At 35.5% G+C, this 72,089-nt stretch overlaps 4 protein-coding genes across 4 annotated transcripts; 2 read left to right on the top strand and 2 right to left on the bottom strand.

Annotated features, from left to right (window-relative positions):
* Nucleotides 1–12,530: 12,530 nt before the first annotated feature.
* LOC134237347 (zinc finger MYM-type protein 2-like) lies at nt 12,531–14,062 on the top strand. Its single transcript, XM_062719455.1, has 3 exons — nt 12,531–13,062; nt 13,128–13,521; nt 13,618–14,062. The coding sequence occupies exons 1-3, from the start codon at nt 12,531–12,533 to the stop codon at nt 14,060–14,062; spliced, it is 1,371 nt and encodes a 456-aa protein (XP_062575439.1).
* Nucleotides 14,063–42,773: 28,711 nt separating this feature from the next.
* LOC134237336 (uncharacterized) lies at nt 42,774–43,409 on the bottom strand. Its single transcript, XM_062719444.1, has one exon. It carries the CDS (start codon nt 43,407–43,409, stop codon nt 42,774–42,776), a length of 636 nt encoding a protein of 211 aa, XP_062575428.1.
* Nucleotides 43,410–47,220: 3,811 nt separating this feature from the next.
* LOC134237319 (uncharacterized) lies at nt 47,221–48,051 on the top strand. Its single transcript, XM_062719425.1, has one exon. The coding sequence runs from the start codon at nt 47,221–47,223 to the stop codon at nt 48,049–48,051; it is 831 nt and encodes a 276-aa protein (XP_062575409.1).
* Nucleotides 48,052–49,508: 1,457 nt separating this feature from the next.
* Nucleotides 49,509–52,469, bottom strand: LOC134237312 (uncharacterized). Its single transcript, XM_062719415.1, has 4 exons — nt 52,298–52,469; nt 51,887–52,088; nt 49,824–51,783; nt 49,509–49,742 (listed from the first exon to the last, which is right to left on the bottom strand). The coding sequence occupies exons 1-3, from the start codon at nt 52,362–52,364 to the stop codon at nt 50,850–50,852; spliced, it is 1,203 nt and encodes a 400-aa protein (XP_062575399.1). The 5' UTR covers nt 52,365–52,469; the 3' UTR covers nt 49,509–49,742; nt 49,824–50,849.
* Between the last annotated feature and the right edge of the window lie 19,620 nt (nt 52,470–72,089).

Raw genomic sequence — 72,089 nt, 5'->3', positions numbered from 1 at the left:
CTCCGCTCAAGGTTTTGAACTTTCAGAAAAAAAATAAAACAATTTTTTTTCTTTCCGATGTCAAATATGAGTCGGGATCGAGATTTCAAATTTACGAGCTCGCACTTCCGGTTTTAAGATGAAACGGCGGGTAAATGAAGCTAGATCTGAGAAGATAGCTTGGTTTAGTGTAAAATTCATCGATACGAGTGCCATTCAAAACGTTTCACCCGTTCAAAGGACAAATGAAATGCTGACGACTTTGTTGCACAGTGACATGCTGGTGAGATAATTATGTATTCGTTTCAAAAGTATCTGTCTGTAAATTATTTTCCTCCCCGAGGTTTTAAACTGCCCGTGGTAGCTATTGCATATTGCCAGCGACATTGTTTAGGTCTCTGTTATAGCTTACAGTCTAAGCATCATTCTTCAGATAAGGGTTGCTTATGCATCAGATGTAATGAATAAAACTATGGGAGAAGTTAAGTCCATTTGGGGTCAGAAGAAATGAACAATAACCTGAAGAAATAAAAAAAATTTCAACTATTAAAAGGCAAGAATATACAAATATATACAGGCATGTAGTATCATTTGTATCAGCCAGAGAAATTATTTTACACTTAATTGAAAAAATGTTCACCGTACTCCCCAATACTCCCTGTCTGTTTTATGATAGGAATTATAATTTTAGGCATCAAGTAAATTTTAGAACAATGTCTACACATTCACCTAACACCTATTAAAAAAATGAAGATATATTGAAAGACTTTTAAAGAATTGATTTTTTAAAATATATTTTGACCAACATCACAAAATTTATATAACTGGCCCAAACTGGCAGATGATGAAATAAGCAATTAAATGTTCTACTTTCCTATTTGTAAGCATTATGTGTCCAGTGGTAAGGAGCCTATTAGAATAGCATAAAAAAGAATGTGCAATTGATTTATCAAAAAAAAAATTTATTTCCTTTTCCTTCGGGACTTTTTTATTCTCATGTTCATAACTAAACCTAAACATAAAAAAAAAATGCTGGCCTTATAATGAAGAGAGGGGCCTCTTTCAAAATAGATATATTCAGGGCCACTGGGTCAGGGGTACCATGGGGGTACTTTGACTAAAAATAAATTAATGCTTTGAAATCTGCCCTTTGATAAGCAATGATGCCTCTTTAAAAATTTGTGAATTTCATGGCTTTTGGATTAAAACACGAACCAAATACGATCGCTGGAAAGTTGTAACATGATACTCAGGTGACCTATAAGGCCCGTGGGCCTCTTGTTTTCTAAGCGATCTAAAGGCCTGTGGAGAAAATATAATGCATCTTCAGTTGTAAAATCGTCTATAGAACTCTGTGTAAAGCCGGGTTGTTCACTTTGAGGCACAGCATGAGTAATTGTCCTCTCGCACGTGGCTAGAATTCGACTCAGTCAGTCAGTCATACGTGCTACGGGTAAAAGCATGTTCGAAACTGCACATGGTTGATTGCTAGCCGATGACCACGAGACCACTTCACGCCTGACCAGCACCTTATACATGTATCATGTGACCTAACAACTACTTTTTATTATACTTATGCAGGGGGTAAAGGTACATGTATATTGCTGCATAAATAAGGGAAGTTGAGATAGAAAGGTTAATGTCATCATGTTTATCACGGAGCTTGAGTGTACGATTACAATTACCGTCTTTTTCTAGTAAAATATCCAAATACATGTATGAAACAGATGTGTCAAACTCTGTGGTAACTTTTATCTATTCAAAAAATAGTCAAAACTGACGTATGATTTTGAAGAATTTCTTCCTTAGAAACGGAACTATGAGTATAAGTTGGATAATCACTTGTAGAATTAAATCCAAGTTCATCTAAAACGCAATTTATATATAATGAGTGTTACAAACAAAGACAATGTTGTTAAATGCTTTGTCAGCAGGGACCAGTACAGACTTTTTTTCCATGATCATTTAATCTATCCAATTCTTTTTTTCACTTCTGGATTATTGAAAACAGAAGGATAGATGGTTTTTATAAAATGCACATCAATCCTTTAAGGATATACGATCCTCAGCCAGGAAGGATAACTCTTTAATTTATAATTTAATTCAAAAAGTATTAAAATAAGGCTTGAAATTGAAATTTCTTCATGCAACAATTTTTATTATATGCCTCTACGTATGATTCAATGCTCTTTAAAGTTTTAACAAACGGTATTTAAAAAGTTGACATTTTTCCTTTATAAAATGAAGTAAAAATTGCATATCTTAAAAAAATCAAATTTCTTTTAATTTAGCCTTAGTTACCAATGTTTATTTGCATGATTTGAAATTAGAAGTGATTTACAGTGTTTTCTTTGAAAGGAAACACTTCATACACTATGCATTATGAAACAATGGAAGTAAGTAGGAGAAGGTAAAGTCCAAATAGTTGTAAAATTCATGCAATTTTCTTTAAAAGCCTGGATACCTATGATTTTTATTCCTAAAATGTATTTCTTGATCAATTATCAATTAAAAAATATGCAGTAGGTAGTTCAAATCGCATTTCCTGAAAAATTATTCAAGATTTACTAATTTTCCCTATATAATATAATTAAATTTAAACACCGTGGGTAAATCCATTTTAATTTGAGAATTTAGAGACATCTTTGTGAACATTTTCAATTACTCAATGCCTGATTTTCAGAACCTGAGGATCGGATAACCTTAATACGCGATTTGAACATGGACCTGATACATTTAATCCATTTTGACAAAGTGTCAACGTCTTCTTTTTCGTATCTGGCTCATCGTCTTGCGTTATCTTCAACAGAATCCACGATATTTATGAAATTATGACGCCAGTTGAAGGATCGGGTTCCCTATATCTAGGATCGTTTAAAATAAGTGATCTAAAGTCTTCATTATTAACTGTATTTACGTCACATGTAATACCGTGTCCAGCAGGACTATAGTTATAGGGAGAAGAAAGAAAATTGTTTTATCCCCTGTTAACTTCAATTATTTGATAACGCGTGAACGCGTTCGAAAAATCATAGATCACTTTAATTTCATATCTTGCCAATAAACTTCGGTATCTTAGGCAAAATGAAGGGAAATGTGTATATTTTTAATTTTAATACTTCAACGGATGCAAATGTCAACTTTTAAGATCATTTCTAAAACTTCAAAGAATCCTTGGGCACATTAAGATGCATAAAATGAAAATTATCCAAATGAAGCTCGAAATTTAAAAGATTTTAATTTCGAGCTTCATTTGGAGACCTTTTGAATTAAACGTAGAATAAGGAGTTATCCTTCCTAATTGAAGAGTTGATATCCTTTAAAGGAAATGAAAGTCTTTTCGTTACTAGTATATTGATGTTTGACATACGTACGCTAGGTAAGGTCGGTAAATTGGTATATTGGCAGGGTCATAATTATGTTCCCCAAACGAAGTTGGGGAACATATTGTTTTTACTCTGTTTCTTATTATTATTATTATGTTCCCCAAACGAAGTTGGGGAACATATTGTTTTTACTCTGTTTCTTATTATTATTATTCTTTTTTCTTCTTATTTCTTCTCCGGTACTTTTTTGTCTCGGAAGTGTTCTCAGAAACTGTTCACCAAACTAAGTTAAAACCTTTTTAGGGTTAGTAGGCATGTTGTGTAGATGTGCCGAACGAAGGTCATTTTGCGCGCATTCGCATGCACGTGCGGGCGCGTGCAATGAGTAAAATGACTGATATATTTAATATGGTTGTAACTTTTATATTTTTTGATAAAATGTTTTGAAACTCATTATATAAAGATATATAAGTTGTGTAGATAAGATGACATGGTCAAATTTGCATGAACTAACGCGCATGCACGTGCGCTTTGCTCTGATTGGCTGAAACAGAAATCTTAATATCTTTTTTGTTTTATGATGAAATGCTTTGAAATTTATAACATAGACATGCATTAGGATGTACTACAAAATGATATATAAAATTTTTCATGAAATCACGCGCATGCACGTGCGCTGCATTCTGATTGGCTGAAACTTTAAATGACTATAACTCCCTTGATTTTCAACTAAACAGCACGGGATTTAGAACATAGATAGACTTAATGGACTCCTACAGGATGGTATGGTCACCATTCACATGCATGCACGTGCGTGCACGTGCGCTTTGCTCTGATTAGCTGAAACAAAAATCTCAATATCTTTTCTGTTTTTTTACAAAATGGTTTGAAATTTAAAACATAGGCATACTTTAAGATGTCCTACAATATGATATATATAATAATTGTCATGAAAACACGCGCATGCACGTGCGCTGCAATCTGATTGGCTTAATCTTTAAATGGCTATAACTCCCTTGTTTTTCAACCAAACAGGGTGGGATTAAGAACAAAGACAGACATAATGGACACCCACAAAAAAGTATGGTCATCATGCACGTGTGTGCACGTGCAATGAGTAAAAAGTGTAGACAAGATGATATCGTCATTACGCTCATGCAATCACATGCACACGCCTGCATTGTTTAAATTTGAAATACTTGGTATACTTTTTGGAAAACTTTGTTTACGTCTTAAATGCATAGATTTTGCCTTCTTTGATGAAACTTACAGGGAATATTGCACGAGAAGGGAGTTGGGGAGCGTTTGGGGAACATCTGTAACGGTTCCCGTTACAATTAGCACTAGTTATTTTTCTTCTTCTTCTTCTTCCTGGAACTTTTTTGTCCGGGAATGATCTTGTAAACTGTTCGTCCGATGTAGGTAAAACCTTTTTAGGGTTAGTAGACATGTTATGTAGATTTGCGGAATCAAGGTCATTTTGCGCGCACGTGCTTGCAAGAGCGTGCACGTGCAACACGTGAAATGACCAATATAATAGATATAGCCACAACTGTTCTATTTTTAGATGAAATGCTTTGAAACTCATAATGTGAGGATATATTAGTAGTATAGACATGAAGAAATGGTGAAAATAGCAAGATCTCACGCGCATGCACGTGCACTTCGCTCTGATTGGCTGCAACTTAAGTGTCAATATCTTTCTTGTTTTTTGACGAAATCCTTTGAAATTTTTAACATAGCCATGCATTAGGATACCCTACAACATGAAATAAAGCAATTATCATGAAAACACGTGCATGCAGGTGCGCTGCAATCTGATTGGCTGAAACTTTAAACAGCTATAACTCCCTTGGTTTTCAACCAAACAGGATGGGATTTGGATAGATATAATGGACTTCTACAAGTAGGTATGGTCACCATGCACATGCATACACATGCGTGTACATGTGCTGCAATCTGATTGGCTGAAACTTTAAACAGCTATAACTCCCTTAGTTTTCACCCAAACGGGGTGGAATTTAGAACATAGATAGATGTAATGGACTTCTACAAGAAGGTATGGTCACCATGCTCATGTTTACACGTGCGTGCACGTGAAATGAGTAAAATCAAACATACATTTGAATGAGCGTATTTTTTAAATAATTTTGGATTAAATACTTTAATATTCAGTGTATTAAAAATATAGATTGTGTAGACAAGATGATATGGTCATGACGCAAATGCATTCACATGTGCACGCGTGCAATGCTAAAGTTTAAATGATTTTTGTACACTTCTTTGTAAATGTTGTTAAAATCTCAGATGCATAGAGTTTGTCTTATTTAATGAAGCTTACAGGGAATATGGCACCAAAAGGTAGTTGGGGAGCGTTTGGGGAACATCTGTAACGGTCCCCGTTACAATTAGCACTAGTTATGGATAAAATTCTTCACTTATATGGGTAATAGAAAATTTTTCATATGCATGATTTCATAGTCATGTTTTTTTGTTTATATTGTGCTTGTTAATTAAGTAATATTGAATTTAAAGTCACCACAGGTAGAAAAGAAGATAAGCAGGGACAATGTGATCGGATGATTCTATCATAATTATGCTTTTAGAAATCTGGGTGCGTTTCAATTTTCAGCGCTATAAACGAACAACTTATCGCTAAAATTCAACGGCTATGCGATAACGTCAAATGAAAAGTTTTCATTAATTGCAATAATGACGTGATCTAATTTTCAATAAATCGAAGAACCTGTTATCGTCTGGTGTTTTCTCACTGCTAAATATGTGGAAAACAGTGTTTTAAATGACGACTTCGGTGAATCTGCCTGATAACAATTATGAGCTTGAAAATCAAAATGATAAGAATTATTTTGGATTTAGCGGAAATATCCCCAACAATTGCAACACCATAACTGAAAGACTCTGTACATTTAAGGGACTTCGAAATATAAAATTCCTGCGAGATATAACAAATGTTTATATTCGGGAGATGTTTCTCTGTTCTGTGACTTATACTTGCTGAAAGGATAATCACGAGTCTTTTGAACACACGTCAACACTTTTGAACAATGTTAACACTAGTCGTTAAAATAATTAATACTAGGCTGTTATTATACAGAGGGATCTCTTCTCATGGGCAATTTGTTTCCTACATACTCGCATTATCTAGTAATTTAAAATGGGCTTCCTTATATTTTTGTTTGGGGATGAACGAAATTTATACCAAAACTGTGTTGTCATTGTCGCAAATACGGAAGGTTGCACAATACACGTAATTAATTTATTAGTAAAAGAGAAAAACAAAACAGATATCCGGTGGCTTGCCTTGGGTCTGGCAAAAATCAAAATGCCATAATCTATACAATTAAATGCTTTCTGTGGTTGTTAGTAAGGAAACGAAATAGCTGCGATGTTAACAACCGAAAAAGACGTTGTATTGTTTATATCAATTAAAACTTAATACTGTAAAGCAACTTTTATTCGCGACGACTTTATTTCGCGATTTGCCGGGAATAAACCAGTTCGCGACTATTAATTTTCGCGATAAAGCCTATTTAGGTTTCTTTTTGATAGACACATAGACTTTAAGAACCGGTTCGCGGCGAGAAATATTCGCGATGACGAGGCTCTCGCGAACTTCGCTAAAATTTCTCGCACGCGAATAAAAGTTGGTTTACAGTATATTTTATATTGTATTATAATGTTGTAAGACATTGTATTCATATACATGTATGATGGAACAGCCATTGTTCAAGAAATCTATGCCGGTAGCTTGCATCGTTTATTGACTTAAGACAATGGTATTTCAATTTGTTCGTATGTTATGCAATGTCCCCCTCGAGGATTTTTCCCACTCATATGAGACGTCACCACTTGCCGGAGGAGAGCTGCAAATTTTGTCCTATACTCGGCACCTACGGCCATTTGAGCAGTGAGGGATCTTTTTCATTTCTGCACCTACTGCGACACGGGACCTCAGTTTATACGGTCTCATCCGAAGGACCGGTCTCCACTACTCACAGTGGGATTCGAATCCGCGACGTACGGATCAACTCCTTACTTCACGACTTACTGCAGACGCTCTAACCACTGCGCCATGCGGGCTACCCAATTGTATCTAGTAGATATTGAATAACTGCACAATTCTTTTACTCTTTTAAAGGGGGATTAAAAACAAAAACAAAAAACTAAAAGCATAGAGTAAGATTAAGTACTTGTTTAATATCATTTCCCGTAACTCCAAATAAACCCATGTATAATTTCGTCACTGGAGTGTGTAATATACTAGTACATGCATACAAAACTATGAATTCTTCCTTCTATTCGCCCGATATTTCAATTACAGTGTAATTATTAATTTCTTTTGGCATAACTGCTGAAAATTACTATATTGACTTTTATGAATCATTACGCGAATTTATTCATAACTTCATTTAACTATGCTTACACAGGTGAATGTCTAATATAAATTAAAAGAATCTTATCTCAAAGGGGAAGTGTTACGTATGCTAGAGGATGTCAAGGATAAAATATTTTGAACATTCGATGGAATATTATGAAAGCTGCTATTAAAATGTATATCGTCAATGTAAAAACATTAGGAAACTTGTATCAATCTAGGTCAAGCGTAAAGGCTTAAAGAGGAGGTTAAATTTAACTTCGAAAAGGAAGATCAAAGACAAAGGAAACAATGCACGACAATTTGCCCTAGAAGGCATTTTCAACACTGGACTAAGGTCTATAAAGCTGAAGTTTACATTTGATCACCACTGGTTTACGGGCACGTAACTAAAGAGATTGTAAAAAGTAAAGTAGATTCTTCCCATGTAGGAGAGAGTTATATACGGACTCCGAACCGTGGCTTGAGACGATAAGAAAGGGGTACCTTTCATTAATTCTTTCCCCAAACTTTTCAGTAATTTTTTCAACTTTAAAGCTGCATCATAGAGATAAAAGTGTTCCCTGTGTTATATGGTCCTGTGGATTTTGTTTTCTTCCCTATTAACTGCAGAACTGTAGTGTTATGAATTTACATAGAACATGTATGTCTTATATATCTCTTTGACCATGTTCTGTTCAAAGATTGCATGGAAAGTGTATCCATTCATCATTAATATTGTCTCTCGCTTTCAATGCGTGGCACAGTGCTTATAGAAGAAGTCAATCCTTACGTCACGGGTTCGAATCCCACTGCGGGACGTGGAGACCGGTCCTTCGGATGAGACCGGATATAAACCGAGGTCACGTGTCGCAGTAGGTGCTGGCACGAAAAAGATCCCTCCATGCTCAATGTCGCCGAGTATAGGACAAAATTTGCAGCTTTACACAGGCAAGTAGTGGCGTCTCCATATAAGTGAAAAATTCTCAAGAGGGATGGTAAACATTATACAATCAATCAATCGCTTTCAATGTCGATTTGTGTTTCTGTCTTTCTGTAACACTCTTTTCCCTGCGATATCTCGAATTGTCTTTTTTGTAAGACTCATTACATCAAATGTATTTAAGAGAAACTTTTGTAACGTTTTCGGGTTCTTTTATGGGATTCGGCTGTTCTATCTGAACAATTAAATAATAAATCAATTTTCTCAATCACAAATTTAAATTAATAATATGTACAATAACTCCTTCGTTTCTCGGGAGCGCCTTCCAAGGACTGAAGCGCGTCCGCTTCTTACCTTCAGTCAAACCAGAATATCAGGTACTATTTCTAAATAATATATAATCAATCAAAGTCTCGAAAGTCTATTTCAGACACATAAGACCTGATTCAAGGTATTCCTTGCAGTACCTACCACGTTTGACTCTCTGTATACAACCGTCTTTTCAATTCGGCCGTCAGCAACAGACTCACTAAAACAACCGATTGTCTCCTTATTTATACCTACAACAGGTCACGTGACCTGCGGAGAACCCAAGGGAACCAAGGAACCGGGAGTCAGTGCAACTACCGAGAAACGAAGGGATAATATGATCTTGATTATAGTTTTGCTTCACTACCCACGCCTCCAGGAAATGCGTCTCGCATTCCTCAGTAAAGAAAAACTAAAGGCGTACAATATTACACATGTTGATTATTATTTACACCATGCAATAATCTTCTTGACTGACTTTGCGCAAGTCCAATAAACATTAGAACACACTAAGCTCTCTGCTTAAATTTACAATGTTATTTGCCATATCTACAGTTTTAACCACTAAAACCAGAGTTCTTCTTCATGGGTCTCTTCTACATTTTTTCCGTCCTTTTGATATGTTTCCTGACACCGATCCAAACGTCTTCTCTTGGTCACTTCGGTCTGAGTGGCCTCTGTCATCTGCTCTGTTGGAAGAGTCTGTGTACCTTTGTCGACACCAACTGAACGGATGGAATCCTGGCCATCAGTCTACGAAGCAGCTGATACTGTTGCCGAAGGAACTGCATGTTCTTTCACAGTCGTCATGGGATGCTGGAATGTAGCAGGAGCAACAGGAACTAAAGTCAATAAGCTCTTGACTTTTGGAGTGTGTACAGGAGTCGGTCTCGTTGGTTTCCTTTGCGTCACTTCGGAAGAAGGAAGGGAAGTCCCAGCCGCTGTGGCTTCACCAACAACATCTGATAGATTCCCGGGATCCAACTGCTCCCAATCACTCTCGCTGTCAACCTGAGCAAATCCACCATGTCGAGTTTTACAATGTCTGACCATATCGCTCTTCTTATTTGTAGCATAGTCACAATGACTGCATTCAAACCGTTTCTGTCTGCGCTTCCTCCCACACTCAAGTACATGTTTCTCCCACTCTGATTCTTCACCGAATCTCTGAGAACACATAGGACAAAGGTGACCCTCTTTTCTTTTAGTGGTCTTGGTGTTTGCCATGATCTGCAAAAATCACAAAAACAAAAACCTGAGTATAAAAATATTTTAAAAACTAAACATATAATGAAATTGCTCTACACTAATATGTAGTTGTACTGACAGCTTATAATTTGTATTCAACAATGAAGTCGTTATGCCACACGGGTGCATTTCTAATGCGCCTTGGCCTATCTGAAGCACAAATGCTAGGGTTTTCAGCAATGTCATACTGATCTTCATTTTCTTCTACAAGACACTCTTGAGTATCATCTGCATTGTTTGGACTCTCGGAATTACTGATATCATTCTCTCTTTGAAGTATCTGTGACTTACACTTTCGCAAGCGATCACAGTGAATGATAGTGCTTTTTCCTTTTGTTCCGCATGCAACCTTATATAAAACATCTGACAATTTGTCTTCAATTAAGAAAGGCCCTCTCCAAAACGATGTTAACTTCGGAGAACAACCGCTCTTTCTGGTAGGGAAAAATACATAAACTCTTTCTCCGGGACTAAAGGATGACCATGCTAGTTTGGTATCATGGTACCTTTTCTGGCGCTGCATTTCACCTCGCATGTTTTCTCTGACCAACTTATGAGCTGACTCTAATCGTTCGCGTAACACCCAAACCCATTGACTTGTTGGAATATCCTTAATATCTGGGGGCATTTCATACATCAACTCTAATGGTGTAGTGGCTTCGCGCCCCAGCATCAGCATGTTTGGCGAGAAATTGGTGGTGTCATGTTCTGTAGAACGATATGCCATAAGTATATATGGAAGATGCAAATCCCAGTCACGTTGGTTCTCCTGTACGTAAGTGCTTAACATAGAGAGCAGTGTGCGGTTAAAACGCTCCACCATCCCGTCTGACTTCGGATGATAAGGTGTTGTACGGGTCTTTTTAATCCCAAGTAACCGACACATCTCTTGGAAGAGCCTGCTCTCATATTGTCGACCTTGGTCCGAATGAATGGTGAAGGGGATACCAAATCTGACAAATACCTGTTCCACCATAGTGCGTCCAATTGTCTCAGCTTCCATATTTGGCAGAGCGAATGCCTCTGTCCACTTGGTGAAATAGTCTGAAACAACTAAAATGTGGCGATTTCCTCTATCAGTTTCGGGTAGTTCACACAGTATATCTGTGGCAATTCTTTCCATTGGCATACCTGATCCGGTTATCTGCATCGGGGCTCTATGTTTAGGATTTGGATTTTTACGTCTCGTACACTTGTCACAGCCTGTAACATACTGATAGACGTCTTTTTGAAATCCAGGCCAGTAATATCTCTGTCGTATCTTAGCTATCGTTTTGTTTACCCCCAAGTGTCCCGACGTCTGATTATCATGACACATTTCTAAGACGCGTCTGCGCTCTTGGTCAGGTATGATAGCTTGATGAACTTCTTTGTTGGGACGAAGCAGAGTCCACTTACGCATTAGCAATCCATTCTCTATAGCAAGTCTAGAAAACTGATTCCACAAAGACTTCACTACGTAGCCATGCATAGATATATCGCTAAAACTTAGTCGCTCGCCTTTCTCAACCCAAGTTTTTACAAGCTTAATGTCTCTGTGTTGCTCCTGAGCCTCTTGCAGATTAAAATCCATGTCATCACTTTTTACCTCTGATGGCTGTATAGTTCGTACAGCTGGTTCAACTTTCATATCATACTCAGCATTTTCCATTGATGAAGCATCAAACCCACACTGAGCGCAAGGTATTCTGCTGAGCGCGTCCGCATTACCATGCTTTTTACCGGGTCTGTGTTCTATTTTCATATCATAGATACTGATCACTTCCAGCCACCTAGCCAACTGACCCTCTGGGTTTTTGAATCTTACAAGCCATCTCAATGACCCATGGTCCGTTCTAATAAGAAACTGTTTACCATAGAGATAGTGGCGGTAACGCTTAATAAAATGGACAACGGCCAAAAGTTCTTTCCCTGTCACACAATATCTTCTTTCTCTTGGACAATGTACGGCTAGCATATGCTATGTAAAGGTTACATGCCGAAAACTGTCCATTCTGTGAGAAGAAAGAACTATTGGAGGGCCGTTAGGCCCGACAATAGTTCTTTTTTCTCACAGAATGGACAGTTTGAGGCCTGTAACCTACTTAAAACATTTCATTCCATTGTGTTCAGAATGGACTCTCTTAGAAAAGTTTCTCTCTTGCAACGTCAATGAAGTAAACATCCTTTGTATTAAATTTGGCATTGTCTTCTTAGTAGACTGTCTCAGGTAAATTTGTTGATTTAAATACTGTGAATAGGATTCACTTCAATTGTTAACTTAGTGGACAGTTACAGGTGAGTTCCTTGGTTTTGTATAAAAAGCATGCACATCGAACACCACTTCTTAGTAAATGTCCCTGCGGTTAGGATGTCCTCTTCAGATGGAGAAAGCGTGTTTTTAACACAAAACAAGTTTAGAGAAGTTGATGAACAAGAAAACAACACGGATGGCATTCTCAGTGATATTTTGGATTTGGAAAGAGAACATCCAAAAAAACAACCGAATTTTGACCTCAAAGTAGATATTTTTTCGGATATTTCTGACGAGGAACTTGTTAAGGCCACCCAAGACATAGAAGGAAAAGAAAATATTGAAAGGTTTGCACGGCTCAATCAAGAAGATTTGGATAATTTGGTTAAGAAAGGTTTATCGAAGAAAACAGAGCAAAAGTCAAAGTGGGCAATGACTCTATTTACGAACTGGCAAAATGAACGAAAGTGTATGTTACCAAACCATGATACATTTATGTATCAGGATATTATGATAATGAGTGATGAGGAAATCAACAAAACAATGAGTTTCTTTGTAGCTGAAGTGAGGAATAAATCTGGAGAGGATTACAGACCCAATAGCTTGTATGAAATTGTGTGTGCAATTCAACACAAATTACGACATGAAGGTAGATTCATAAACTTTTTGAATGATGATAAATTTCACGATATGCGCAGTATTCTTGATTCAAAGATGAAAGAACTCTCTGGGCGAGGCATGGGGATAGAGCGAAACGGGCAGAGATCATAACTGAGGCTCAAGAAGATGAAATGTGGTCCAAGGGAGTTTTAGGAAGAGATACACCTCAAAAACTCTTAGATACTCTACTGTTTCAACTAGGACTACATTTTGCACTACGAGCAGGACAGGAACACAGAAACTTGAGGGTTGGGACAAACAGTCAGATTTCTCTTTCCATGGATGCATCTGGACTGCGATATCTCGAATATAGAGAGGATGTCTCCAAAACAAATCGCGGTGGGCTCCAGCACAAAAATCTGCAACCTAAAGTTACCAGAGCATACCAGAACAAGAATGTTCCCGAGAGATGTCCTGTGCTCACGTATGAAAAATATCTGCATTTAAGGCAAGTATATTGTTGTTAATTTCCACCAAAATATTGCTGTAAGATATATCTTAATTTAAAACACTTTAATCTATAATATGCAATTTTCTTTTAAAGGCCTGAAGCTGGTAAAACCAATGCTCTCTATTTGCGACCTCTGCGGTACCCCACAGATTCCACTTGGTACGCCGACTCTCCTGTTGGAGTACACACTCTTCAACAGACCGTCGCAAAACTGTGTAAAATAGCAGGATTTACTGGCCACTACACAAACCATAGCCTCAGAGCAACCGCCGCAACACGCCTTTACGATGCTGGCATTGATGAGCAGCTAATAACCGAGAAAACTGGACACCGCTCGACATCTGTTAGATCGTATAAAAGAACAACTGAAGAACAACAGCAAAGAGTGAGCAAAATCATTCACGGTGAAAATCAGTGTGATGTAGCTATCAAGAAAGCCAAAACCGCAGCCGAAAGTGATTCTAATGTGTGTGCACCAGCTGGTGCTAGTGAAACTGAAATTTCGTCTGGAAGTGTATTTTTCAAATTTAAATTCTAAAGTTGGAATAATTATTACAATGTGTGTAATTCGTTGTTCATGAATAACATGTATATCTTTTGTGTTGGATTTGTTGTTATTTTTTCTTAGTGCTTACCTGTAACTGTCCAATAAGTTGTAAAAAAGTGTCCACTATTTTTAATAGTGGACAGTTTTTCCAACTTATTGGACAGTTACAGGTAACTTATTGGATTGTTTTTGTTATTTCAAGGATAAGAAGGTATTAAAAGAACAAAAGATGATGTCATAACAATGTTTTAAAACACGTTCCTTGCCATCAATATTTTGAGATAATACCGCACCGATCGCTTCATTGCTAGCGTCGGTATCCAGAATGAATGGCTTCGTTACATCTGGTAGAGCTAATACTGGCGCAGTTATCAGTTTGTTGCGCAGCACTTCGAATGCTTCTTGTGCTTCTTTACTCCACAGAAACTTCCTTCCTTTTTCTGTGAGTCGATGCAATGGTTTGGCAACTGATGCAAAATTCTTTATAAAGCGCCGGTAATAACTGCAAAGACCTAGAAAAGATCTTAATTCAGTCACAGTACTTGGAATTGGCCACTCAGCTACAGTGCAGGGAAATAATTTTGTTACAGCATCAATGCTGATTTTGGTGCTTCCTATGCTTGCTGATTTTGATGCTTCCTTTGCTTGCTGATTTTGATGCTAGTTATCCTTATCCTGATCCTGGTTTGATCCTTATCCTGATGCTGGTTTGAAACTAGGTCAATGCTAGTAATGCTACCGGAAGTAGGATTATCCTGCCGGAAGTGGATAATTCAAAAACAGCATCGCTATTTTAAGCCATTAAAAATAATTTTGGGAGTAATTTTTATTTGTTATTTGTATTAAATGACTTTCCTTTATCTGTTTTCACTTTTTACCGAAAAAATTAGCGATTTTTAACGAATTTCGTTTTGTCGTATTGCAATCGTAAAGAAACAAAATGGCGACATAGTGGAAGTTGGAAGTAAATCTTCATCTTGCGAAGTTATCGTAACATAGTTATTTGATATTGATTGCAGCTAAAATGCGATGATTTATCCTTTTTGTGATGCGATTTCAGTAGGTGGAATAGCCCTAGTGTGTGCAACGTGTAAGCATGGAAACGTGATGGACAATGAACATGATGAAGTTTATGTCAAATCCAGATGAAAATTTATTGCGTGTCCTGTGAATATTTTGCTTTAGCCTAAATGGAAAAGTCGTAATCCAAGGAACCAATAGATCATCAGTACAGTCACTACAACCACTCAGAGGGTATGTAAACAATGTTTTTTTAATAAGTTTATATAAAAATGGTAAAGATGTGAAACAGATTTAGTGTTACAAAAAATCAAAAACTCAAAATTCTGAGCGATTAATCATTAAGGCATTTCAACATGTTAAACCCATGTGATTTTAAAGGTCAATTTTTACAATTGAATAAAAAATAAATGATTTTTTTTTAATTTAGAATCTGCAGATGCAGTATTCTGTAGTTAATCCACAAAGTATCAAGTCAGATTATACATAACCCATTGTTGCAACCATGGCCAAAATGTACAACCTTCTCCCATTCTGACCGTGGTCAAATGAGAAAGAATATTTTGTAGCTCGATCATTAATATTTTGTAGCTCATTAAAATATTGACCATTTGCAAATAAAGCAAAGTAAGATATTTTACTTTGATCATGATACCCAGTCGCAGTGTAAGAAACACTGTTGAATGAATGTAAATTGTTCATTTCAATTGGGATGGAAAGAAACCCATGTTCACTTACAATGTCATATGACGTCACAATAAAGATTGAGGCATCAAGATAAAGATTAGGAAATTTTTTGATCAAGCAGCCATGAGCAGGAGAGCTTCACGCTTACAACAATGTGGTAATGTACATAATATAACCTGACCGACTGATAACCAAGTCCACTCAAATGTACTTCACTTAAACATAGTACATGTACATGTATTTCAACTTTTGAACCAATTTAGAAGTCAACTCTTAAACAATAGTCCCAAAAAATAATCCATATAAATACGAAAATCCAATTAATTTTCTCAACGTTTTTCTCTCAATTCAAATTACCTGCGATGTTTACATTTGGAACTCTCTAGATTGTTCCTAGTAAATGCACTATGCGAGTTATCGCCCGTGTTTCTTTCTGCTACATTATGAATACACGGAACGAATTCTATCGTTAAACCGGGTCCGTAGGACAATATCATTTTAACGATAGAACATTCTATCTAGGCTGTTCCCTATCAAGTACTGTCCTGTGTCTAGTTTACGAGTAGAATCTAGATTGTACTTAAGGCTTTAAACAGATATATAATTTTTTCAGAAGGCAGATATGTATCTATCCTGATATTTGAGCTACAATACAATGTCAATATATATCAAATATTTGAATTGGTCATGTTGATCAGGAAGTCTTTTTTTGTATTGAACAAGATGTGTTTGTGAAACACTGTGGGGCCGGTGGTAACAAAGTTTAAAAAAAACTGTTTTTATTAGCATATAGGTCAAAGTCTAGGTCATAAGGTCATTGATCTCAATGTCATTTGAAAGAACTTTATTAGTGGAATATGCATACCGAGTATGAAGTCTCCATCTCCTATGATTCAAAAGTTATGGTAAAAGTTCGAAAGAATTATTTTAAGCATGTAGGTCACAGTCAAGGTCACAAGGTCATTGAAGTTGGTGTCTTTTGGAAGAACTTTTTAAGTTGAGTACGCATGCCAAATATCAAGTCTCTACCTCTCAGAGTTAAAAAGTTTTGCAATATTTAAATATTTTTACATACATATTGATATACGTGTACTTAATCCTCACACGATTATCGATTAATCATTTCAGCCTCAATGGTTCCTTTAAATTTTACTGGAGTTAAAAGAGAAAAGATCGCCAAATTATGTTCAATTTGTAAAGTTACTTATTGTCATTGTGCCCCTATTTCATAGCATAAGTTTTAGTAGTCAAAGGCAATTTATTTTCTTTTACCTGTAAAAAAAAATTAATTGCTCTAAATGTGTAAAATTAAATAATTTCCTCCTCAAGTTTGTATTTTGTATATTTGTGTGATGTACACATTACTCACAGTATAAAGTTAACAACTGTAGTTAAAACTGTATTTATAGCATTGTTTTTTTAATATTTGGCATTTTTTGAAATTAACCTAATTGATGTTTCATATTTTTCAGGCCCATGACAGAGTAAACAAAGCAGAAATTCCTCCAGGATTAAAGTATTCTGGTCTTCTCTTTGGACCTAAATCCAGCTGATGAAATAGTGAAAATTTAAGCCAGGAACTTCTGTTAATCAGACAGTGGCATTAAAACCGTTGTGATGATGTGCGCCAAATCCATTGATGACATACATATATACATTTTAAAGTTATCTCCCACTTAGATCTAAAATGAAATGGACAGAATTTAAAGTTTAAAGTGGATTTCAAGTGATTTGTGTATTGTATACATAATTAGATATGAGATGTATGTAAATAGAAATGCATCCCTGCTCTTTTGTACAATCTTACAACTGTTCATGATGATTGTCCATAATATATAAATTGATTTTATAGAATAAATGAAAACATATATTTTACAATAGTGTGATGTTTGTTTTAAGTATAATGTACTAATTGAAAGATACATGTTTATATGATATTCTGTCCAAGTTGTATTTTTAGTATATACATTTTAAAAAAAATACTGCCCCTGATATTTTATTTTTGAGGACACCAACATTCCATGTAAATAGGCAATATTTCTGTTACATGTAGTGCTCTTATTGAAGCTGAATGAAGCATATATAATTCTTAATTGCATTTTCATGAATACTCTAAAAATAGATTTTTTAGATCACTTGAAAAAGAATATCAAACACTTATTGATGACTGGTAAAATTTTCACTGATGTGCCAAGATTAATGAATTGTAATGACAAAGATAGTAATACCGGTGAATTTAAATAAAAACATTTCTTTATTATTATACCCCCCGCTTGAAAAGCGGGAGGGTATATAGTAATCGTTAATTCCGTCCGTCTGTACGTCTGTCCGTCCGTCCGTCTGTCCGTCCGTCCGTCTGTTACGCTTTGGGGTACCCGTCTCTTATCCGCAACTCCTCTCATACCACTGAATGAAATTTGATGCAACTTTCACAGAATCTTTATTACATATTGCCATTGTGCACCTCCTATTTTACTTTTTGATCCGACACATATTTTGGGTTTCCCGGCCACAAGAAAACATGGACTTTTTCACCAGTTATAACCATATGGGAGGCGGGGGGTATCATTTAGTGAGCTCATCGCTCACAGTACCTCTACTTTGGATTTAATTCATTTAAAACTTTAATTGGAAAATTCCATATTTATAAATCTGCAATAAGAGACTGAATGTGGGGGTAACACATTGTTATGTAGGGTATCTTAGACTGAATAAATCATTTAAATACACAGAAAAATAAGCTTGTAGTATTTTAAATGCCTGGGAAACACACTTTTTGACATTTTAAAATTATGTTCACTATCCATAGGATTTTAAAACCAGTACAGGGAATGAAAATGACTCCACCATCAGCATGAATTCATTAGGCCGAAATAAAAAATACTCTTGTTTCCTGTCACCCGTCCTACCCTACATTTTACCCTCAAACCCTAAAAGTTTTTATTACATTTTCATTTTTTGGGTTATTATTTTCCTAAAGTACTAAAGTTGACCAACAATATTTACAGAACTAATACATCATAAGTGTACAGGATACCTTTGCTTTATAAATCTTTATTAACAAACTATTACACACTATATGTTCTGGCAGTTCTGCATTCATTGAGTTTTGAAAATAAAATTTTTTCCCTATCTACCTACCCTAATTTTATTGGTCAGGGGACAGGAAACAAGAGTATAATTTCTTTTGGCCTTATAGCGTGTTCGTTATAACCATGTTTTACTGTGTAGATATTTCTTCCCTTATATCATGATACTAGACAGTGTAATAAATACATTTTCCTAATTTTTTAAGCCAGTAGTTTAAATCATCCAATATTTATATATGCTCTAGTGTACCATAGATTAAGAGTTTGATGCTAGCCAGATAATTCTTTTCATCTTGATGATATACATGTGAAATTAAGACTGTTAATTAAGTACCGTAACAAATTTCGCAATTTTAAAAATGAAAACTTAACATGCTTAACATGAAATTTACAGTAACATTTTCTATCCGTTTTTCTGTTCTGTCTTAATTAACAGCCTTGGTAAAATGTTCATTTTCTGAAAATTTAGCAAAATCTTATATCATCTTTACCAATTTTTTCTTCTACCACTGAAAATTTAGCAAAATCTTATATCATCTTTACCAATTTTTTCTTCTACCACTCCTTAGAAGCTAATAGTGCTGTATTAGGGCACAATATATTTGAAGTAGGAGACAAAATAAAGGTTATTTTATGTTTGTTGTAGAACAACAAAGTACACATGTAAAATTTTAACTTCATGGAAACAATAAAAAAAAAAAATTTCCAGTGTCTAAAAATTACAATTTATTTATATAGTCAATGCCAAGTTAAACAATGAAATTATAATATAAATGAAATTACAAAGTGTCCCATAACATCTTTTAGAATTTTATGAAATAGTGTAATCATGGAATTATTAGATTAATAGTTTTACAATTCATGTCCCATATTCACTCTTTTTCACTTGTATTATATTATGTCAATAAAGTCAAATAAATGAATAAATAGAATCATGGTGTTCGCATGAACAAATGAAGTTTTTTTTTTTTCTTTATCACCAGTAGTTTCTTTCAACAAATTCACTTTCTAGAATTTTTTTTATTGTAAGTTATAAATCCATCATTACATCATACTGTTCATGTCCTCTACTGTCCCTGCCCTCTACTTTTAGGAATGAAGAACACTTGTCTTTTTTAAAAAGCAGAATTTTGTTTGAATCATCAGTCTCCGACATCACTGCATGTAGATTGTCCGGTCCTTTGAATGAAACCATATAAACCGAGTTCCAGTGTCGCAGTTCATGTAGGTGTTGGTACGAAAAAGATCTCTCACTTTTCAAAGGCTTTAGTGCTGAGTACAGGTTAAAATATGCAGCCCTTCACCGGAACGTGTTGGCGTCTTCATATGAATGAATTAGATCTAGATTCTTATGTGCAGTGATGAAGCAACAAAACTGTGGACTGTTCATAGCACTCCATTTCTATAAAAGTACAAAGAAGACAAGATTTATTTATTGATGATTGATCACCATAATATTATTATTATTTTTTTTAAATCTCGCACAATTTTAATTTGGGAAAAACACAAATAATTATTTATAGCATATATAATTATATAGACTTCCTATTGATTAAAGTTTGTGTATTTAATTGAATTGAGATCTTATCTGCAAGGGTATAAATGGATTCAAGTACATTTAAAAAATAAATTCTACATACAGCCAGGACATACTAGCTGCAGATCTGTAGCTCTCTGAAAAAAAATATATATTTTTAGACCGGAGAGCTATAGAGCCACCCATTGAAAAAACTGTATATTTATTGCGCACAAAAAAGAGCGCTTGGTTCTCAATTTATTTCTCCATGTTTTTAAAACTGTAATCTCAACATATTACTTATCATGTGTTCTTAACATATTCTTTCGCTGTTTCCACAACCAAACTTTACTCATAATTGTTGTTAATAGTCCTCCTGACCCTGGTATTGTAAACATCGAACATTTCGCTTATTTATACTGCCATTTTGGTTTCAAAGATAATTCGGTCAAATACGCTTTGTTCAGATGTCAACTACGAAAGTACTTGATCGAGGATAAAGGAATTTTTTAAAAATCTTTTCTTTTTTGCAATTGACGTAAGAATTTGGAAGAATTAATTAAGAACCGAGCACACTTTTTGTGCGCAATAAATATACAGTTTTTTCAATGGGTGGCACACAGTAGCCCTCCAGTCTATCAATATATTTTTTTTCGGAGAGCTACAGATCTACAGCTAAGGACATACAAATTAACTATACTTTGTATACACAATTTTCCACTGTGAAGATGCTATTCATCAAACAAGGAAAAGAATATGTAGTGAAAAAGTTTTAAAATAAATGTACATGCATATTTTCAAGCACAGATCCTCTCTCCTATATATCATAATTATTTTAGCTATTTCAAAACGATTTTTTGTACATACACAAATTCATTTTTCTGCACAAGTTTTTGTAAAGTTTAAGAACTTTCGCATTAAAAAAATATTTACACCAGATTCATTAACATAAAATCAACTATTGCATTGGATTAATTATTATGTTTTGTTCATTACACCTAAGTCTATGATTAATTGCTTGCAGATAATCTCGTCAAAGGCACTGCGACTTTTATTTCTGACTTCCGTAAATTTAGAGGAAATTCGGATTGAAAAACTTCGTAGCATGTGTATGCTCATAAAACCCAATGGAATTTTGTAGTAATTAGTCATACTCACGATATCATACTTTTATTATATTGTTTAACTGATTTTTTATGTGCAAGCCTAACTACTTACCCCTTTATCACCGATCTCAATATCAGCAATCCGTGGCGTGGCCTCACCAGTAGACTCCATTGCGTTTGGTGATCAGCTGATTCAGATTTGAAAATATCACGGGGTTATTGCTATTGAATTAATTTAATAATAATCTTAGGATTATATTTGACAATTTGTCTGCAAGAAATACATTCTTTGTATTTATTTCCGACTGAAATAGGAATGTCTATTCGCGGTTTCGTTTTGTGAAAATCAAATCTGTAGTTTTAGTAAACCAGGATAATCCTGATATTAAGTAGGTCAATGCTGGTTTTAAAATAGGTCAATGCTAGTTCTATCCTTTGCTTGTTGATGCTGATCCAAGTAATGCTGTTTTTTTAAATGCTGATGCTGATGCTAGCTCTATCCTGATCCTACTTATACTGATACTGATGCTGGTTTTTGTAACAAAATTAGTTCCCTGCACTGTACCGCTTTCACTTTCTCTGGGTCGGTGGCAATTCCGTCTTTGGAAATGATGTGTCCCAGATAGGATACCTTGGTAGCAAATAAATTGCATTTCTTGGCCTTTAACTTTAGGCCGGCCTGATGCAATCGCTCAAAAACATGTTGCAGGTTTTCAAGCATATCATCAAATGATTTGCCAACAACAATAATGTCATCAAGGTATACTAAACACTTATCCCATTGGAGTCCTGCAAGAACGGTTTCCATAAGTCTCTCAAACGTCGCAGGCGCACAGCATAAGCCAAAGGGCATAACCTTGAATTGGAATAACCCTTGTCGTGTTACAAATGCAGTTTTCGGCTTGTCGCTCTCCTCCATACTAAGCTGCCAGTAACCACTGTTAAGATCGAGCGTAGAAAACATCTCATGTCCTGACAAATGGTCAAAAGCCTCATCAATTTTTGGAAGAGGATAAGCGTCCTTTGTGGTCACCTCATTTAATCGACGGTAGTCGACACAAAAGCGCATTGTGCCGTCTTTCTTGCGTACAAGAACTACTGGCGAAGCCCAGGGACTGTTTGAAGGTTCTATTACATCCTTCTCGAGCATTTCCTTTACCTGTGCATCTACCTCATTAGTTAGATGAATCGGAATTCGCCTAGGACCTTGCTTGATAGGTTGTTTAGCCTGCTCCGTGTTTATCTTATGGCGCACCACATTGGTCTGTCCTAAGGCATAATTAGAAGTTGCGAACAAAAACTGATTTTTTCGAAGAAAGTCCTCAACTTTTGTCACTTGCTCGGGTAATAGATTGTCTTTACATCTGTCTAACAAATCTTTCAGATCACATCTCAGCTCTTTGGTTAGATCCTGAGGATAAGATGGCGATTTTGGTCTCTCCTCGACTGCTGTCATTTTTCCAATCAGAGTTCCTCGAAAAATATTTTGCACATCATCCGTGACATTCATTAAGCAAACTGGTATCTTATCGCTACCTTTAACGAGAGTGCGTCCTACTAGCGCACGCCCTGTCTCAATAAATTTTCGTTCTGGTTCCACTAAGTAATCCGCACCTCCATAGTTATTATTTCCCGTAACATTGGCAGAAATAATTATTTCACTCCTCGGTGGTATGCTGATGTCACTTGCTGCAGTGACTCTGTAACAACCTAGTGTGCCTTCCCAGGAAAATTGGCATGTCTCATTATTTAATCGCAGCGAACTCCCTTGAAGATCTATTAACCCATTGTATTTCTTGAGAAAATCAAGTCCAATAATTCCGTCCACAGAAATATCTGCAACAACTGCATCAATAGTTCTATCTGTCTCACCAATCTTGAGAGAAAAAGTTGCCTTACCATAGTGGGACAGAACAGAACCACTAGCATTGAAAATTCGCTGTGCGTTCTCCTTAAGCTCAGGTCTTTCCTCCCGTAATGCATCAAACAATCTCTTTGAAATAAGAGTAAGAGATGCTCCAGTGTCAATCAAGAGTTTTACACTTCTCCCATTCACATTTCCCTGAATGAAGATACCTGCTTCCTCGCACAAATTGTTTGCGCCAACATTGCCATTGTTTTTAGATTTTCTCTTTCTTTTACGTCTACTGCGAACTTGACATGCGCTACCGCCATCTGACTTTGATTCATGTCGCCGCCTATCTTGTTCTTTGTCTTGAGCTTTGTTCTTCAACTTTGGGCAATTCTTCCGAATGTGTCCTTCCTCTGAGCAGTAGTAACATTTTACCCTATTACGCTTGCCTTCTTTCTGAAAAGAATCTTTGCGAACTCTTGCGTTTGTCTTAATCTGCCTCTCCAGATTATCTATTTTATTCTTCATACTCTGCATCAGCGCTTTTAAATCTCCAGACTCGGAAGCTTGAGCTGGTGCTTGTCCCTGACTTTCAATAGCGCGCATATAACTTCTTTTCTCGGTCTTATAGTAGGCATCTAGTTCCACTGCCAGGCGAATAGCTTCATTTAGATTCTGGGGTCGACTCTGTTTAATGCGTAGTCTCATATCAGAATCTATCAATCCATCAATAAAAGCCTCTTTACCAAGAGTTTCTCTTACTTCTGCCGGTGCAGATGGATATGCCAAATACGTCAATCGGCGCACAGCTTGGCCTAGCTCAGATAATGTTTCTGATGCCCGTTGACGCCTTTCTTTCAGTTGCGCACGGTACAACTCCGTTTGATTAGGTGGAGCAAATCTCTCTTCAAGCGCTTTCACTAAGAGGTCATATTGTTGTCCCATTTCTGGCGAAACATTTCCTAATATCCCTTGTGCAGCTCCTCGCAGTGACACTGCTAAATACAACCTCTTTTCCTTAGAATTCCAATTGTTGATAGCCGCACACGCATCAAAATGGGATTTATAATCTAGCCATGAATGAGTTCCATCAAAGGTTGCCGGCTTGATGTTACACTTGGCTGTAGCTTTCTCTCTTTGGTCTTTCTTCTCTTTATCAATGACGTTTCCTATCTGTCGCGGAAATGCGCTATCTATCCTTTGGTTCACCCAATTTCCGTGTCGATTCTGCGCACTCGCAGGTGTTTGAAGCAGCGCATCTGCAGGTGTTTGATGTAACGCATCTTCTGGCATTTGATGCAGCGCATCCGCAGATGTACGATTCATTGGAATCGGTGGCTGTGCATTATGTTCTAAAGCAGTTTCTGAAAACCGCGCATTTATAGAAGATCTTGGAGTCTCAAACTTGTTTCGTACCTGACCCTCATGAAATACTTCTGCATCTTTCGTTTGCGCAGGAGGCCTATTTTGATACTGTCCTTGCGATGGCGTTTCCAATTGAATGTGAAAAGGAGAATGCGCCAGAGTCTCACTCAACATATGGACTGGGTGCGGATGCGCATTTGACAAAATGCTCGGCGTTTTCCAACTTTGCTGTGGCACCATCGTTTCATATTGCTGAGGACTCGCAGCATAATCTCTTGTCGAATTTGATGCATTTGGTTCAGATGTTAAATTTCGTTGAGCTGTTTTTCTCCTCATTGTCACACCATCTAGCGCTCCTCCAGGCTGATTTCCTTGTGCGCGTTCACCAGTCAATGACGCAATTCCAGAATCGCGCATTGGTCTACTTGTTTCAACGGGCGTAGATTGCTGTTCTATTTCAAGACGCAATCTCTCACAAGTCCTTTCAAGAAAGGATATCTCTTCGTTGATCATTTCCTCCATCGCGCTCATTATTTACAAGGCAAAAATAACACAATTAAGAACTTGTTAATTTAAAATATTGATTACTGTAATTATTTGCCGAATCCCACCGCGCTGCCACCAAATTTATGTAACGTTTTCGGGTTCTTTTATGGGATTCGGCTGTTCTATCTGAACAATTAAAGAATAAATCAATTTTCTCAATCACAAATTTAAATTAATAATATGTACAATAACTCCATCGTTTCTCGGGAGCGCCTTCCAAGGACTGAAGCGCGTCCGCTTCTTACCTTCAGTCAAACCAGAATATCAGGTACTATATCTAAATAATATATAATCAATCAAAGTCTCGAAAGTCTATTTCAGACACATAAGACCTGATTCAAGGTATTCCTTGCAGTACCTACCACGTTTGACTCCTCTGTATACAACCGTCTTTTCAATCCGGCCGTCAGCAACAGACTCACTAAAACAACCGATTGTCTCCTTATTTATACCTACAACAGGTCACGTGACCTGCGGAGAACCTAAGGGAACCAAGGAACCGGGAGTCAGTGCAACTACCGAGAAACGAAGGAATAATATGATCTTGATTATAGTTTTGCTTCACTTTGATTTAATTTTACAGGTGGTTATCAACTTATACCCATAGCTCATAGGACTTAGACCAGATATTATGTTACCCACCCAAACATATTTATTTTTACTTTCTTCTTCATGGGTACTTCTTTGTCCGCGAGTGATCTCGTAAACTGCTCTTCACCCGATCTAGGTGTAACCTTTTTATGGTAACTAGGCATGTTATGTAGATTTGCGGAACGAAGGTTATTCGAGTAACCCGTGAATTGACCAATATAATTGATATAGCCGTAACTTTTTTTTATCAAATGCTTTGAAACTCATAATATTAGGATACATGTATATTAGTAGTGTAGCCATGATAACATGGTCAAAATATCATGAAGTCTGATTGGCTGAAACAAAAGTCTCAGTATCTTTCTAGTTTTTTGACAAAATACTTTGAAATATAGTCATACATTGGGAGGTTCAACAGCATATTTAAGAATTATCATGAAAACACGCGCAAGCACGTGAGCTGCAATTTGATTGGCTAAAACTTTAAATACCGAAAACTTTCTTGGTTTTCAACAAAACAGGATGAAATTTAGGATATGAATAGGTATAATGGATTCCTACATTATGCTACTATCAAACTTGAATGCAGGGACATGCATGCACGTGTGTGCAATGCGTAAAATTATCAAATTATTTGACAACATGCAGTGATCATCGTGTTGTTATTGAGTAGATTTTTCCTATATATACCTATGTTAAACTTTGATCGTACATTGTGGCCCTGCCTTACCCCCGAGGGTCATGATTTGAACAAATTTGAGCCTACATTACCTGAGGATGCTTCTATATATATAAATGTATGACCGATCATGGCTTTGTTGTTATTGAGATTTTTAAAGATTTTCCTATGTATTCCTATGTATAATAGGAGTGAATGCTATAATATGTTTGCATCACTTTTTTACGATTGCTATACCTCTTTCGGTCATTGCTCCAAAATGGCCTGAATGGAAATTTATTTTTTCACATTGTTATGATTGAAACATCTGTTGAAACTCATATATATATATACATAGGGCTGGGCAATAATATCGATATTTCAATATATTGCAATACAATGACAAAAAATATCGTATCGCAATACGATTTTGTAATATCGATATTTTGGCAATATGCTTAGATTAAGGAATTATGTCATTAAATATAAAAATGGACTTATGAAAGTTTGTTATTAAACCAAACAGTAAGACAGAAGTTGTTTTGTGGGGACATTTCAGAGCATAACTTAATTGAAATCAACAAGATTTTTTTCCCGTGTTGGTTACTTATCATGGTTATGTACATTCTGCATGTAAATTATAGTTAATGTAGTAAGAAAATGCCATTTTTATTACATTAAAAATATTGCAATACATATCGCAATACAATTAAAAATATCGCAATATATCGCAATACGAAATCTCGGGCCAATACCCAGCCCTATATATACAATTATAACTTATTAAAGCTGAAACTTCTCATAAATATGCACCGTAAGACGGGTATATAAACCGTAAGATTTCGTTACACCCGATTGCACACTCGAAACTTGTGGCATACATATAGTACTCCTTTCGTGGTCTTAGATTTTTTTGCGTTTATTTCTTGTTTTAATGTGCATTTTCTATTTGTAAATAATGTATTGACCTGCATTTTTCATGATACTTTTGTTCTGTTTTGGAAAAAAATACGTAAATTTGATAATTTCATCGAGATTGAGTAGCACGCAGTGTAAAAAGAAAACGTCTACACTCGTCGGATCTTAACAATGAAATACATTGAACTGATTAGCGATCTGCTTCTTATACAGGTCCAATACCAATCTGATTAAAATCAGATCTTTGTTACGCTCCGAAATTCTGATGGTCGCTGTACAAAGATCTGAAGACATCCCATTAAGGGTCACGTCAGAATGAACTTTGGTGACGTACATGTAGGGTCGACCAATCTAATGCGTCTATAATAACCAATCGTGGCTATTCTTACATGAAGTATTCGATATTACTTGAAAAATGGCGGACGTTCAAGCTTTGGACAAAAATTTACATCATTTCTGTGTCAGCACTTTTAAACAAGAGGCCCTTGGGCCTTATAGGTCACCTGAGTATTATGTAACAACTTTCCAACAATTGCATTGGGTTCGTGTTTTAAACCACAGGCCATGAAATTCACAATTTTGAAAGAGGCACGATTGCGTATTATAATTATACACTTAGCATGCTTACTCTAGTTACTTAACACGCATTCTCTGTAAGCACCAAAAAATCTTGGAAACGACATGTCTCGGATTTTGATGAAATTTTCACCATAGGTGTGTCTTGGTACAAAACTATTAAATATGGTGTCGGAAGTTCCACACGTGCACTTGGTTACCATGGAGACGGATCCATTGAATTCGGCCATTTTTGGCCCATTTTGACTAAATGAAAACATGAAAATTGAGGAAATATAAATGAATATTTATTGATATCTAATACACTCCAACAAAAATCATTGGATCATATGATAACATGACATTTTAAGGTACAGAGGGCATATTTATTCTAGAAATATTCCTCTTGTAAGAAAAAGGTCATGCAAACTGACATGGTTTCTAAAAATTTGAAAAATGGGGAAATTGGAATTTTTTGAGATCTTTGAGGCTAAATAAGAAAAATTGTCCGCGGAAATTTCACAAATCTTATATGTGTTATTATACTTGGGAATAAGTAGTGTCATTTCATGAAAAAACATAAGTGGGCTTTTGCTCCTATTTTTAGTAACATGTATCTATAAATAGATATATTTTAGAAAAATGTTAAAAATCAAATTTTGGCAAAGTTTAAATTGTCATTAATGCATAATTAGAACGTATGTTGTAAAATTTGAAATTTTAATGACAAGAGCTGGACACCACTAGCTGGTATGGGCAACGGTTGAGGGGAATTCCCATTTCTATTTTTAGTAACAGGTGGCTAAATAGATATGTCTCTGAAGATTAGGAAAAATGGCATTTTTGTTCTAATTGGAAGCTTCATATAAAAAGTCCTAACGAAAATAAAGCTTTCGACAATATGCTTTCAGAATGTACATGTGTTTGTTCAAAAATTGCTACAATATTGAGGATGGACTCTTGTTTCATTTTATGGCAACAATGGTCTAAAAATAGATTACTCGAATAATTAAGAAAATATAGATTATTGCACCTTTTAAGGCAATTTTTAGATGTAGTTCCTGCATAATTGGGAAATATTTTGTAAAATTTTAAATGTAAATAACAAGAGCTGGATACCACAAGCAGGTATGGATAATTGATGAGGGGAATTCCCATTTCTATTTTTAGTATCAGGTGGCTAAATATAGAGATATCTCTGAATATTAGGAAAAATGGCATTTTTGTTCTAATAGGAAGCTTCATATAAAAAGTCTTAACAAATATAAAGCTTTCTATAATATGTTTACAGAATGTACATGTGTTTGTACAATAATTGCCACAATATTGAGGATGGACTCTTGTATCATTTTATGGCAACAATGGTCTAAAAATAGATTACTCGAATAATTTGAGAAAATGTAGATTATGTCACCCTTTCAGGCCCTTTTTAGATGTAGTTGCTGCATAATTGGGAAATATTTTGTAAAATTTAGATGTTAATGACAAGATCAGGATACCACTAGGTGGTATGGTTAATTGTTGAATGGAATTCCCATTTCTATTTTTAGTATCATGGGCCTAAATATGGAGATGTCTCTGAATATTAGGAAAATGACATTTTTGTTCTAATTGAAAGCTTCATATAAAAAGTCCTAACAAATATAAAACTTTCTACAATATGCTTTCAGAATGTACATGTGTTTGAACAATAATTGCCACAATATTGAGGATGAACTTTTCTTTCATTTCATATCAACAATGGTCTAAAAATAGATTATTGGAATAATTGAGAAAATGTAGATTATTGCACCTTTTCAAGCATATTTTAGATGTAATTGCTGCATAATTAGGAAATATTTTGTAAAATTTGAGATGTTAATGACAAAATCTGGACACCACTAGCTGGCCAGGTATGAATAATGGTTGAGGGGAATTCCCATTTCTATTTTTAGTATCAGGTGGCTAAATATAGAGATGTCTGAATACTAGGGAAAATGACTTTTTTCTTCTCATTGGAAGCTTCATATAAAAAGTCCTAACAAATATAAAGCTTTCGACAATATGCTTTCAGAATGCACATGTTTGTACAATAATTGCTACAATATTGAGGATGGATTCTTGCTTCATTGTAAAGCAACAATGGTCTAAACATAGATTACTCGAATAATTGAGAAAATGTGGATTATTACGCCTTTTTAGGCACTTTATAGATGCCATTGCTGCTTAATTAGGAAGTATATCTTAAAATTTGAGATGTTAATGACAAAAGCTGGACACCATTAGTTGGTGTGGACAATGGTTGAGGAGGTTTCCCAATTCTATTTTTAGTATCAAATGACGAAATATAGATTTGTCTCTAAATATTAGGAAAAAATGGCAGTTTTTTGCTAATTTGAATCTTCCTAGAAAATGTCTTAAATATAAAGCTTTCTACAATATGCCTTCGAAATGAACTCTTGTTTGTACAGGTATTGCTACAATATTTAGGTCTGACCCTTTTTTTATACCAACAATGGTCTAAAAAGATTCCTAGAATAATCGAGAAAATATGGGTTATTGTACCTTTTAAGGCAATGTTGGAAAGAAAAATCAATGTTATACCGTTAGTCTGGAAATTTTTGCTGTAGATAAATTTTTAGCAAATTTGCGAGTTCATTGCATTCGCAAAAATATTTTTCTTAAAAATAAATTACAAATAAGAAAATGTTAACAAAGCAGTGGTTATTCGCAAAATTTTGATACGTAAAAATTAATAAGCACCATTTTGACCTGAATTCGCAAAATAAAATCGACGTAAAAATTTCCAGATTTACAGTAGACGTTGTGTGACTGAAAAATAATTCCAATCTATTTAGTGAAATGCACACTATCTGAACGTGGGGCTCTTTTTTCTATTTATAGCACATCCACTTAATTATATGTAGCAACTTTTCAGCAGAAGAAGAAAAATGACAAAGGATTAAAGGAGCTTCATTGATAACATATTTACGAAATATACTGTTGTATTCAACATGTTCAATATGTCACTAGTATAATAAAGTTTTCCTAGTAAAATAATCATGTGACTGATAAGTATAAACTATATGTAATATCGATAGTTACCGTTAACTAACAAGCATAAAAACAATGATGATATTCAGTTCTACTTATTTTTGAAATATGCGAAATCAATGAGGACTTCCAGTTCTATTTATAGAAACAAAGAACAAGGTACACTTTCAATACAAAATATTTAAAACTTTATATTTTTCTAACATATGAAAGTGATTAGGAAATCAGAAACAAAGAACAAGGTACAGTTTCAATACAAAATATTAAAAGCTCTATATTTTTCTAATATATGAAAGTGATATAGGAAATCAAAATTCACTCTTTCTGAATAATAAGAATTCCCTGCAGTAAAAATACACATATCGTTTTCTTATATGACCTCCTAAATGCTAATTGTGACGTCATTAACTTGTGTATTTTCCCGTATTTTCTTAAAAAGTTGCAGAAGACATCAATTTTTAGTGGAATATTTTTTTTCAGAAGACATACTCTGCCACTCTCGCCCAGAGAGATTTTTAGATAATCGATATGTAATTTTTCATAGCAGTTTACATAATCCAAAAATTAACGAGGGCGATGGTGGCTAAAGGAAAATCAGCACAGAAATGAGTAATTTTGAGGCTTTTCTGCATTAAACTTAAAAGTGTACCAAATTAATGACGTCATATATCCTGAACGACCCCCCTTCGTGTCATATTCTTTAATTATCTATCATATTCATCTACTCAATGAAAGGCTTGTTAAAGCCAATTTCACAACTTTTTAAGAACATTAAAGTTTTAGGGCACAATAAAGCTCAAACCGTACCTTCTTATAAAAGAGACCACAGGGCATCAACAGTCATGAGAGTAACCCTGTAACAGATCAGTGAAATGGCATTTTAACAAGGTCTTGTTATTAGAGATTAGATTCCCTAGTTTTTCCTCTTGTTTAAAGAGAAAATCCCTGTGGTTGGTACATGTATTAACAAAAATCCTTAGATACTCTGTGACAATTTTGACAAAAAATGACAAAAGGTTTTTGAAATATGGTGACTATAAAAAAAAATGCAGACCACAGAAACTGCCATACAGAATACGTTCTTCGAGTCTTCGTCTAAAAAAATTAAAAGTCTTTGGACAAAATAAACTGGTAGATGAAAATACAGGTACATTGTCAAAGACTAGAATTAAGACAATCAGGAATTATTTTACAGAACAATTGAAAAGATTTTTAAAGTTTTCCTATAAATGGCATAAATATCTATATTTAGCCACGTGATACTAAAAATAGTAATAGGAACCCCCCTCAACTTTTGCCCACACTAGCTAGTTGTGGCCAGCTACTGTCATTAACATCTCAAATTTTACAATATACTTCCTAATTATGCAGCTATGGCATCTAAAAAGTGTCAGAAAAAGTGCAATAATGTACATTTTCTCGATTATTCCAGGAGTCTATTTTTAGACCATTGTTGTTTTAAAAAGAAACATGAGTTCATCCTCAATATTGTAGCAATTATTGTACAAACAAGTGTTCATTCTGTTGGCATATTGTAGAAAGCATTATATTTATAAAGACATTTTGTACGAAGATTCAAATTAGCATAAAACTGCAATTTTCCCTAATACAGTAAAACTCGGTTATAGCGAAGTCCTAGGGACCTGTGAATTTAATTCGCTATATCCGTAATTCGTTATAACCGTATAACGAATTCGTAAAACCATATAAAGTGAATTCGCAATATGCATGTTTTCCTTCAAGTATTTCTACCAAATATGTTAGGGAAGCAAATATTACAAAACATACCTTCGATAACAAAGGTTTTATTGTGAATTGAATTATATATACACTTCCATGAACAAAAATAAGTCAGTTCAAATTATCAAATTTTGAGATCTTTGAAAATTCGTTATAAAAGATGTAAATTTCATTATATTCAACTTCAACGGGACCCAAAGTCAGTTAGCTATATCCGTAAATTCGTTATATCAGAGTTCGTTATAACCGTAAAATTTTACAAGGATTTGTTAAGAATTTAGCCGGGGACCCAGAAAAACTTTGCTATATCCGTGAATTCGCTATATCCGTGTTCGTACTAAACGAGTTTTACTGTATTATGAGTAATTCATATCTATATTACGCCACGTGATACTAAAAATAGAAATGGGAAACCCCTCAACCATTGTTCCTACCTGCTAATTGTTGTCATTAACATCTAAAATTTTACAATATACTTCCTAAGTAATCAGCAATGACATCTATAAAGTGCTTAAAAAGGTGCAGTGATCTACATTTTCTCCATTATTCGAATAATCTTTTTAGACCATTGTTGGTATGAAATGAAACAAGAGTTCATCCTCAATATTGTGGAAATTATTGTACAAACACATGTACATTCTGAAAACATATTGTAGAAAGCTTTATATTTGTTAGGACTTTTTATATGAAGCTTCCAATTAAAATTCAAAAATGCCATTTTTCCTAATATTCAGAGACATCTCTATATTTAGCCACCTGATACTAAAAATAGAAATGGGAATTCCCTTCAACAATTATCCATACCTCTTAGTAATATCCAGCTCTTGTTATTTACAATCTAAAATTTTACAAAATATTACCCAATTATGCAGGAACTACATCTAAAAAGTGCCTGAAAGGGTGCAATAATCTACATTTTCTCAAATTATTCGAGTAATCTATTTTTAGATCATTGTTGCCATTAAATGAAACAAGAGTCCATCCTCAATATTGTAGCAATTTTTGAACAAACACATGTACATTCTGAAAGCATATTGTAGAAAGCTTTATTTTCGTTAGGACTTTTTATATGAAGCTTCCAATTAGAACAAAAATGCCATTTTTCCTAATCTTCAGAGACATATCTATATTTAGCCACCTGTTACTAAAAATAGAAATGGGAATTCCCCTCAACCGTTGTCCATACCAGCTAGTGGCGTCCAGCTCTTGTCATTAGAATCTCAATTTTTACAACATACGTTCTAATTATGCAGTAATGACAATTTAAACTTTGCCAAAATTTGATTTTTAACATTTTTCTAAAATATATCTATTTATAGATACATGTTACTAAAAATAGGAGCAAAAGCCCACTTATGTTTTTTCATGAAATGACACTACTTATTCCCAAGTATGATAACCCATGTAAGATTTGTGAAATTTCCGCGGACAATTTTTCTTATTTAGCCTCAAAGATCTCAAAAAATTCCAATTTCCCCATTTTTCAAATTTTTAGAAACCATGTCAGTTTGCATGACCTTTCTCTTACAGGAGGAATATTTCTAGAATAAACGATTATATGCTCTGTGTACCTTAAAATGTCATGTTATCATATGATCTAATGATTTTTGTTAGAGTGTATTAGATACCGATAAATATTCATTTACATTTCCTCAATTTTCATGTTTTCATTTAGTCAAAATGGGCCAAAAATGGCCGAATTCAATGGATCCGTCTCCATGGCAACCAAGTGCACATGTGGAACTTCCGACACCATATTTACTAGTTTTGTACCAAGACACACCTATGGTAAAAATTTCATCAAATCCGAGACATGTCGTTTCCAAGCCCTACAGTAAATTCGTTGGTGCTTACAGAGAATGCGTGTTAATACCCAGAGGTAGATCTGAGTAAGAAAGAGAAAATGCACCTCCACTTTATAACCAGTTGTGAACCCCACCCAACAGGAACCACAGACCCTGGGGCCACATATTTCAAAATTTTGAAAATTTTATCATAAATCTTATTTCATCATAAATGGTTGATTAATACCAAAGAGCAGATTTCAAGAACTCAAAGCATTAATTTATTTTCAGACTATGTAACACCCGCCCCCCCCCCCATACCCCTGACTAAGGGGGCATGAAATTAACCATTTTGCTAGATGCACCTTTCTTCGTCATAAATATATAAACCTAGATCACTGGCATAATTCATAGGAGCAAAGGAAAAAGATTTTCAAAGGATTCAGGTATATTCACTATATAATAAAAAGACCCCCCCTTACACCAACTGGCAAAACCCCTGACCCAGGGGCCATGAAATTCACAATTTTAGTTGAGGCACTCTTGCTCATTATAATTATAAACTAAGTTAGTTTATATAATACACAGGATCAGAGAAGACTATTTTCAATGAAATTTATGTATTTTCACTAGATAATCAAAAGAGCCCCCCCCCCCCCCCTTACACTAGAACCCCTCAACCTGGGGCCATAAACTTACCTGTTTCCAGTTTACCCTGCAATAGAGAAGAAGATTTTCAAAGAATTTTTGTATTTTCACTATATTATAAATAGAGCCCCGCCCTAACACCAGAACCCCTGACCCTGGGGCCATAAATTTCACAATTTTCGAAGAGGTACTCTTGCTCATCATAACTATATATTTAGTTAATTTATTTAATACCCAGGAGCAGAGAAGAAGATTTTCAAAGAAATAATGCATATTCACTATATAATCTATTTGGCTCCGCCCTAGCACTAGAACCCCTGACCCTGGGGCCATGAATTTCACAATTTTGGTAGAGGACTCAATGCTCATTATATTCATGCCAACAGTTTGTCTGCTTGATGTTCAGGAGTAAAGAAGATTTTTTTTAAAAAGATTTCATTAATTTTAGTGGTTTTGGCCCCACCCCTGAGGCCCCAGGGGGCGGGGACCTTAAAATTCAAAATTTGATGTTCTTATTTCCCCATAGATGTGCATGTGCATATCAAATTTGGTTGAAATTGGTTCAGTGGCTTCAGAGAAGAAGCTGAAAATGTTAACACACGACGCACGACACCGGACGAAAACGGATAGCAATAGCTCACCTGAGTGACTCAGATGACCTAAATAGAACAACAAAGCATATTAAATGCTATGATTGAAGGAAAAGACTGCATGGCAAATCTGCCAACGGGTTTTGGTAAATCGCTACCTTTCCAAATGTTTATACCTCTTATGCGTGAGATGAACCATGGATTCAGCGGTGTGAATATCAAAAATATGTCTAAATTTTTGTATCTAAAATTTTAGAAAAAGTTGTTGCCACACGCCTGGATGAACATCTTGACAAAAATCTTTTAAGGGACCCTTTGCAATCAGCTTACAGGCCACAACATTCTACGGAGACAGCACTTCTTCGAGTTAATCATGACATCATAGAGGCCCTTGATAATCAATCATCTGCTGTAATGGTACTCCTTGATCTCTCAGCTGCCTTTGATGTCATAGACCACACAATACTTTTCCAACGTTTAGAGACATCTTATGGCATTGGTGGAAAATCATTAGCGTGGATAAAATCATACCTTACAAACAGGCAACAACGTGTTATCATTGGAACGGAAACGTCAGACCCTTGCCATCTTCAGTTTGGTGTCCCACAAGGATCCGTTCTGGGACCAAAACTTTATTGTCTTTTTTCTAAACCAACTGGAGAAATTTGTCGTCAGCACGGTTTCATATATCATTGCTATGCCGATGACACCCAGGTGTACATGATAATAAAATCTCGTGAAAACTGGAACAACTATTTTAAACGGCTTGAAAATTGCTTGCAGGACATAGGGACCTGGATGTCGACTAATCTTCTTAAATTAAACCAGGATAAAACCGAATTGATAATTTTTACAACGAAATTCCAATCCAAAAATGTGCCAGTCTTACAACTTAAAGTTGGAGAAAGTGTCATTAACAGTGTAACGTCTGTACGTAATTTAGGCATCCACTTTGACAGATTTCTCACTATGGAAAAGCAAGTAGCGTCCATCATTAAAACGTGCAATTATCATCTCCGCAACACTGGAAGAATTAGGAGTTTCATCTCAACTGATGCGTGCAAGACTCTCGTGAACTCCTTAGTTACATCTCGACTGGACTACGGGAATAGTATACTAGTTGGCATAAACAAGAGTTCTGTGGAAAAGCTACAAAAAATCCAGAACAATGCAGCTCGACTTATTACAAGGAGACGGAAATACGATCACATCACTCCGATTCTCCGATAATAAATTATTAACAAGAGGCCCATGGGCCTTATAGGTCACCTGAGCATTATGCAACAACTTTCCAGTGATTGAATTTGATCGATGTTTTAAGCCAGATGCTATAGCATTTACAATTTTGATCATCATAACTATACACTTAGAAGTTGCTTAGTTTGGTTACTTAATACATGTACCCATAGGCAGGGTAGGGGAACAAAAAATGCATTTCAACAAATCAATAATATTCAGCAATAGTCAGTAGTGCCGCTAACACACATGAACCCTTGACTCTTAGGCCTAGATCCAAACATTGCACAATTTTTGAAAAGGCATCCTTGCTTTTCAAAAACATTTGATTAATACCAAGGAGCAGATTTCAAACAATTCATTCATTTTCAGCATATAAGTACAGCTCCCCCCCTCTATGGTACAACTGACCCTGGGGCCTTGAAATTCACAATTCTTCAAAAAAAGTGCCCTTGCTCATAACTATATAGGTAGTTCATTTGCTTAATACCCAGGAGCAGAGAAGAAAATATTCAAAGATTTAATGTTTTTTCACTATACATGTATAATCAAAGAGCCCTGCCCTAACACAAGAACCCCTGACCCTGGGGCCATAAAAATTAACAAGTTTGGTAGAGGCACTCTTGCTCATCATAACTATGTACTTAGTTAGTTTATTTAAAACCTAGGAGCAGAGAAGAAGATATTCAAAGAATAAGTGTATTTTCACTATATAATCAAAACAGCCCCGCCCTAACACAAGAACCCCTGACCCTGGGGCCATAAAATTCACAATTTTGGTAGAGGCACTCTTGCTCATCATAACTATGTACTTAGTTAGTTTATTTAAAACCTAGGAGCAGAGAAGAAGATTTTCAAAGAATTCATGTATTTTCACTATATAATCAAAACAGCCCCGCCCTAACACAAGAACCCCTGACCCTGGGGCCATAAAATTCACAATTTTGGTAGAGGCACTCTTGCTCATCATAACTAAGTACTTTGTTAGTTTATATAAAACCTAGGAGCAGAGAAGAAGATTTTCAAAGAATTCATGTATTTTCACTATATAATCAATAGAGCCCCGCCTTAACACAAGAACCCCTGACCCTGGGGCCATAAAATTCACAATTTTGGTAGAGGCACTCTTGCTCATCATAACTATGTACTTACTTAGTTTATTTAAAACCTAGGAGCAGAGAAGAAGATTTTCAAAGAATTCATGTATTTTCACTATTTAATCAAAACAGCCCCGCCCTAACACAAGAACCCCTGACCTTGGGGCCATAAAATTCACAATTTTGGTAGAGACATTCTTGCTCATCATAACTAAGTACTTTGTTAGTTTATATAAAACCTAGGAGCAGAAGAAGATTTTCAAAGAATTCATGTATTTTCACTATATAATCAATAGAGCCCCGCCCTAACACCAGAACCCCTGACCCTGGGGCCATAAAATTCACAATTTTGGTAGAGGCACTCTTGCTCATCATAACTATGTACTTACTTAGTTTATTTAAAACCTAGGAGCAGAGAAGAAGATTTTCAAAGAATTCATGTATTTTCACTATTTAATCAAAACAGCCCCGCCCTAACACAAGAACCCCTGACCTTGGGGCCATAAAATTCACAATTTTGGTAGAGACATTCTTGCTCATCATAACTAAGTACTTTGTTAGTTTATATAAAACCTAGGAGCAGAAGAAGATTTTCAAAGAATTCATGTATTTTCACTATATAATCAATAGAGCCCCGCCCTAACACCAGAACCCCTGACCCTGGGGCCATAAAATTCACAATTTTGGTAGAGGCACTCTTGCTCATCGTAACTCTAGATCTGTACTTAGTTTATTTAATACCTAGGAGCAGAGAAGAAGATTTTCAAAGAATCCATGTATGTTCACTATATAATCAATAGAGCCCCGCCCTAACACCAGAACCCCTGACCCTGGGGCCATAAAATTCACAATTTTGGTAGAAGCACTACTGCTCATCATAACTATGTACTTAGTTTATTTAATAACCAGGAGCAGAGAAGAAGATTTTTAAAGAAATAATGCATTTTCACTACATGTATATGCTTATTTAGCCCCGCCCTAGCACAAGAACCCCTGAACCCAGGGCCATGAATTTCACAGTTTTGGTAGAGGACTCAATGCTGATTACAATCATGCAAACAGTTTGACTGCTTGATGTCCAGGAGTAAAGAAGAAGATTTTTAAAGATTGCATTAATTTTAGTGGTTTTGGCCCCACCCCACCCCCCAGGCCCTAGTGGGGCAGGGATCATGAAATTCACAATTTTTGTTCCCCTTTACCTATAAATACTTTGTGCCAAATTTTGTTGAAATTGGTTCAGTGGTTGCAGAGAAGAAGCTGAAAATGTTCAAAAGTTTACGACCGATTGACGACGAACGACGTACGACAGACGACGACGGACGAAAACAGATAGCAGTAGGTCACCTGAGTGACTCAGGTGACCTAAAAATCGAAAACTCAAAACCGCATTCTGAGTTGTCATGTTATACATGGGTATGTGAGATATATAAATGAAATAAACTTTATTTACTTTCATTTCGTTGAATTGTCAGGCAGAGGAATTGCAAGATCTTACTAAGTGTGAGTTATTAATAGCAAGCGTCGCGGCGTCGCTCGTCACTGCGAGCTCTAACGACAACGCCTGCACATTCATTTGCTAGAATGCTTTGCCGCATTAATTTGGACCCACAATGCTACGTTTCGTACACAAAAGCTAAAGCAACTTTCTCGCGAGAAAAACAACAAAAGTTAAACCAATAATAAACTTGCCTTTATTTAATGAATTTGTTACAGAAAAATAGTCAGTAAAACGGTTCTTCTTTAAAATCAGCTCTGTTCAGGCTTCAGTTTCGTAAAGCAACATGCATACGACGTCATGTGACGTCAGAGTCTTAGAGGCGCCGAATGTTGAAGAGCCCTATCTAAATGAAAAACATGACAAGTATCCGCGCTCGCACTAACGGTCGCACCGTCAACATATTAGTCATCAAATCTGCATCAGGAAAGATGTCAATTATATTTCAGAAAACATCATAAGATATATACGACGGCGTATTCGTGCCATTTTAACAATGTAGAATTTTTTTTTTAAATCGTTTGTACGATTTAAGAAATCGTTTGTACGATTTAATAAATCGTTTGTACGATTTAATAAATCGTTTGTACAATTTAATAAATCGTTTGTACAATTTAATAAATCGTTTGTATAATTTAATAAGTCGTTTGTACGATTTAATGAATTGTTTGTACAATTTAGTAAATCGTTTGTACAATTTAATAAATCGTTTGAACAATTTGTTTGTTAAATCGTTTGTACAATTTATTAAATCGTTTATACGATTTTTTAAAATAGTCTGTACGATTTTTGTAAATCGTTTGAACAATTTAGGAAACCGTTTTTACGATTTAAGAAAACGTTTGTACGAATTAAAAAATAGTTTGTACGATTTAATAAATTGTACAGACGATTTAACAAACAAATTGTACAAACGATTTATTAAATTGTACAAACGATTTACTAAATTGTACAAACAATTTATTAAATCGTACAAACGACTTATTAAATTGTACAAACGATTTATTAAATTGTACAAACGATTTATTGAATTGTACAAACGATTTATTAAATTGTACAAAAGATTTATTAAATCGTACAAACGATTTCTTAAATCGTTCAAACGACTTTAAAAAAAATTTCTACCTTGTTAAAATGGCACGAATACGCCGTCGTAGATATAACATTGCAATGCCTTCAAATTTAGCTCAAAAATCAGCTGTTTAAAGTGACCACCCCTATGAAAGTTTTTTAGACTCGTCCATTTACAGGTGAATGACACAGCTGAGTGACCACTAAACAACGCTTTCAATTTTAGCTCTACAAGTGAGTGGATGTAAGTTTATCGCTCCACGTTCGCATGTTTTTATAGGCATTGCAGACGTTTAAAATGGCGCAAAGTCAGCTTTTTTCCCCAGATGCCTTAGTGGAAAAACACCGTCTTCTGATAAACCGCAGAAAACGAGCAAATTTCCGACGATGCAGAAAGTGATTATGAGCAAACGCCAATTCAGGGCAATAAAGACAAAAGCACGCCAATAAGGGGCACAAGAGATACGCCAATACGGGGCACTAATAATGCTGGTACGCCGATTCAGAGCACAAATGAAGAATCTCACTCTGATGAGGGTTCGGGAAGAGAATGGAGAAACGAACAAATTAATGCATCCAAAAGTGAAAGTAGAAAGAGAAAGCGTGAGAAGGAGAGCGATAGCGATTCAGAAGAATCAAGTTCAGATGACAGCAGTAGTTCAAATGATTCCGAGTCAGATTCAGATTCAGATATATTCAATCCTTCACACGTTTTGAAGATGAAGGAAGGTGAGAAATTACCAAAGAAAATAACGAAATACATTGAGAAGTATGCTAACAATGGCATTACCAAAGCTACTCGACAAGAAGTAACAAAGAACTGTAAAACACCAAACACAAAAAGATTAAAATCAAAAGAAACTGACAGATTTATTAAAAATCTTTTTAGGAAAAGATTCAATCAGGTCATGTCCAACAAAAAAGAGAAAATTATAATAAATACACAAAATCGCATTCTTGATGCTACTGGTCCATTAGCCATACTTTGGCATGAAGCTGAAAAGGTCAGAAAAGCTAATAAAGGCATAGAGCCCAATAATGTTATAAATATTGTACAGAGAGCATTAGTGTTGATTGGAAATGCTCATTATGTGTATCTCACCGATAGACGCAAACTTTATTAGGCAAACTTGTACCAGAGTGTGTTGACCTAATTGAGGGCAGTTCTGGAAAGAAAGCATTAAGAAAATCAAAAGATAAACTGATTGGAAACACAATTAGGAAGCTGTTAGCTAAAGACAGTAAAGATAATAGAGAGATTTCAGATCTTCATCCACAAAGAAAACGGTTCAAGTCTGACAATAAGAACTCTTATTTCTATGATAACAATAACGAGAGAAGGAACTCTTTCAGAAATGGTGCAGGTCGACCCCAGCAGTTTTTTCGGACAGGGCCCTCAAACAACAGATACTAGTTTGGGGGCCACAATTACAGAGGACAACAGAGCCAGAGAGGCAGAGGTTCAGCAAAGTTTCCTCTTTCCAGAAAGACAGAAAATAAGTAGAAATGAAGGTAAGGACAATCACTTCAGAATTAAAATTTCCTGTTTTGACAGAAAATCTCAAGAATATCCCTGTGGGGGGGAGGTTGAAATATTTCCTTCAAGACTGGGAAAATCTGTCAAAAGATTGCTGGGTTCTAGAAACAGTGCTAGGCTTAAAACTAGGATTTTCTCAAAATCCTCCTGTTCAAGTGAATCTTCCTCATTTCAAGGGATTTTCCAAGGAAAAGAATGCATTGGTGAACCAAGAAATTCTCAACATGTTAGAAAAGAGGGCAATTTTGCAAGTGGAAGACACATTGGACGGGTTCATAAGCCCCATATTTCTTGTAGAGAAAAAGGGAGGGGGGCAAAGACCTTGTAGTGTATTCACAACACCATTGTGGGTTAAGAACTGATTTAATTACCTTCAATTACAGGAGAGCTTATTTTCAAGAACAGAAACTCTTAATAAAATTAGAACATACATTACATCCTTCCCCTTACAAAATTTGATACTTCCATGGACATAAGATTTACTAGATAATTAAAGTTCATTATTAACTGTAACACAAAATAAATTTGATGAAATATTAATTCAGTGTTCAGTTAAGATTAACAGTGTTCATTCTCGGTATCGCGCAGGGAGTTTAACACAGCGGCCACTACGAGTAACATACGCAGGGTTTTCGGCTGGTGGTTCGACGTCAGATCTAGCTGTCTCGGTGACGGTATTTGGTTGCACATCTGAAGCTGCTGATATATCATTCTGAGTGGTCTTAGAAGGCAACGTCGCATCGGTATACACAGGGACATCATCTCTGGAGACTGAGTTACCTCGGACACGAGTAGGTCTCAGGAATTTGCGGTTACGTTTGTAGCATCGTCCTTTGCTCTCGATGACATACGAACGTTTTGTAGGGTGTAAGTCTTTAACGAATCCGCTTGTCCATTGTCCTGATTGGCTCTGCATCATTACGGAGTCTCCTGCCTTGAGAGGTTTAAGTGGTTCCTTCTTAGCATGTCTGTTAAAGTTCTCCTCCTGTTTTTCCTGTCGACATTTCATCTTGACCAATGTGTTGTCATCTACCCAAGATTTCAGTAGAGGGATTGCTGTAGGTAAGATAGACTTCAGTCTGCGTCCTAAAAATAGCTGAGCAGGTGACATATCAATACCATCAATCTTGGTGTTCCGATACTCCAAAAGAGCTAAGTATGGATCTTGAGATTTGGTAATAAGACGTTTCATGGTCTGAACCATTCGCTCTGTCTGTCCATTACTCTGAGCATGGTACGGACTGGTTGATGTAATATGATTTCACAAACTCCTTGAACTCATAACTACTAAATTGTGGTCCATTATCAGTAATTATGATATCCGGAACTCCATATTTGGAAATCATGCTTTTCAAATGAGTGATCACACACTTAGAGGTGAGCGACTCCAGTTTGGCAAGTTCGGGCCACTTTGATAAATAATCAACTACCAGGAAGTAATGGTTTCCACTAAGTTCAAACAGATCTATTCCAATCTTTGACCACGGTCTTGATGGAAGTTCGCTTGGGATCACTGGTTCCTTAGGATTAGCAGCCTGATATTTGGCACAAGTTGCACATGCGCTCACGAGGTTCACTATGTCTTTTCCCATACCGTTCCAAAACAGAATGTCTCTCGCTCGGTTTTTGGTCTTCACAATCCCTTGGTGTCCAATATGTAGCTTCTCCAGCATTTCATTCTGCATCGACTTTGGGACAATCAGTTTGTGAGACTTGTAGAGAATACCATCAATGCATGAAAGTTCATCACGGAAATTCCAGTAGGCTCTAATTTCCGGTGCTAGGTCTGCTTTGTTGTTTGGCCATCCATCCAAGATAGTGTCCAAGAGTTGCCGTAACTCGTCATCTTGACCGGTTTCCTTCCGGATCCTGTCCTGTACTTCTTGTGACACAGGTAAGTATGAAGTAAGGTGTATTTCGTTCACTTGTAGATCTGGTACGAGGGCTTCCTTAATCTCTTTCAGATAGGAGCGACTCAGATGATCAGCCAAGAACATTTTCTTTCCAGGTTTGTAAACTACTTGAATGTCATACTTTTCAAGCGCTAACACGAATCTTTGTAGTCTTGGAGGTGAAGATAGAACAGGTTTCTTGAAGATACTTTCCAAAGGCTTATGGTCCGATTCAACCAGAACACTGTGACCATATACGTAATCATGGAATTTTGTACATCCACAGAGAATAGCCAGAGTTTCTTTCTCAATCTGAGAATATCGTTGTTGTGTTTCGGTCAGTGCGCGTGATCCGTACGCAACTGGCTTATCTTCCTGAATCAACACTGCACCTAGTCCTTTAGAACTGGCATCTACGGACAACATCACTGGCTTGTTTGGATCAAAGTACTGATGAAGGATCGGTGCACTAGTAGTCATGCGTTTCAATTTCTCGTAGCTTTCTTCCTGTTCACTTTCCCATTTCCATAGAGTATTTTTCTCCAGTAGCTGTCGTAATGAACTGCCAGCTTCTGATAGATTGGGCATAAACTTCCCTAAGTATTGAACAAAGCCCATAAATGTTTGTAAGTCTTTCACATTATTGGGACAGTCCATTTCCTGTACAGCACGGACTTTTTCTGGATCGGGTTTCAGACCCAAGTCAGTAAATCTGTGTCCCACATACGTCAGCTCTGAGCGTCTGATCTCACACTTGTCCACGCTGAGCTTCAAGTTATGTTGTCTTGCTCGATCCAGTAAGGCTTTCAAACGTTTGTCATGTTCAGCTTCTGTGGTTCCCCATACAATGATATAATCAATAATCGCCTGTTCCATCTAGATCCTGAATCATTTCAGATATGGCACGTTGAAACACTTCAGGTGCAGACTTGATTCCAAAGGGCATTCGAGTGAATCGATAACGTCCAAACGGCGAATTAAATGTGCAGAGTTTTGAACTCTCGTCATCTAGTTTGGTCTGCCAAAATCCAGAGGTGGCATCTAATTTGCTGAAAATCTTGGCTCCAGGCATCCTGGCTGCAACTTCTTCAACAGTTTTTAAGGGAAAATGTTCCCGCAGTATGGCACGGTTAAGGTCACGAGGATCAATGCAAATCCTGATCTTTCCATTTGGCTTCGTAACAGTTACGTATACCATGGAGTTGACCCATTTCGTCGGCTCGCGTTGCTTCACAATCACTCCTTCACGCTCCATTCTGTCGAGCTCTTCCTTGACCTTGTCCCTCAAGGCTATGGGAATCTTGCGTGGAGGATGTATCACTGGCTGAATGTTTTCATCCACCTTGATTGAGTATGTGCCTGGTAAGCATCCAAGTCCACTGAATAAGTTCTGATAATCCTAGGGAATGCCACGCAGTACAGTACGGTTTTTCCTCTCAATGCTGTGTATTCGCTGAACGAGTCCTAGCTTGGAACATGTGTCAGCTCCCAGAACAGGGTTCACAGTTTGGTCAATAATGTAGAATTTCACATATGGAAGCATTGCACCCTTCCATACACAGGGTAGTATAACAGTACCAGAACAACGAATGTAGTGTCCAGAGAACGACTTCTGTGGTGAAAACGTTTGTGTAACTTTCAAATTTTGGTCCATTTTCTTGAGATCAGCTGATGACAAAACATTACACTTTGCTCCGGTGTCAAGTTGGAAGTGAATATTAGTGTCCTTCACCTTCACTGTTTCATACCATTCTACATCATGACTTTCACCATTAACATTCACTGAAACAATAAAGAATTCTTCATCTGATGTGTCTACTGCATGCATAGTCTTTGATCTATTGTTTTTCTTTGAACTAGCGACAGCACGCTTTTTTCCTGAGTGACACTTAACTGCAAAGTGGTTTGGATTTCCACACTTTCTACATGTTTCACCATATGCAGGACATCGCTTAAACTCATGAGTTTGGCCACAATATTTACAGTCTTTCACCATCGATTTCTTACTTTCACTTTCGCTTTTAGTTGGTGCTGACTTCCGGTTTGGGGGAGTCCTACCTTTCGATATTCCATGCACCGATTTGTCTTCCATAGTCTGTATTTGCTGCTTAGAAATTTCACATGTACGCGCAAAGTTCAAAGCTTTCTCCAGGGTCAAGTCCGAACCTTCACCAATGCATTTTTCACGTACCTTGTGATCCCGGGTACCGAACACGATGGCGTCTCGAATCATATCGTCCTGATCCTTATATCCGCATTCTTTCACTAAAAGTCTGAGATCTGTCAGAAATTTTTCAAACTTTCTCCCTCCTTCTGTGTCCTACTGAGGAACTTGTATCTCGAATAAACACGATTCGACTTCGGTTTCACGTGGTTTTCAAATTTCTCCTTTATCACTGAGAATTTCTTACTATCTTCCTCTGAAAGGTTCCACGTTGAATAGATATCTCTTCCCTTCTCGCCAATCCATATCATCAGGTAATTACAATGTTCCTCTTCCTTATTTTTGCTCAATGGGCCCTTTCTCCAGAATTCCACGTGTTGTATAAACGTGCGCCATTCCTCAACGAGATCCTGGGCCTCCCAGTTAAATTTCGGCGTGACAGCTGAATGCATCGTATCCATCACAATCCTCGAATCCTCTTCTGTATAACTGCAGCACTTATTTCTGCAGATGGCGATGGAAAAGGGGAGATATCAACCGCTTCTGACACCATGCAGTGTATTCAAAACACCATTGTGGGTTAAGAACTGATTTAATTACCTTCAATTACAGGAGAGCTTATTTTCAAGAACAGTAACTCTTAATAAAATTAGAACATACATTACAGACCTGTAATAAACCTGAAAGAATTAAATGGTTACATGATATATAGACATTTCAAAATGGAGGGAATCAATCTAGTACGAGATATGATTCAAAAAGGGGACTGGCTTATAAAAATAGACCTGAAAGATGTTTATTTCACAAATCCAATTATAAAAGAAGATGAAAATTATCTCAGATTTATTTGGAAAGGGAAAGTGTATCAATTCCTTTGTCTTCCATTTGGGATAACAGTAGCCCCTTGGGTTTTCACCAAATTAATGAAAGTTCCCATGAGTTACCTTTGAAGGTTAGGGATGAGATTAGTGATTTTCCTGGACGATATTCTGATCATGAATCAGACCAAGGAGGGGGCATTGAAAGATGGCGAAAGAGCAGTCAATTTGCTAGAAAGTTTAGGGTTTCTGATAAATTTCAAGAAATCAAATTTAGTCCCTTCCCAAGTTCTAGAATATCTGGGATTCAAGATAGACTCCAGTATAATGACACTCTCCTTACCATTAGAGAAGACAAAGAAGATAAGAACAATTTGTCAAGAGGTTTTCAGTTCAAATCCTGTTTCAGTAAGGAAATTGTCAGAAGTGATAGGAAATCTCACAGCAAGCATTCAAGCAGTATACCCAGCCCCATTACATTATCGCCATCTACAAATGGCAAAGAACCAAATTTTCAGTCAATATCAAGATTACAATGCTCAAGTCTTGTTAACTCTAGAAGCCCAGAGAGATCTACTATGGTGGATTCACCATTTAAACGACACAAATGGGAAGAGTATTGTAATGAATCAGCCATCAGTAGTTATACAGACAGATGCAAGCAATCTAGGTTGGGGGGCAACTTGCAAAAATGTCAGAATAGGGGGTGCATGGTTACAAAGCGAGATTCATTATCACATAAATGTTCTAGAGCTTTTACCAATAACACATGCAGTAAAGGCATTTCTGAAACAAGAAACAAACATGGTTGTTCTTATTCAAACAGACAACAAAACAGCAATGACTTGCATCAACAAAATGGGTGGAACAGTATCCAAGGTGTGCAATCAGTTAGCATTAGATCTCTGGGAATGGTGTCTGAAAAAGAGTATCTCAATGAGAGCGGGAAAGGAAAATGTCATAGCAGACTAGGAGTCCAGACATCACAAGGACTCAAGCAGTTTGGGGTTAGATCCATACATAGTTCAAATTCTAATGAACAAAACAATAGATTGCAAAGTAGATCTGTAGCAAACAGAATCAATGCCAAACTAGACAAGTTCATCATTTGGATGCCAGATCCAGAAGCAATGGCACACAATGCACTGTTGCATCCCTGGGTGGGAATAAAGGGGTATGCATTTCCCCCGTTTTGTCTCATTTCTCAATGTCTGAGCAGGTATGCATTTCCCCCGTTTTGTCTCATTTCTCAATGTCTGAGCAAGATTCAGAGGGAAAAAGCAACGATTCTCCTAGTAACCCCAGCATGGTCAGCCCAACCATGGTATGCAACAATTCTGAAGATGTGCATTCAGGATCCCATTCTCCTCCCAATAATTCCTAATCTCCTAATGTCAGACAAGGGAGAACCTCACCCACTAATGAGAAACAACTCACTCCAGTTAGTCAGATGGGTTGTCTCAGGAGATCCATGCAAACAATGCACTTATCGCAAGAGACTGAAGATCTCATCTGTAACTCATGGGGAAAGGGCACATCTTCTTACAATTCAGCCTGGAAAAAGTGGGTAAGCTGGTGTGTCAGAAGGAAGGTCGATCCATTTTCAGCCCTTATAAACTTTGTGTTAGATTTTTTAAGCTATCTGTGTTATGAGGGGTTTCAATATAGAACAATAAATGTTCACAGATCTGCTCTTTCCTCTGTGATGCCTCATGTCAATAATTTGCCCATTGGTCAGCATTCCATGGTAAAACTTCTAATGAGAGGTATTTTAAGAGGAAATCCCCCCTTACCAAGATATAAAGAGACATGGGGTGTAGATAAGGCCACCCTTAAAAAAATATTTGTTTGGAATTGCCGCCTGGGGGTTTTCAGACCCAGGAGGGAGGGAGGGATATTTTTTTTTTCAAATTGAACTATTAAATTATAATTATAAAAACAGTCATGTTTAATTTCTTTTATTTTTTTTCTGTCTCTTTTTCCTCTAAATTTTGAAATAAAAGTACAAAGAGAATACTCAATATATCAAACCAAGAAAGCAAATGTTTAATAAATCTAAAGTCAAATTTTAAACTTGGTTTTTTTTTTTGGATTTAAATTTAATTTCATGTGCCAGTCTATTTCAAAGGATTTCTCCTTGGAATCTGCAGGCCTTTGCCACAACACTGCACACAGACTGGAAGAACCACACGGAATTTCTTTTGTAGATCTTGGTCCCTCTGAACATCAGCACAGGCACAGTAGCAGCAAAGATCTTTTCTTGTGCCTTTGGCTGCTTCAGCATAGTAGGAAAACTCCATATGCATAGTGCAGTTTAGCTGCATACGAATGAATACTTTTCCATGAAGAACATCACCTACAAAGAAATAAAAAATGCTTAAAAATTTTAAGACATCTTAAGTTTTCAAAACCATTACAAATTACTTCTGCAACTGAAGCTGCTGTAGAATTCTTTGCCGAGGGCCGGTCACTGTCTGTTGTTTGTTGACCCAACACTTCAGTCAATGGCTTGTAGTGCAACTTGTCAGCAGTCTGGATAGGATCAGGTAGCCATGGCAGGTCTGGCAACTGCATTGGAGAACAGCAATCAGGGTCTTTACATTTACGAATTTGGAAAGTATACTGTCGCTGTTGACAATGGTTCTGTAGGAATTTTTGATATTCTGAAATAAATACATCAGATTAAAATAAAAAAAGTCAAAACATTGAACTTGAAATTTTATTAAATGAAAAAAGCTATTTACCCTGCTTGTTGGTCAAGTGTTTTTGCTGGTACTGCCCAGACTCAATGGTATTGTCAATAAGCTGCTGTATCTGTTCTTCCATTGACTTTACAGCCTCATCTGTAGCAGCATTTGGGCACTTAAAAGGCACTCCTTTTAGTGTAAGTCGACGCGTGCGATTTTGGAGCATGCTCATGATTTCATCAAGAGAATCCAACCACTGCTCTCTTAAACCAGGCACTTTTTCAGATTTTTTTCTAATTTCAGCCATAGTGTTAGCACTTTTTAGGACTTGCTCTGTATTGCCATCACATTCTTTCCTAGCAAGTGACATATTCTGAATAGATAAATTCAGTACTGACATTATCCTTTCTACTGGGTTTGCCCATGAATGTCCCGGTGCTGTTCTTCCAGCAATCAGCATGTCTAGATTCAAATTCCTGAACAACACAATCAGTGAGTGTTTTACAGAATGGTACGTGAGTCGATGGTCAGGTCCCCCATCAGAGTAAATCATCAGGACAGGCTTAACTGGCAATTCATCCAGTAACATCTTTTGCATCTCGGCTGCATGTCTGAATGGGCTGCTAGCCTGGAAAATTGAATCTTTGAATATTACTGACACTTATCCTCTGGTAATGCCACATTCATGATTACGGATGGAGTAATGGAGACTGGAGACATCATGATCCATTGCAGACAGCTGGGAAGTAGATGGAACCAAACTTTTCTTCCCCCTTACACCTGATGAAATGTACTGCCCAGGCTCTCCAATATCAATTTTTGATTTATCATCTATGCTTAGAAAAGTCACATTTTCTTTAAACATATTTGCAAAATGTCTCATGTATTTGTACTGTGATGCACAGTAGTGTTCATCCTGGTGAGAAAGTCTCAACTGCCGTGTCTGAACTTTAAATTGCAGAGGAATTACAGATTTGTACAGCAGTGCTGTTCTAATGTAAGCATTTTTGGGTGCAAAAGAAAATAAGACCGTCGATTCACTTGGAATTGGGGTTCCTGTCGGTAAATCAGCACTAACATCCCTTATGAGATCACTAATAGAATGTACCTCGCAACATGCTTTATATTGTGTCTTCTCTCATCGGCAGCACACTGTTCTTCTACCTTTGCTCTAAGGAGATCAAAGAAAACCTGAAAAGTATCTCCTGGCCTCCCAGTATTTAAGTGACGTAAATCTATCACCAGGTCTGGGTCTTCAGATGATATAGCTTCTTGGATTCTGTATTCAATGGAAGGATTTTGATCGACAGAGGCATCATGGGTCAGTTCTTTGTAAATAGATCTTAGTATATGTTTCGGTGTTTGACAAGCATGTAATCCACCGTATTTACGAGTGAAATCTGACTTCATACGTCTGGTATGGTACTCAAGAAGACGTGGTTTTAGATTCTCAATAGTTCTTGATCCCTCATTAATAATTTCCTGTACACTTCTGTCAGTTGGAACTCGCCATATAAAAACAGAGGCCCCAACAGATCCACCAGGATTATACTTGAGCACACTAATCGGCACTGACAGAGCAATCTTCTGAAGAAAGTCAAATCTATCAAAATTTGTTCTGAATGGTTCCTCCACATGAATTACTTCATCAAAGAATACATATTCATAATGGTTCATTTTTGCCAAACAAGTGTCAAGGATTGTATACTTGGGCCCTACTCTTTGTGTCTGTGGAACATAGTAGAGAAAGGCATCCTTGGATATTTCTCGTACAGGATATTCAAGGTTTCGTCGACATTGCTGTTCTTCATTTGCCTTATCTAACTGGTCTGCATAAATGTTAAAACACTTTGCCAATTCAAGAATATCATCTTTCATTTCATTCCACTTACTCATAAATGGCAGAGATATCAACTGGAATAGAGCAGTGCTATGTGACTTTAATTCAGTTGCCGACAGTCTTGGTGCTTTTTTCTTTACTTTCTTGAAGTCATGATAACCACAAAAACTCAAGAGCCTGCATTAAAAAATATGTTATACAGTAAGTCAAAATATAGTACAAATAAATTCATTTGATATTGAGGTTGAAGGTGTAACTATTTTTTCAGCTTGAAAAATACCTTATTTCAGTTTCCTGATTGTTGTTACTACGTGCAGCAAGTTTCTTTTGAAGTTTTTTCAAATTGTCATTGTCGATGAGCCACAGCGCATTCACCAAAGTGTTCACATTCTTCATAACATCCAAGTCACTCATGGAGTTTGGGAAAAAACAATCTTTCTGCTTAAAAAGATCCACCAGGTCATTGTATAACTGATCTTTGGCTGTTAAAAAAGTAATAAATACTACACTGAGGTTCGATTAATCATTCAGGAATATACTAGTATACATGATATTTATCTAACACATTGGGCCTTCAATTTTTCTCCAGTGTAAATGTCAAGATATTTCTTTAAAGAATTTTTTAAAATATTATTTCATCTTTAAACATAGATTCTGAATTCTGCATCAAAAACATTTGAAAAATACACACCTGTAAACTTCGTCTCATCTGTGGCTTTTTTCTTTGCTGACTTTTGACAGAGTGTCTGACTCCTCATGATGTGATCTAATGCATTGTTCACACACGATCGCGACACCGAATCAACGTTCCTACTTTGAATATTAAATGTAACATACTTCAGAGATTTGTCAAACTGTCTGACAATGTTTCTTCATATAATCAATATTTCATTTCGGGCAATATGCCCTCATAAAATCTTCAATTTCTCAACGCCATCATTTAATGAGGTAATTTATTGTAATATTTTTTAATTTGAATTAAGGTGCACGTGCTTTAATACAAATAAATAAAAATAGGTAAATGTTAAAATGAACTTTAGGCTTTGACTGGTGTGCTTCAACAGAGCAGTCTGAATGTGCATTCCAATTCTGAATCTTCACTTTCTCCTTCAACCATCTCATCAACTCCTATCTGCCCAGTGCTATCTTTGTCTTCTAACACAGCTCCACCCTCGTCATCTATCACCCACTCTCCAATTTCATCTGCACAAACCCCTCTGTGTCCTCTCCGACGGCTTCTTTTCCATCCCCCAACCTCGTAAATCCTCTGTTACTAATTCCGTCCGCACTATCAGGCTGAAATTCACCCACCTCCACAAGAAAACTCCGTCCTAGGTCTACCCACACTGATCAGCCGGAAGAGAAAAAGACAGGGGGCATCACATCCGGTTTAGAGAGAAGGATTTTTTCCGGGATTTTAGTACAATACTTATGATTAACAGCTTCAAAACCTTGAAAATCCAAAATATTGTTATAAATTCTATTAAAAATGCAAAATTTTGATTTCTGTTAAGAGGGCTAAAAAGCAACTTCCGGTAATGGAAAGAAATTCAACCGTTAAATAACTGATTTGGCAAAGTAAAAGATGTCCTGACTTTTTTTGTACATAGTTAAGCCGTATATAATTTTCACCCTAAAATTAGGGTGTTGCGTTTCTGTTGACTGTGAGTATATATAATTTGAGCCGTTCCAAGCAAAAACCCCCCTTATGTAATCTGCTAGAATTTTACGTCACAATAGAAAAAGCGACGTCATTGTTTTGCAACAAAAACTGCAATCAAAATATATCGCGCACTGACTGCGTTCCAACTACATGCTTTGTTTTTCATCACAGAATTTTCTCCGTTGTGCTTTCTGTATATTTTCTTTCATGGCTATTGTCTATTTCCTAACATATCTGTCTCTGATTGTTGTTAAACTACATGTGCATTACACATTAAAACGACTTAAAAGTACATAAAATTTGTCAACACTTCGACAATTATATATTCTGTTCCATATAAAATATAGGTTTTCATTTTTACTAAATAAAAGTCATTCAACTGTTGTTTAAAATTCAGATTTACGACTCTTTCTTATTCAACAACGACAAAAATAATTACATGCAATGATTAAACTGTAAAAATATTTTTAAAAAGGAAGGAAGAGTAGTTTGATTTTTTTTTAATCCGAAGTCTTGGCGAAAATTGATTGGACTTAATCACATGTCAAGAAAACTGCACAGGAATTAACACCTTGATCAAAACTGAATGACAGAATTGTTAAACCACACCAATACCAGATCTAAATCCGGGGTATTTTTTTCATTTATTGTAGACCCAAAACCTCTTGGAAGAAAAAAAGATACTAGTTCAGCTAACAAAGCTACATTATTTGAAAAGACATATATCCGACATTCTCTTTTTTGTTATGTGTTGAAAAGATCGATAACTTGTTAATACTGTTGTAACCACCACCACCCCTCCCACCACCAAAAAAGTTACAAGAATACATGTAATAAAGCATAAAAATAAATACATACATGTATATCTTTTTACAAAATTTTGTAAGTTCTGAAAAGTACTTCTTGACATGCACACCTACATTATATATCTAATTGCTTGTCAAGTTATTCTAACCCCCCACCCCGGGCATCATTGCATGCTAATGTTAACAGTGAAAATTTACATTCAGAAAAAAATGCGGAGAGGGGCACCGATGCAACCCCCCGGATTTGTTTTTATGTGCATGATTGTAATCACAATACATGTATATGTTCACCTGAATGTAAATCGAGTGCAAAAAATACATTTCCAAAATATTTTAATCAGGAAGTTAATGTTCGTATTTTCACCAGGAAAATCACATGCAGGTGAACATAACCTGTTTTTTCCTCACAATGCTAGATTGTGGAAAATCAGAGGGCTATAGGGGCCTAAGTATTTATAATATTATAAACACTTCTGTCGAAAGATTTGAAAACGTTCTGACATGTATTTTTTAAACGTATGTGAATGGGAAAATATTGAAGCATTATTATTTTTAGTGGACCTGTACCAAGACAACTCATGAGAAATAATATTAATAGTGTTATATTATCAATTAGCTGCAGATCTGTAACTCTCTGGTTGAAAAAAATCGGATAGACAAACCAGAGATTGTCTATCCGATTTTTTTCAACCAGAGAGCTACAGATCTGCAGCTAATTATCAATGAAATGACGGAAATCGTTGTGTAAAAATGCAATTATTAACTTGCTGTTCAAATTATTATCCTTAAAGAACGTTTGCAAAGATACAGAATTTCACTTTAACTTTAAGGTGTTTAATGAAAGATACAAACAAATCATTAAATGAATGATGTTGACACCACAAAGTATACATAATTACGTTTGTCTGAAAAGCTCCTAATTTTGCATGTCATGTAGCATTGCGATGATATAGGCCTATATGATATATCTCCTTACTTTCCATGCATGCTTTTGAACGGTCACCCATCCAAAGGTTAAACAGGCTAGCCGTTGCTTAACTTGCCTGAAATGGAGAGAGACTCTACCGCATCACTAGAAAAGCTAGGTCACTAGCGTGGTAGCATAAGTTCCTTGTTTACTGTCAGCTATATACGTCGGATATATCTTGTATAAAATCAAAGTACTGAAAGTACTGTTAGACGGAGGCTTCATGTGTGAGAGAACACAAAAGAAATATATTTGTCATACATAGCTGTATATATATAGAATATTATGAGGAATAATGTGTAGTTTTTTTTCAATTCAACATTTTTAAAAATGATACTCCAATATTCATGAGGTTGTTGGATATTATAATTTCATCTTTGTAATGTAAACTTCACCTTGATTAAAGCTCACTGTTATTTAGATCAAATACTTTCAATATTAAACACTTCAACGTAAGAAACAGTAATTGACTAGGCCTGGTTGACATAAAACTTTGACGGGCTCACTTTTTATCTCAGTCTCACTTAAGGAATATATAGTGGAAAAGTGAGACTGAGATCAAAAGTGAGCTTGTCTAAGTTTTATGCCCCCAGGCCCGGTTTGATGAATGTAGGTCTAGTATGTTCTAGTCATGAGCCCACTGGCGGATTTGGAAGGGGCCCCAGGCCCCCTCCCTTTTGAGTCCAAAAAATACACAATATTTGATAAATGAATGTTTTAATTGTGGCTGTGGGCCCCTCCTCTGACCTCAAACTGGTTCCCCTTTTTCAGAATTTCTGGATTCAGCACTAGGCCTCAGCCAGTCAGGAGTTTCCATATTTCAAGATATCTTATTTATAGGTCACAGAGACCTAATGTTAACATAATAACGTGACATGTAACAGATACCAAAATCAAAATTTCTCGGCCTTATTGTAATTATGTTATGATATGAGCCAACATGGAAAAAGAATAAGCCAGATAATTGGACATGAACAACATAATATAGTACAGTTTGTCTTAAACCTTTGTGATACAAAATGGGGTGACCTAGCTTGAAAGCAACACAGAATTTTTTTTAAGTAATACAACTTCATTAACATGCAATAAATGTTCGTGCCAGAACACAATTTTTTGAGTGGAATAAAATATTATGCTTTCTTACTTTATGTAAACGGAACAGTAAAATTCATAAGACTTGCTATTTCACAAGTTTTTGTTTTTGGAGAACTAGAGTATTGCTTACAATAACAAAGATATATCTTGACAAATTTGACAACTAATATTTCTGGAAGTATTAAATGTAGTATTTTATCATATGACAGATTTAACCCAAAAAATGTCTTTCTTTACTCGTATACCAGTGGAAATGGTTGTCCTTTTCAATTTATCTGTTTAAAACAATCATTAACAATGAGACATGATTACAAATTATGTAGAGAAAAAGTTATAAATATATAACTATGATTTCTGCTTTTCAGTAACTCTGTTAAAACAATCACTTTACCAATGATGTAGGGTAAAAAAATTGACATGAATACCAATGATAAGAAATACATAATCTTGTATATAAAAAAATTATTAAAGTTTGAGATGTGAAAGAGGTAAAACACAAGTATCAAATGCAAATAAGGATAAACGAAATGACAATAAGACAACTTATTTCAGAAGATATAATTTTTAATTATTAATCAGGATAAATGTGATAAATCATGTAAATCCTATGAACCAAAATTTGGGTTGTAACCAAGGGTCAAACGTAACAGATGCATATTGATCTCAATATCAGAGTTGCCGTTTGTTTCTCTCTTATCTTATGTGAGGGTACGCCAAACACTCAAACCGCTTGTAGAAAGTGTAAATTCATTTTTTATTTGTATTATTGTATAATTTCCTAAAATTATACATATCAAATAAACAATTCAAAACTAGTCTGAAAATATTCCTAAAGATAAAAATACTATGCATTTGTTTATTCATCGATCCTTGTCAGATTACAAACCTCACAAGAAACCTATTGACGCAAGCGTCAAAAATCGGCCGCAAACCAATTTATCGGTCCTTTCAAAAAGAAATTAGAAAAGGAATGAAAAATAAGATTACAAACAGCAATCAAGCACAAAAAATTCCATTAAAACTGAAATGCTTGATCTATTATTAAAATATCTTATATTTATCCCTGTGACATAAAACATTTGCATGCAACATTGCAGGATTTTCTTCAATACATAATACAGGTACATTGCATAGTCATCTGCGTCTCCACACTTAGTTTGATACAGGCAAATTCTGGTGGAAGTTTTTACAATTAAATATAAAACTAAAGTTTAAACTTATCTGTAACTAGAGATAGTTTTTACTTTAATAAAAGAAGCAATTGATAAGTGGGGCTCCTCGATCACTCTCCGCGGATGTTAAAACCCCCCAAACTCCCTCTAGATCCGCCACTACATTTCTTCTCGTTCTTGTTTTGGTGTGAGAATCGGTGGGAAAAGGCTCGGCATATTGTAAAACGCGCTTTATCATCGTCTGTTAGAACAAAATCTCCCAATATTCTGTCTGATAAAAAATTAACATTAAATCACATTTTTTTTTTTACATATTCCGTAGGAAATGTATTTATATACACGTCATTTTAAATATATTCGACAAATGCTGTTTATTTAGAAAAAGTAGAACTGTTTGTTTATACTTGTATGTGACGCGATCTTTGCTTTAGACTATGCCTATCCTGGCGGCCTGTGTACCAGTGAAACTCAGAGTCGCTCTAAAAATAGAATTCCTAAGGTAATGAAAACAATTCCACCGATAGATGGTGCTTGGTGAATCCTCATTATTTACGTCATGGGCAAGACAATCCCAATACCCGGAGGCTGTCATACAGCCTCCGTCTAAAAAGGTTTCTAGATATCTTCGGAAATATCTTGTATATGACCCTTTCTCATTAATTGTTAAGATTTATATAGATTGATTGTTTGAATGTTGTTAAATGTCCATCTCGAGAATTTTTAACTCATATGGAGACGACGACAAATGCTGGTGGAGAACTGCATATTTTGTCCTATACTCGGTACTCAGGGCATTGAGCAGTGAGAGATCTTTTTCGTGCCAGCACTTACTGCGACACGGGACCGCGTTTTATACAGACTCATATCTGAAGGACCGGTCTCCATGTAAATTTAACTAGAAGACTAACACAAAAGTAACCTACTCAACTCCCCCCATCCCCCCCCACTTTCAGAACATGTTGATTCCTTGCAAGTTGGTAAGGATGGTCAGATTCGAATATTTGATGTTAATGAAGTGAGAGAATGGCCAGCATTCCTCCCCCTTCTGTATATGAGACACATTTTATTCGAAAGATAGTCCATTGTGCAGATTTTGCACGTAAAGCACGTTCTCTTTTCTATGAAATTTCTTTATGTGTTTTTTTCTATGAAGACGGTAATCAAATGTACATTGCAGGATTTGTGTCTATATGGTTTGATGATATATAATAAGTGTTGACCTGTGAAACGTGCCTCACTACAGCCTGTTTTTTTTTTTTAAACTATGACATGTATGTTCTTTTAAAATTCAGTTCGGATCGCATAACCGACTTAAATATTGAGAAAATATATAAGTCTAACTTTCACCTTCATAGATCAATGTGTAAAGCACAAGAGGATCGACTCTCATAATTTTGTTTTAGATATAGATGGGGCTGTATGTTTGGCAATCTTCTATATATTAATTACATGTACGTGATTGTACTGTAGAAAATATATGCATACAATTTTTTAAAAAGCTGGATCATATGCCTTACCCATTTTCTCAGTTTTTCAGGTCATGTTTTTATTAGTTATTTCATTATTTGAAATCTGAAAAGTACACTTTAACTATTCATAAATTAGAGATTTAACGTGTATATATCTAGTCTAAATTGCCCAGAACTTATATATTTATTCTTTCAATGCCCCCCTCCCCCTTTCCTATTAATATTTTTTAACAAATGAGGACATAATTAAGCAACGAAAATGCATATGTAGTTGAGCATTTAGAAAAAAAGGATAAATGGTACTCATCATTTACATTGATATACATGTATCATACTTTATAAACTCCTCATGTCGTGTTCATTAATAAAAGCACGAGCCCCTGTCCCAGTCTCTTGGTCAGTGTTTTGAAGGCAAAGGTTGGACAAGTAAAATCAATTATCAAAAATAAATTAATGGGAACTAATATATTTTTGTTGTTGCTGGTTTTGAAAGTTTGGGCTGAACTTAAGCGGTAAAATTGAAAGTCAATTTTACTTTATAAAAGACCTATCAATTATTTGTGATGTTTCCTCTAAGTCAGCGAATCATAGGATTATTGGAACTCCATTGACATATTTTTAATTAATATTAGAAAAGAATGAACTGAACATAAAAAGAAGAAAACATGTTTACGACAAATTAAGCATATATATATTAGTCATAACGTCAATACATTACCAAGTTATTGCGTATAAGTAGTTCATGTTTTTATTACGTCGCTATATAACGTCGACGTTGCTACAAGAGAAAAATTAATAAAATATGACGTCAGCCATATAAATGATGCATACTTTGAATACCTGTAAATCCGTAACGAAGCAAGATACACCTGTAATATTTACAGGTTATATTTACCTAAGATTCTACGTCATTTTTCAAGAAAAAAGTCATTTTCGAAAATTTTTGACATAAGGGGGGTTTTTGCTTGGAACGGCTCATTTATTCTAAATACATACAGTGAACCTTGTGAATTCCGAACACCAACTGCTTCCAACGCAATTGGCCGGACTAGAAACTTTCCTATTTACACTCAACTATCGTTTAAATTGGTGTTTCATCTAGAATATTGTCTAATGCGACCAATATCTTTGGACTCATTGTTGCCCGTGATATACAAGTTTCACTAAAATTGACTTAAAATTTCCGATAGAAAGTTTCTTTTTAAAATATACAGTATTCGGAATACATAATATTCACTTTATATATAGTAATTGAAGAATTGTATGTTCTGTATAATAATATATAAGTACAGTGATTTTTCTCATCAAAAGTGCTCTTGGAATAATATCTTAAGAGAAAAAGATTCGTGCTGCTGAATGTATTCTTTTATTTCTGGGGGAGCACACAGTCTACTAATGATGTCCACAACTTCAATTTTCTGGTAGTTGGGTTTCGCAATACCAAAGTAAATTGGTGAAAACTTTACCCGTGATGCCCGTATGACATCTGTGGTATTGCGTCTGATGCCAGCACGGAAGAAGTACACCGCTAGTGTGCAAGTAAAAATGGCTTCCAGTAGAAACCTATATAACTGTAAGAGATATAATGATATATATTTCTTGTATAAACTGACACACATAGATAAACTATATACTTGTAATTTGGATCCTGTATACCCTTGCACCATTTAAAATAATCGGTGGCTGAAGGTTTGACATGTCTTTCATAGCATTCCTTCACGTATGGATGCAGTAATTCATCCCCTATATTTACAAAATTAAAAAATCACTTTAATTAAAGGGAAATTAAATGAATTAATTTTACTGATAAGAAAGATTAAATTCGCACTGTGCATGAGCTCCCCTGTGCATAATTTATAAAGTTCATTTTATGAACTGACCTGTACCAAAAAGCAGAATCTCTATTAACTGCATAGCCTTATGATGGTCATAGGCGTCGAGGCATGATTGCAATGCTTTTGGGGATCGATAGCCTAGGAGTTTGGCAAGATCCATGCCAATAACTTCCCATATGATCCTTATCACAGCTGTATTACTCCTGTAAATGATCATTAAGTTTGAAAATGTCATTATAATATATCATTAGTAGAAAATGATTAAATAAAAACAATTTTGTTTGAGAGATAAAAGAAGATAGATAAATTCTTTGGGTCACCTTTTGGCATGTTTATTTAAAAATGACTAAGTCCGGGCTGGATGAGGAGGTCCTCTAAGTCTGGATTAGCAAGAATGGTCTTAAAAGAAAGAAGATACTGCAATCCATCACTGCCAACAATTGACCACTTTCTGCTGTTTGGAATGTCTACTTTATGTTTTATTTTCTCTAAAACAGACTTGACAGCACTTAAAGAACATTGGATAACAGATATTACCCATTGTTATTCCTGGTGCATTATCGTTATATGGTGTTCTATGAAAGCATACATATCGATTTTATTTCTACCTTTTTCTGAGAAATTGCTTTTTTCTGATTTTTTTTACAGGGTTGATATCACATCCTCTGCTTCTGTAAGTCTAGGGCGCTGTTGGTCCAAAAGTACCTGTAATCGTTTTTTAATGAATTGTTCTCGCAAATATCTAAATAAAACGTCTGACTCGTCAATATATTCAGAAATAGATGGATAGAAATCACTAATATTGATGTTGAATAACCAATTTCTGGGGAGAAAGAGCAGGATTACTCTGTAACTGGGTGAATGGATGTGGAAAAAAATGGACCACTGTAGTAATATAACTTACCATTGCCTTTGCATCGTACTTCACCCTCCAATTTCTAGCCAATACTTGATTGTTATCAAAGTTTGTAATGATGTCGTCAGTTTTTCGAATAACAATTAATGGGATTGGTACCTTGCTGTGAAATCCAGTTTTGCAACGTCGTACATGTATAACCAGATGGATTGTCACTGGAGTATAGGTCACACACAACTCTACTTGTGCAAACATAGTAAGTGAGTAGATTTATGCTGAATGAAAATGGCATAATTATGTTGTTACCTATAATTTTAAACAAATGTTCAATTGCAAAAATGACCTTTGTTTTTTTCTGCAGCTGACATGTTGGTGTAACTTTTGTTGCACAATGAGCAAACAAATGATAATATTAAAACATTGTCCCTGTCTACCACCCATTTGTCAACATCACAGTTTCTTAAAAAAGTTCACATCTTTGTAATGATTACAAATATTGACTGAATAGTCATTTTTTACCTTCAAACTCTGCCTGCTGCCGATTCCTTCCACGATTTTTTAAAAACATTTTCATCTGAAATATTATTTGTCTTTATAATGTTCACAGTCTGGTTTACCAGTTCATCCTCAGACAATTTGAACACTCTGATCTAGTATACTGGATACATAGTCAGCACACGCAGTGCAAAAAAAAAAAAACACAAAACGTTTGGTAAGATGACCCTGTTCTATCAAATAGTTAATTATGGATGCTTTAATTTTTATGCGCCCAGATCGATAGATCCAGGGCGTATATTGTTTTTGTCCTGTCTGTGTCAACTTTAACCTTCGCCATAACTTTTGAACCATAAAAGATAGAGACCTTATATTTAGTATGCATACTCCACTAATAAAGTTCTTTCAAATGACATCAAGGTCAATGACCTTGTGACCTTGACTGTGACCTATATGCTAAAAATAGCTTTTTTGACTTTTTGCCATTACTTTTGAACCATAGGAAATATGGACTTCATATTTGGTATGCATACTCCACAAATTAAGTTCATTCAAATGACACCAACGTCAGTGACCCTGTGACTTTAACTGTGGCCAATATGCTAAAAATATTTTTTTCGAACTTTGTTGCTGCAGGGCGCATAGTGTTTCATAAACACATCTTGTTTTACTCGAAATTCGGTGCACTTTAAAGCTCCTGCCATTGCTGAATTGCAGATGGTCTTTGAAGCTGCAAGTTGGTATGGTTTACCTAACAAAAAATTATTAAAATCTTACATACTCGGAACCAATTATAGCCAACCCCCTTAATATATATATTTTTATTAGGGCCCCGCTTGGCGGGCGCCCTATAGTGATCAGTCTGTCCGTCCGTCCGTCCGAGATCTATTGTCCGGAGCATATCTTCTCTCTCCTTGGCCCAATCTGACTCATACTTCACCAACAGAGTGCCTTTGGGTAGCCGGTGTGCAGTGACCTTGAACCATGTTTCTAGGTCAAAGGTCAAGGTCATAGCAGAATTATATGAAAAAAATCCTTGTCGGGAGCATATCTTCTCTCTTTTTGGCCCAATCTGGCTTATACTTCACCCACAGAGTGCCTTTGGTTAGCCGGTGTGTAGTGACCTTGAACCATGTTTTTAGGTCAAAGGTCAAGGTCATGGCAGAATTTTATGACAAATTCTTGTCCGGAGCATATCTTCTCTCTCCTTGGCCCAATCTGACTCATACTTCACCCACAGAGTGCCTTCGGGTAGCCAATGTGCAGTGACCTTAAATCATGTTTCTTGGTCAAAGGTCAAGGTCATATCAATATTTTATGAAAAATCCTTGTTCGGAGCATTTCTTTTCTCTCCTTGGCTTAATCTGGCTCACACTTCACCCACAGGGTGCCTTTATGTAACTGATGTGTAGTGACCTTGAACCATATTTCTAGGTCAAAGGTCAATGTCATAGAAATTTATGTAAGATCCTTGTTCGGAGCATATCTTCTCTCTCCTTGGCCCAATCTGACTCATACTTCACCCACAGAGTGCCTTTGGGTAACCGGTGTGCAGTGACCTTGAACCATGTTTCTAGGTCAAAGGTCAAGGTCATAGCAGAATTATATGAAAATTCCTTGTCCGAAGCATTATATCTTCTCTCTCCTTGGCCCAATCTGGCTATTACTTCACTCACAGACTTCCACTGGTCAATGGATGTGCAGTGACCTTGGTCGAAGTTTCTAGGTCATGGTCAGAATTAGCCTCTCTGTTTAAAATCTTTGTTTGGTGCATAAATTTTTAGCTCTACTGGTCAGAGACCAGAAGAGCTTATGCGATAGTAATGCGTCCGTCGTCCGTCCGTCTGTCCGTCTGTAAACAATTTTTCAAAATGCTACTCCTCCTACAGTTTTGGTCCGATTTCAATATAACTTGGCACAAAAGTAGACTACACTAAGATACATGATTCTGTGCATTGGTTTTTGATTTCGATAAACGGTGTTGCCATGGTTACTAAAAATAGAAATTTCTGTGAAATTCTTTCAAAATGCTACTCCTGCTACAGTTTTGGTTTGATTTCAATATAACTTGGCACACAAGTAGACTACACTAAGATACGTAGTTCTGTGCATTGGTTTTTGATTTCGATGAATGGTGTTGCCATGGATACTAAAAATAGAAATTTCTGTGAAAGACTTTTAAAATATGCTACTCCTCCTACAGTTTTGGTCTGATTTCATTATAACTTGGCACACGAGTAGACTACACTAAGATACATAATGCTGTGCATCGGTTGTTTGATTTCGATGAAAGGTGTTGCCATGGTTACTAAAAATAGAAATTTCTGTGAAATTCTTTCAAAATGCTACTTCTCCTACAGTTTTGGTCTGATTTCAATATAACTTGGCACACAAGCAGACTATACTAAGATACATAATTCTGTGCATTGGTTTTTATTTTGATAAGTGGACCATTTTCTATTAATTGCTGTTTTAAAGTTTCAAGTGGCTACTGCTACTTTTCTCTTCCTTTGTTTTAAGTATAAACCAGAAGAGCTACAGTCTCGACAGAGACTTCTGGTTTCCTTTATTTCCAGTAAATTTATATAAATACAAGATAACTTTGATATATATCTGTAAATTCGCAATATCCATGAAGTCGTACTAAATGACTTTTACTGTATTACACAAATGTTCCTCTTCAAAATAAACCCTTTTAAACTACCTTACATTTTCATGTTCATTGCTGAAAGCGGGGTCCTTTGAGATGGCCACCATCTCAATGATATCTAGTTAATGCATCCTTCAAGAGAAAGAAAACCCTTATTATTTTCAAAATTATTTATATGTGTAAAAATTTATCTTATACTTTCTTTTAGTTAATGTTAGCATTACAATACAAGTATATACGATTTTTTGCTTTCATATTATTATGTATTAAACATAAAAGTTGGCCGCCACACTTTCAACTAAGAAAACGAATAATTTATCGTTAACTGGTTTTCCTCTGCAACTAGCTGTATAACAGAACATCCGGTGTTGGTTCTTTAGATGCAGCCATTGAAAATCGTGCAAGTACAGGTAATTCCTCGTTCTTAAGAGCTTATTACACCTTTTACTGGCGATTTTAAGACCTACTTCACCAACTTCCAGAATTTCTCTCCATTATTCTCCTCGGGAGACGCGCTTTTATACTTTGGTTTTTGTGAGTATTTCTCACATGCCCATGTTTAACATGACAACAACTCAGGATGCACTTTTGAGTTTTCTATTTTCATAATTTTTTTTAAAATTTATACTCAGAAAATAGCTAAATAAAGCTATTTGTAATAGATAAAGAGATTGCACTTGACCTGTTATATACGGGTTGTAGGGTGAACGGGAAATATGGCGGACTATGCCTATTTACTAATGTTGTTGAGCTTTAAACATTTATTAGCTGAAAGAAAAAAAACTTAAATAGATGTTGATCAATAATAGAATTAAATTAAATCGAATATCATTGCTGATGTTTATGCGATTCTTGGTTTGCGTTTTTGATATTCTTGAGTGGCGTTGATACTAAAATGCTGCTTGATTTTCTCCTTTTACTTTTGCTTCAATATATTCCAGTTCATTTTCATTTCGATTTCTAGATAATGAAAAGATTCAATTGTAGCGTTTGCATTGGCGTCGGAAGCAAATTGAAAAGGGGGAGCTAAGTGTTAGATTATTTTTTTCAGACCTCCTATGAAGCCAAAAAAAGAGAAGATATGTCTGTTGTCCAATCACGAAAATCTTATTTTTACGCTCAAACTTATTTCAGTAAATTTTTTTTTTACAAACACTACCACTTTCCACGTCTTTTTAACTATACTGCAACTTGTCTGTGAAAAGTGGCTAAACTTATGCCGCAATGTTCAATGCCTATACGACTGTAAGTGTAATCTGGGAAAAAATTACGGGGAGGGGGCTAAGCCCCCTCTAGCCCCCCCCCCCCCCCCCGATCAGACGCCTATGGTTTGTCATATACAACATCACAGTCCTTCAGCGTCATAATTTATCATTCTTCATACTATCATCAAACATCAGAACTTACCATTTTGATAAGGAAATCGGAGTCAGAATTAAATACGAGGGGTGATCAAAAAATTCGCGAATTATCTCTACATCTACAAAACCACAATTCTGTTAAGGAAAAAAAACTGGTACACACATAGCCGTACACAAATTCATTAAATAGCTTATGCTGAATAAAGTTTTTCTCCTTGTTTGTGACGTCACAATATGAAATTGACGTCAGTATGTCAATCAATTGTGACAAATAATGATTGTCTCAGTCGTACTGGTTCAACGATCGACTGTAGATTTTATGGTATATCTTAAAAATACCTTAGCAGAAGCGTATAATAATTTGTACACAGTTCATTGAGACAAAATACGTCCTATAAATTCAATCAATGATTGGATTGATCAATTAAGTGAAGGAAGGCAGGTGATTAAAAATGATGTTTGTTATTTTGCCCCATGAAAGCAAGTTTGAATAGAGATGTCTTATTCAAGACCTCTAATTTACACTTTGAAAAAAATAGTTGAATATCTTAACAATAACATAATTATTAAATGCCTAAGATATCGTTTACTTTAGATTTTAAACATATTACATATGATAAAAAGGAGGAACCCATTCTCTATCCACGTTGAATAAACGTTTCTCCCGAGACAGAAAATTTGGGTTTTGATGGTCGCCATGCTTACTTTTGGAAAGGATATTCTTATCCACCCATTCTGTTGCCGAGATTTGACCATTTCTTGCAAATGAGCTGTTCTTGTAATAAAAATTATCTTACACTGTACATGGAAAGAAATATAAAACGCGGAAAAATCTTTCAGCTTTTGTGACAGAACGCTACGAATGGGGTCACGTGACCGGCACTGACCGCCGATATCACGTGATTCGCACATGAGCAGAACTATGGCAGATGTGCATTAAAATCGGAGAGGACTAATTTAAAATATTTTAAACACTGAAACCAAACGTTTCTATTATGGAAGTTATTCAGTTAGTTCGCAAACTTTTTGATCATACCTCGTATGTTTAAAAAGCTGAAATTTGGCATTATTCCCAAGGAAATGTTTGATTCAATCCAATAGAAATTAGTTGTGTTTGTGAAACATTATGCGCCCGGCGACAACAAAATTCGAAAAGGCTAGTTTTAGCATGTAGGTCACAGTCAAGGTCACAAGGTCATTGACCTTGGTGTCAGTTGAAAGAGCTCAAATAGTGGAATCTGCATACCAAATTTGAAGTCTCTGTCTCTCACGGTTCAAAAGTTATGGCGAAGGTGAAAATTGACAACAGACAAACAGACACACAGGACAAAACAATATACGCACCAGATCTATCGATCCGGGCGCATAAAAACTGAAACTTTTCGTTTTTTTATTACTGACATTACAGAGCTCATGCCTTTGATACTCCTGATCGAAAAACCAACCGTCGAAAGAGGAAAACTGGACATATAAAGTGATATATTTCACCCTTCTGGAGGAAATAAAGGAGTTCGTGCTAAACGATATACACTGAATGAGGCTAAAATATTACCTCGTATAACAGCTTGCACTGATTTGCTAAATATAATAAAATGAAAATGAGGAACATTTTTATTGAAATTTTAATTCATTTAACTGATTTGTACGTCGAAGCATTGCAGAACATGTTTGCTTGTTATGTTTCTTCATATGCCTGTAGTAATTTACAGCCTAGCTGTATGACTTACAGTATTCATCGCATCTATAAATTAGATTTCCGTGTTTACCTTCTATAGCTTTACTGGAAACTTCTATTCCACATTGGTTACACGCGATAGGTGTTCTCTTGCCACAGTTTTGAACTCTTGCCTCTGTTTTGTAACAGACATCACATTTGTATTTAAAATCACGTGAAAGTGTGCTGGCGGAGCCCATTCCTACAATAGAATGTTTTTTAGATATGAGAGCACACGATGCCATTACCATGCATTGCACCAATATGTTCTTGGAGTTTTAACTGGATTTGAAACTTGCTAGTGCATTGATAGCAATATAACAAAGAATTGTGAATTTTTCTATGCCAATTTAAGCAAGACCTCCAAGTTGTATAAAAGTTGCATTCAGTGCACTACTTTCCTCAGTCGAAAACAATATAACTTGGATCTCCATTCCTGCAAATAATCAACAATGTTTCATATTTTGGGTCAAGTACAAAATAAGACGAAAATAGTCCCATCCACATAATGAGCAGTAAATCGGTTTTGTTATTATAATTTTTTTGTAAGATCATGAATATTCATGTATAATTATATCAATTATATTCTAATATAAATATAATACAATAAAGTACTAAACATTAAATGCAAATTACTTTTTAATGAATATTAACAAACTCTTTTATTAAAATAATTTAGTGTAATAGAACGACAGATAGATAGTTTTAATTAAAAACAACAATTTGACAGGTCGACAGTTTTAATGAAAAACAACAATTAAACATGTTTGACAGGTCAACAGGTTGACAGGTCGACAGTTTAAATGAAAAACAACAATTTAACAGGTTTGACAGGTCAACGGGTTGACAGATCAACAGGTCGACAGTTTAAATGAAAAACAACAATTTAACAGGTTTGACAGGTCAACGGGTTGACAGATCAACAGGTCGACAGGTCGACAGTTTTAATGAAAAACAACAATTTAACAGGTTTGACAGGTCGACAGTTTTAATGAAAAACAACAATTTAACAGGATTTACAGGTCGACAGGTCATATCAAAGGAACATGTACATTAAATGCCTGTAAATGTATATTTAATTTTCATTTCATATGCGCAATGTCTGATAAAAGTTATATGTATACATCTCCATTTGAAAATCCAAACCCATAGCAGCATGTTTACAGGTCTACAGAATAACATATTTACTATAATTTAAAGAATATTTATTTATCTATTTCATCAACAATTATCAATTTTTTAATAATGAAGGTCACTCATATCATATGATATATATACATTGAAAGCCTTTTAAGTTAAATTTTTATTCTCATTTCACACTCGCAATGTCTGACAATAGTTTGATGTAAACATCTCCATTTGACAATCCAAACCTATGACGATAAGTAAATTCATCTAAAATAGCCTCAATTTTGTCATGCAAAATTCCCTTCATAGATTTTATTCTCAGCTTCACCAAACTCCACACTCCCTCTATTTCATTTGTGCATGTTCCATCTGGATCTTTGAAATTCTTACTGTGATTCACGGTGCAGTGATTAAACCCCTCATCTTTCAAACTATTGTATGCTTTCCAACAATCTGAATAGATTGTGCATCCACTCTCAACAGATGCCTTAATGGCTGGGATTGATGTTTCCTTATTCCTTTTTTCCACTACTTGAAATGCAACTCTTCTACTTCCCTTTTCTTTCATTCCAAATACCCATGTGTCCTATTATTTAAAAAAATAATTTCTATCATTATACAGCTTTAAAAATTTTCCCTTCAAATATTCTATACATATATTTTTACTAATAATTACATTCATGTAATTGTACTGTCCACTTTAGGAAGTCCATTTAAAAAAAATCGTATATACTTTAAGAAGAATTTCATTATTTTTAGGGAAAAAAATAATCTATAAATAAAGTGTGCGTTGAGAATTACCTGTTTTCCTTTTCCATGATTATACTTCCTTTTCTTCCCGAACAAACTCTCATCTATTTCAACAATACTTCCTTCCGCATTTCCAAGTATAACAGGATCCCTTCTAAGAAATTCTCTCAATAATCCCCTCAGATATTTATACCATTCAATTACAGTTCCGTGGCTGATATCCGTGAATTTTTCAACTTCATATATTTGCATATCAATTCCAAAAAAGTACAAAATTTCCAACTGCTTCCCTAAAGGCATTTTCGACCTCTGAAATATACAAATTATTTATAAAAAATAAAATATTCAAAGGAATAAAATATACAACATGATAATTTTAAAATCAATGCATACTCATTATAATGAATATTTCTGATTGGAAAATCAAATATAGAATTCAGTCTAATAGATTCCACCCTCAAACATGAATCGCATCTCCATTCTTCTTTATCATTTCTGTTTGCGCGTTTTGATAGTTTCATTTCCTTCAAACACTCTCTACATTTTCTACTATTTTCTATTAGTTTCATATTTCGCAAATAAGTCAACAGTTTTTCATGATCAGATACAATCGAATAGAATTCAAACAATTTCGGTGCCGCATTAGTCACAGACATTTTTGAATGATAGCATTGAATGTCGTTCCGTTAAAAATTACGCCAAATTACCTAAATTGCGCCAACTTATTACATTAGTTACTAACCAACGAAAACAACATGAAAATAACGTTGCAACGTTAAACTGTTATAGACCATTCGCCATTCATCATGGCCATGCAAGCAACGTTTGATGAAAATGATGTTTTGAATTTATACAAGAAGTCTTTTAATATCAAGATACCTTTCCATTCTGTTCTGGACAACGGATTTTGTGAGTGGCTTGAACTTTTTGAGAAATCTACAAATTGTTTCAAATCCCTTGTTTTATCAAGCCTTATTTCACTTACTGCTGTGTTATGCGGACCTAAAACAGAAGTTTCGACAGGAGCCGGAGAATTTCACAACTCCCTTAATGAGTACTTGATAGCAATATGTGACCCTGGAGGTATGTTTATTTACTGAATTTTAATAATATTTAGGAAATTTAAATTAAAATGTAGCCCCCCCCCTTTCAAAAAAAAATAATTTTGACAGTTTATATAATTTTTAAATTTCTTACTTTAATATTATTATTCATAATAATATAATTGACATATAACCTTTTAACAGATAGAAAGAAAATACAATAAATAAACAAAAAAGGCTACAATAAATAATCTTTTTTCTCTAAACAATAACAAAAATTAAATTAAATAATCTATACTTCATCTAAATAAAATCTTTATACTTCATGATTTAAAACATCAATGTTACAAAAAAAAATTGAAAATTGACTTTTAAAGAATTTAAAAAATCACCGTTTTATAACATATATACATATTCTGTTTAGAAATTTATTTGGAATTACTAGTTATATGGAAAAAAAAATTACGCCCCATGCCAGGCTCGAACCAAAAACTTTTCGCTTCTAGTGTATTAAACAGATAGCCCTCCTTACTGAGCTAGCACAGCTTCCCAGAAACATATTATTTAAAATATACAAATAAGTACCACATTCACATGTTTGAATTTTAGGGAAAAGTTCTTTCTGGTCTCTGGGCCTTATCTAAAAATGTGTATTCGTTTCTTTGATTTAAAATAAACACAAATAACGTTCCACAATCATGGAGATAAAATCCACTGATATAATTTTTTTTTTTATAAAAACGTTTCAATCATTCTATGCACGGTGACATCATAACAAAGCGACATAAAGAAAAACATTTCGTTACTATATCCATTATGACGTCACAATCATTTTCAACGTTATTTTTCCCGTACTTTACGGCTCTAATAGAATTATGCAAAAAAATAATTTTAAGTCCCATTTCATATCACATTTATTGAAGTCCCGATATCTATATTAAATTTTAAACTATTTAAAGATATCAGGAACATACAAATTGCCATTTTGTGAGATACTGAAGGCAATCTTAATACATTCTTTCTCTAACATGGAAAAAAAACTTCCATATTTATTACTGAATTTCTTTAATGTTTCATTAAAAATGACATTTTTAATAGTATTTTTAATTTTAAATCTAAAATTTTAAACCATAAACACCTTTTTTAAACAAAACTAAAATTATAAAGCATCATTAAAGGAATTTTTAATTAATTTTGATTAATCTGACATTCATTTAATATATATATACCTTAAATAACACTATTTCAAAACATTATAATAACAGCATAAATAAAAATTAAAGAAAATCCAAAAAAAAAAAAAAAAAAAAATTTAAAAGAAAAAAAAAAACAAACTTGTTAATTTAAAATCGAAAAAAAATTATATTCTTAATGAGGATATTTATTTCAATTAATTAGGTGGAAAATCAAACACGTTTAATCGCGTACTTCAACCTGTCATAGACAGCATTAAACGTCGCCACCAAGTCTACATACATT

This window comes from Saccostrea cucullata, unplaced genomic scaffold, assembly GCF_032062105.1.
Source record: "Saccostrea cucullata isolate Sc308-1 unplaced genomic scaffold, CSIRO_AGI_Scuc_v1 ctg1351, whole genome shotgun sequence".
NCBI classification, from domain to species: Eukaryota; Metazoa; Mollusca; class Bivalvia; order Ostreida; family Ostreidae; genus Saccostrea; species Saccostrea cuccullata.
The sequence above is the reverse complement of the archived record's forward strand: the minus strand, read 5'-3'. Positions and strand labels throughout refer to the sequence as shown.

Excerpts from the sequence above, each read along its gene's own strand:
- LOC134237347 (XM_062719455.1), top strand. The coding sequence starts at position 12,531 with ATGTCCTCTTCAGATGGAGAAAGCGTGTTTTTAACACAAAACAAGTTT. Across the intron at positions 13,063-13,127 it reads ACACAAATTACGACATGAAG|ATGAAAGAACTCTCTGGGCG; the intron begins GTAGATTCATAA and ends CTTGATTCAAAG. Across the intron at positions 13,522-13,617 it reads GAAAAATATCTGCATTTAAG|GCCTGAAGCTGGTAAAACCA; the intron begins GCAAGTATATTG and ends TTTCTTTTAAAG.
- LOC134237336 (XM_062719444.1), bottom strand. The coding sequence starts at position 43,409 with ATGGTTCAGACCATGAAACGTCTTATTACCAAATCTCAAGATCCATAC.
- LOC134237319 (XM_062719425.1), top strand. The coding sequence starts at position 47,221 with ATGAGATTAGTGATTTTCCTGGACGATATTCTGATCATGAATCAGACC.
- LOC134237312 (XM_062719415.1), bottom strand. The coding sequence starts at position 52,364 with ATGAGGAGTCAGACACTCTGTCAAAAGTCAGCAAAGAAAAAAGCCACA. Across the intron at positions 52,089-52,297 it reads AGATGAGACGAAGTTTACAG|CCAAAGATCAGTTATACAAT; the intron begins GTGTGTATTTTT and ends CTTTTTTAACAG. Across the intron at positions 51,784-51,886 it reads AATCAGGAAACTGAAATAAG|GCTCTTGAGTTTTTGTGGTT; the intron begins GTATTTTTCAAG and ends TTTTTAATGCAG.